General features: G+C 44.8%; 1 protein-coding gene across 1 annotated transcript; it reads left to right on the forward strand.

Annotated features, from left to right (window-relative positions):
• Positions 1–25987: 25987 nt before the first annotated feature.
• TNFSF11 (TNF superfamily member 11) lies at positions 25988–59420 on the forward strand. The gene is made up of 5 exons (XM_002712966.5): positions 25988–26371; positions 32763–32930; positions 51802–51847; positions 51926–52024; positions 57888–59420. The coding sequence occupies exons 1-5, from the start codon at positions 26138–26140 to the stop codon at positions 58307–58309; spliced, it is 969 nt and encodes a 322-aa protein (XP_002713012.1). The 5' UTR covers positions 25988–26137; the 3' UTR covers positions 58310–59420.
• The last annotated feature ends 12669 nt before the right edge of the window (positions 59421–72089 follow it).

Here is a 72089-nt window from a genome sequence, read left to right on the forward strand (position 1 = left end):
TGGAGCTGGCTCTAATTCCTGGAAAATGTTTTTTAAATATTTGCAGTGAGGATTGGGCATTTGGCATAGCAGTTAATACGCTGCCTGAGACGCCCACATCACAGAGTGCGTGGCTCGAGTCTTGGTTTCTCCACCTCTGATCCAGCTTCCAGCTACTGGACATCTTGGGAGGCAGTAGATGATGGCTCGGGAACTTGGATCTCTGACTCTCTGCTACTTAGATTGAGATTTAGGCTCCTGGCTTCAGTTGGCTCAGCCCTGGCTGTTGTAGACAACTGGGGAATGAACCAGGGGATGGGAGCTCTTTGTCTTTCTGTCTCTGTCTCTCTTCCTTTCAAATAAAATGAAAATAAATAAATTAATAATTTCAAAAAAATTTGTAAAGTTTATTTATTTGAAAGGAAGAGTTAGACACAGAGAGGGGCAGAGACAGAGAGAAAGGTCTTCCATCTGGCAGTTCACTCCCCAAATGGCTACAACGTCCAGAACTGGGCCGATCCAAAGCCAGGAGCTTCCTCCGGGTCTTCCTATGTGGGTGCAGGGGCCAAAGTATTTGGGCCATCTTCTACTGCTTTCCCAGACCATAAGCAGAGAGCTGGATCAGAAGTGGAGCAGCCTGGACTCAAACAACCATCCATGTGGGATGCTGGTGCCACAGATAGAAGCTTAGCCTACTACACCACAGGGCCAACACCACAGTGCCAGCCCCAATTTCAACAATATTTAAAATGAGCTCCTCAGGTACAATGTGTGGCTGTTTCCTACTTGAGCACTATGGGGAAAGGAAGTTAACTTTCTCCCTGAATGGTAAACAGATTTTAGGAATGAGACACTGTGGACCCATGAATAATTCTCATGTTCTAAAAATCTTTTACATTATGGAGACAAAACAAGGATGGTTCAGTGTTGTGGCAGGAAACAGGCCATGGTATTGGTTGGCCATATTTTTTTTTTTTTTGCTAGTTCTTTACTAATGAGCTGCCCCAAATACTTATCCCAGGGTATTTGCAATAATTTCCTCTTTGAATAAGTTCCCTGTTTTTCACCACCTTCCTCCTCCCAAGTCCACTTTCAATCTAATCCCCTTTATAATTGGTGGAGCCGCTGAAGGTTGAAGTTGATCTGCATCTCCCATAGCTTTCTCTACCCTGTACAGTGCTGAGCGCATAAGCCATACTGATGGATTAAATGACAGCATCAGATCACAAAGCCAGAAATAGCTTAGGAGAAATATTTTCTTGACTGTGGCCCCTGCTCTTAATCCCTGACGTCCTGTTCTCTTAGGGATGTAGCTCCAGATCGGGACCAGCACCAGCAGGGCAGGAGATTTCTTCAGGGTTGTGCAGTGGTCTTTAGGGTTCTCAAAATCTGGCAAACTGCCTAATATACTGATAATAATATGGCAATTCTAAAGAGTAACAGGAGCCACACTTTGTGAAAGGCATTCAAATACAGACAACTTTCAAGCACAGTGAAAGGTATTATACTATTCATTGTATTGAGAATTTTGACTTTTGGGTGGTGGTTCACAGAAGAAGACATTTCATGGAGCAGATATCTTATTCCCACAGAATGTGACCAACTACTATTTGGAGGGGCAGGTGTTGTGGCTTAGCATATAAAGCTTCTGATCCAACTCCCTGATAATGGCCTGGGAAAAGCAGCAAAGGATGGCCCAAGAGTTTGGCCCCCTGCCACCCACTGATACATCTGGATGAAGCTCCTGGCTGCAACCTGGCTCAGTCCTGGCCATTGCGGCCATCTGGGTGGTGAACCAGTGGATGGAAGTGCGCTCTCTCTCTCTCTCTGTAACTCTTGACTTTTAAACAAATAAATAAATCTTTAAAAAAATACGATTTGGATCAGAAGTGTTTGGTAAGAGCTTCTTCCACAGAGTCTGGGTTTCCTAGGGTCAAGCTTGGAAGAATTGATTGGACTCTGGGAAACACTGAGATTCCCTGGCCTCCCCAGAAGCTGGCTGGGACCTGGAGGTGTTTCCTGGGCGATAGAGATGAATTCATTCTGGGCAATGGGGAGGTGGAAGCAAAGGGAGAGAGTTATCATGTGAATACACTCCAACATATTTGCTACATTTTGGTTGAAGGGGAGGAAAAGTAGCTGGAGCCTGGGGCAGAGGAGGACCTGTTGAAGATAATGAAGAATTCTGGGCAAAGAGCTCTTATCCCTACCCAGAGTGCAGGGCTCTAAAGATGGAACTGGAAAAAGCCTGGGTTCGTTTGCTCGAGCTGGTAGCTTAAACAACAGGCATTTATTTTCTCCATTCTGATGATCAGAAGTCCAGGATGGAGGTTGGCAGGGTTGTTCTATTCTGAGAGTCATGGGGGAAGGATCTGTTCTAGGCAGCTCTTCTTGGCTTGAAGATTACTGTCTTCTATGTCTTCACATTGTCTTTCCTCTGTACCTGTCCACATCCAATGTACTCTTCCTGTGAGGACACGCATCTGTGTTCTTACATGAATGTGTATCAGTATCCGAAATGTCCTCAGATTAGGGTCCAACCTAATGATCTAATTTTAATTTAATTCTCTAAAGACTATGTCTCCAAACATAGTCACATTCTGAGACACTGTGGGTTAGGATTTCAACATAAGAATTTTGAGAGGGACACAATTCACAGTTCATTTCTATTCTTTTTTATTGAATATTCTCATTTTACTTGAAGGGGAGAGAAAGAGAGAGGGAGGAAGGGAGAGAGGGAGGAAGAGAGGAGAGATCTTTCATCTGCTGATTCCCCCACAAATGCTCACAGCAGCTGAGGTTGGGCCAAACTGAAGCCAGGAGCCTAGAACTCAATCTGGGTCTCCCACATGGGTGGCAGGGACGCAGCTACATGAGCCGTCACTTGATGCTTCCCAGGGAGCACACTAGCAGGAAGCTAGAATCAGAAATAGAGCCATGACTTAAACCCAGACACTCTGATATGGGACGTAGGCCTCCTAAGCAGCGTCTCACTGTGCCAAACACCTGCCATGCATTTATGTCTGACTGTGGTAAACTGGTGTGGGAAGATTCCACAATCTTTAGTGTCTGTATATCTTTTCAACCTGTTTATTAGTGGGAGATAGATGGAGAAAACGAGTGGGAAAACATTGTGTGCCAAACATCATTCTTATGACAGGTGCAGGATGAGCCACCTACTCAATCCCAGCCTAGACAAGACTGTTCTCTTCCCCCATGGCTACTTGTAGAAAGAGGAAAGCTTGGTGGTGAATCCAAATGGTCTGAAATGATGAAACTGGGCAGTTTGGCTGTGTGGTGGAGCCCATTAATTATAGTGTATCCTGATCATGTTTATTTGGCTAAACTTTTCTCTCTTCTTGCTGTTGCAAAAACTGCCTCTCTTGGGTATTGAACAAGGACAAAGCAAGGGCCCATGTATCTGTATTGTTAAAAAGGATTTATTTAATTATTGAAAAGGCAGAGTTACAGGGAAGAGGAGAGGAAGAGAAAGAGAGAGGTCTTTTGTCCTCTGGTTCACTCCCCAAGTGGCCACAGCAGCTGTGACAGGGCCAGAAAACTGGAACGCCTTGTGGATCTCCCATGTGGGTGGCAGGGACCTAAGTACTTGGGACATCTTCCACTGTTTTCCCAGTCTCTTGGCAGGGATCCGGATCACAAGTGGAGTGTCTGAGCCTCATACCATCACTCATATGGGATGCTAGCATTGCAGGCAGCAGTTTAACCCACTATCCCACAATGGCAGCCTCCATCTATATTCTTCTTGCCATCCGCCTTGGCTGCATGTCTGTGGTAGGGAAGCTCATTTAGACTAAAAGGAGGATCTGGATGCAGGGAGATGGACTGCACCTTGCTGGGATGGAGGCCTGCCTGATTAGGGCTCACTTGGGTCCTCTGGGAGCGAGAGCTTTTTGAGCAGAGCACAGTTGTGGAGTGATTGGAGTGGTCCCCAGGGCCAACTGCCTTGTCATCCAGGGCAGAGTTTTGCAGGTCAAACTGCTGGATTGAAAAAGAGGGGGATGGGTGTTGAGGAGAGAGAAACACTCATAATTCCTGTCCTCAGTGTCTTGTGTCCTTGCCCCAGACTGTGGTCAAATAAAGCAGGGACCAGCTGGCCAGCCTTGTTTGTTTAAGTTGTTGACTAATCTCTGAGTTCATGTGCTGAGCTGGTTCATGAAGTTCTTGAACTTTTCTTATCCTTGGACTTCTAACACAGTGAAAATGAAATAAGAAACCAGTACTGTCTTTAAAATAAGCCTATGGCATTGAGTGAATTGAATGTTTGACTTTGAATTAAGAGATTCAAGGAATTCCAAGAAAACTTGTCTACTACTCATTGAGGGGTACTGTGTGCCGGCCACTGTGCTAGTTCTAGGGTCAGAATGAAACTGAATTTCCCCTGAGGTCTGTGGAGAATTCTACTCTCTCAGGCTTCCTCCAGAGCCATTGGGTCATACTAAGTCTACGTCTATTTTAAATATAATGTTTTAAATGCACAAAATGAATAATCAGGTGGAGATCAGAGCTTTTAAAAAGTGAAGATAGACCTATGCTCTCCAGTGAGAGAGCCTGTAGTCTCACACCAATGAGGAACTGCAGATGTTGGGCTCCTGGGTTATACTAGCCAGAGCTCCAGGGCTCCAGAGCCACCTGTGGCTGGTGGCTGCCATATTGGACTGCACAGACAGAGAGCAGTCTCATTGGTGCAGAATGTTCTAGTGGGCACACATCATAAACAATGAAACATGAGCTCATAGGAATATTTGAATATTTTTTCACTTATAAACATTTTGACAACTTCAGCCTATAACACTTGGAAGGGTCATGTCAAGACTGGAAACAACCTTACAAATTACACAGAATAACTATCCATGATTAAACTACTCTACCATATCATATCAAACCTCTGTCCTTAGTGTGCTGTACATTGAGATTTAATGCTATAACGAGTACTCAAACAGTATTTTTCACTTTATGTTTCTGTGTGGGAGCAAACTGTTGAAATCTTTACTTAATGTATGCTAAACTGATCTTCTGTATATAAAGAGAATCAAAAATGAATCTTGATGTGAATGGAAGGGGAGAGGGAGTGGGAAAGGGGAGGGTTGGGGGTGGGAGGGACATTATGGGGGGGGAAGCCATTGTAATCCATAAGCTGTACTTTGGAAATTTATATTCATTAAATAAAAGTTTAAAAAAAAACAACAAAAACCTCTGTCCATGATGGGCTTGATAATTCCAACAAAAGCATTTGCCTTCCAAGACAATGGCTTTTCTCAATGAATTGTCCTTGGTCTAAATGGTTGGTATAATTTAGTACATGGCTCTTAAAAGTGAACATTTTTCTCTGAAAATATTAAGGAATTCCATATTCTTACAAATACCTTTAAGATGAGTCACACAATTCCCATTAAGATTGAGCATAGGAAGAGTAAATGTCAAGTATATATAAATGCAAATGTCAAAAATAAAATGGAGTTACCAAGTCATCTGCCACCGAGGCCCACAGTCTCTTTAAGTATGCTCATAATAGATGTAGGCATTGTGGCACAGTGGGTTAAGCCACCACTTGGGGCTACCTGCAACCCTTATCAGAATGCCTGGTTTCAAGATCCATTTCAGTTTACAAGCTAGCTTCCAGCTAATGCTTGCCATGGAAGGAAGCAGATGATGGCTTAAGTATTCAGGTTGGAGTTCCTGGCTCCCAGCTTTTGCCTGGCTCAGCACTCCTGGCCAAGGAGTAAGCCAGTGGATGGAAGATCTCTTTCTCTATGTTGTTCCACCTTCCAAATAAAAAATAAATAAATGAACATATTTTTAGTAAGAATATTTGGATATTGGAATATTGGATATTTGAGAACAGCCAAACCGATGACTTATTACTAATAATGATCAGGTTTGTTTCCTAATGATTTTTTTCTCAAAAATATTTTGCAATTGAAAAAAATAAATGAATTTTCCAGATAAAAATTAAGCCTACTTTTTATAATACTATCTTGAGAATTGTAATCGGTCGCAATAGAAATATTTTCATAGACTAGCTCTATGTGAGTAAACAGGGTGGAGGGGTGTGCCCCGTTTTCTCAGGGTTTGTCACTCTCAGTAGTGGGGTGCTGGCACCGCTGTGGTGTCCCGGCTTGTGAGCCTGCAGCTACCCTCTGTGTGCTCATTACTTCCTCAGTCATTCCTTTCACTCTTCCCTCTTATTCTTGACTGCTGATGGCTGTCTGTTCTGTGGAAGAGCTCTGCTTTATTGTCTTATGTACACCAGAATTATTGCCAAAGACAAGAATCCCAACTATTATTCTGCCAGAAATCCGTAGTTACTGCCACTGAGTGAAGTGCACTGGCTTTGTGAGCACTCCTTTCCTGGGTTCCCTTCTGGCCTTCAGTACTCACTGATGTTCACAGTCAGCTACCCGAGTCGGGATGCTGTGTTGTACGGTGCTGAAAACAACAGTATGAGGAAGAATGGCAAGCACAATAGCCAGCACACAAGGAGTCTTCAGCAAATTAATAGAGTACACATATTGTGAGAAAACTACTCAAGGGCTTCAAAAGATGTTTTGTCCCTAAACCAAATTTAATTCCAGTTTCTGTGAACTTTTGGAAGTGCCCTCATGGTAAGCACTGGGCTAAGGATTTTGTGTTCGTTGACTCATATTATCCTCATGACTCCTCCCCCCCACCAGAAGTACTGAATCAGACTGTCGCATGCAGGTGTGCCAGCTGTGAGATCCTGCAGACTCCTATTTCATGCTATCTTCAATTTTCAAAGAGTGAGACCCAGAGCACAGCAGTGGAGGTCATCCAGCCCCCAGGTGCCAGAGCCTGGACTGAAACGCAGGATGGGCAGCCTCACAGACTCTACTTGCAACCATTGTGCTTTATGGCAGATGTCTATAGCTTTCGCTTGGTAACAGAATAAATACATTCATGTTTACAACAAACACTTATTTCTATACTCAGTTTTGCAAGGAAGCCTTTGGTAAAACTCACAGACTATTCTATGAGAGGCAGCTTGTTCTAACAGAAAGAATACAAGATCAGACAGAACTGATATGACCTCTGTGCACACATTCAACAGAGGTTACTTTGAACAAAGTCTCATTTGAATACCTAATTTTTTGAACCTTTTGTATCCTTCTTAGAAGGCTAGCAATGCCTTGTTTGCATGTGAGCATGTGATTCTTTTTTGTAGTTATTGTGATGACAACATCTGACGTACCGGTTTTCTGAATGTGTTGGCTTAAAACATTTGGCCGGTGCTGTGGCTCATTTGGCTAATCCTTCGCCTGCGGCGCTGGCACCCCTGGTTGGGGCGCCGGATTCTGTCCCAGTTGCTCCTCTTCCAGTCCAGCTCTCTGCTGTGGCCCAGGAAGGCAGTGGAGGATGGCCCAAGTGCTTGGCCCCTGCACCCACATGGGAGACCAGGAGGAAGCACCTGGCTCCTGGCTTCGAATTGGCGCAGTGTGCCGGCCGTAGCGGCCATTTTGGGGGTGAACCAACAGAAAAAGAGAGAAGAAAAAAATCTCATTATACATATTTTTTGGTTCTGTAAGCAGATTCAGTATTTTAAGATTTAGGAAGAATCAATTTATTCAGCAACACTTATTGAGTGCCTACTATGTGACGAGGGTACAGGTAGTGACTCATACAGATTCCCTATCTTCAAGGCGCTCACTATCTACTGGGGAAGGCACATTGATGAAGTAATAGCAATGAAGACAGTGGTGGAGTAAAGGTAAGGATGAGAGGAGGGGCTCTGTGAAAAACCTAGGGATTCGGGAGAAGCCAGAAGGAGCTGGGTTGAGATTTGAAGGCTCACTAGGAGGCCACCCAATAACTGAAACAGGAGAGATGTCACTGGACCCCTTGGAGCCATGGGTGCGAAACGCAGCCCATCCAACCTGCTCCTCCTCCTGGGTTCTCATTTCAGGGGATGGCACCGCTGAAGACAGAAACCTGTGCAGCATCTTTGACTCCTTTGTCTTTCTCCACTAGCCATGGCCCAGCCACCAAGCCCATTGGCTCCTGTGCCCCAGAGGCTCTGGGACCTGATGCTTCTCTGCACCAGGCCCATAACTTGTCTGGGTTTAGCAGATTCTAGTGTCAGGCTTTCTTTGCTTCCAGGCTTGGGCTCTGCGGGTCTCTTTCCACTCCCCTCCCCAAACCCATTCTCCGCATTGCAGCCACAGCACATTCTAAATTGCAAACCGGAACAGGCCGTTTTGCTAAGGAAAGAAACCTCTCAATGACTCTACCGGTCTTAGAACAAAATTTAAATTTCTATCATGAACGACAAAGGCTTCCTGCTTCAGTCCCTGCTTATTTTTCCAGCCTCACATTTGCCTGCTCCTTCCTCACGTTCTAATCAAGCTCTCCTGAGCTCCTTTCAGTTCCTTGAATACATCCTGTTTTGCTCCCTGGCATTTTTATGTGTGTTTTCCCACTTTGCTTGGATAAGGATTACTCATCCCACAAGTCTCATTTTAAATATGGCTTCCCCCAAAAAGTCTTTTCTGGACTCCCAAGGCTAAGAACTTCTCTTATGTGCTCCCAAGACACATTTTACTAATTACACTATACGGTCCCTGGCTGTTTGCTTGGGTAACAGCGTGTTCACGTGGGCACTGAATTCTCCCGTATTTCAAAGAAAGATACATGCAGAGGAGGCATCCAGGAACCAGGTTAAGATTAGAAATGCTGGAGGCTGAAATAACCAAGAGCTCAGAGGATCCATAAGAGGGGCTTTGAGACAATCAATTGGAGAGGCCGATCTTTGTCGTGAAGTTTGAGGTGACAGAGACACTGGGATTTGTTCCCAGTCTAAGAAGTCTAAAAGTAAATGGTTGTGGCCAAGGCGGCTTGTCTGGTGGCAGAGTTGAGATGAAGCTGCACAGAGTGAAAACAAACTGTGTTTGCACTGCCAGCAGGGCAGAAATGTGTCCCAGGGACATGATGGGGACAGCCAAGGAGGAGACAGTCTGAGGATGATTTGTAAAGGGACCCAGCTAGGAAGGCTTCCAGCCAGAAGCAGGCAATGGCCAGAGAAGGGAAATGGGTTGTCACGTAATAGAGGCAGAAGTTGGGAGATAGGGGAATTGTAAGCAGTTCACAGGAGACAGGGAGCATCAGTCAGATGTTTCTGGTGGGAAAATCTTCAAGGAAACAGGAAAGTGCTCCATGGAAGGAAGAAGGAACTCTGAATGTCTCACCATGCCCAGAGAGCAGCAAACCAAGTAAAAACTGTAACAGTCGCACGAGAGCCTGTGCTACACCTCACCCCGCCACATCCGCAGCAGCCGTTCTCCCCACTGTGAAGGTTCCGGAAACCTGGCTCTGAGCTATGTGAAGCAAGATTGAACTTTCAGTAGAATCAACTTTTTTATTATTATTATTGCACTGATTCCTTCTTTGACATATTGACTTCAGTATGTATTCAGAACTGAAAATGACCACAGGACTTTTTATTATCTTGCTGTGAACAAAGAAATTATGAAATCTGCTTAAGAGTTTCAGCTTAAGGAAAAATAAAAATATAGATTACTTAGTGATTGTAAGATTCTTTTTTTTTTTTTTTGAAGTCTTTGATTTCAGCAGTTTGATGATGGTATGTCCAGGTGTGGATTTCTCTGAATGGTCCCTGTTTGGGATTTTCCAAAATTTGAATCCAGAGGTGGACTTTTTTAACTAGTTGGAATGTTTTCACCATAATCTCTTCAAATGCTGCTTCTTCCCCATTTTTATCTTTCCTTCTAAACTCCAATTATACATATTTTGGACCATTTGATAATGTCACATCCAGTGTTATTTTGCAGTTATTTTTCCTCTATGTGCCTATATGATTTAAAGTCTCTTTCTCTCTCTCTCTCTCTCTCTCCCTCCCTCCCTCCCTCCCTCTCTCTCTCTCTAAAGATTTATTTATTTGAAAGTCAGAGTTACAGAGAGGGAGAGAGAGAACTTCCATCTACTGGTTAACTTCCCAGATGACCACAAACCCGGGGCTGGGCCAGGCCAAAGCCTGGGACCAGGAGCTTCTTCCAGGTTGACTACATGGGTACAGGAGCTCAAGCACTTGGATCATCCTGCACTGCTTTTCCCAGGCCATTAGCAGGGAGCTGGATCAGAATTAGGGCAGTGAGGACTTGAATTGGTGCCCATATGGGATGCCAATGTTGTGGGTGGCAGCTTTACCTGCTACACCACAATGCCAGGCCACATTTAAAGTTTTCTATTGAACTGTTTGACTTCTCTGATCTTTAAAAAAAATTTTGGTGATATCCAGTCTTTTATTAAATTCATCCAATGATTTCTTACTTTCAGATACAATAGTGAGTGACCATGTATATATGGCCTCCCTTTGCACAGTTTCAGTTCCCTGCAGTCAACTGCTATCTCGAATTATCAAACGAAAAGACCCAGGAATAAACCATTCATAAGTTTTAGGTTGTACACCTTTCTAAGTAGTGTGATATAAGCTGATGTCACCCTGCTGCATCCCACCTGGGACGTGAATCATTGTTTTGTCTAGCATACCCAGCCATTAGTCACCTGTAGATGACTTAGTCATCAGACTGACTGTCATAATACACAGTGCTCATGTTCAAGTAACCCTTATAGAGTAGCCTAACCGTCCATCGCAACACTTACGCCATTCACCTCATTTCACCTCATTATGTAGCCCTTGTATCATCTCACATTGTCACAAGAAGGAATGAGTATAGGACAATAAGATATTTTGACAAAGATCACATTCACATAACTTTTACCACATTAAATAAATTGTTGTATTTTGTTATTAGTTGATATTGTTAATCTCTTACTGTGCCTAACATAAAATAAACTATATCATAGGTATTTATCTATCTATCTATCTATCTATGCACATACGTGTGTGTGTGTGTCTGTGTGTTTGTGATCTCGTACTGTCTAAGGTTTCAGGCATCTGCTGGGGGGTTTTGAACTGCATTCCCTGTTGATTGGGTGGGAAGCAGGCTGCACTTTATTTTTCAGTTCTGTAATAGACATGTAGTTATTGTCTAAAACATTCTCTTTGTTTAATTCTATTTCTTGTAATCCATTTTATTTACCTTTCCTCTATGTTCATTGCCATACTTATAAAAGTATTTTATACACAATGATACTACTCAGCATAAAATGGGTTAAAATCTTGTCATTTGCAACAACATGGATGGAACTGGAGGTCATTATGTTGAGTGAAATAATCGAAGTTTAGAAAGACAAGTATCATTGGCCCAGCGGGTTAACACCCTGGCCTGAAGCGCCGGCCGGCACCCCATATGGGTGCTGGTTCAAGACCCTTCTGCTCCACTTCTTATCCAGCTCTCTGCTGTGGCCTGGGAAAGCAGTGGAAGATGGCTCAAGTCCTTGGGCCCCCGCACCTGTGTGGGAGACCTGGAGGAAGCTCCTGGCTCCTGGCTCCGGTTGGGTGCAGCTCCAGCCATTGTGGCCAATTGGAGAGTGAGCCATTGGATGGAAGATCTCTCTCTCTCTCTCTCTCTCTCTCTCTCTGCCTCTTCTTCTCTCTGTGTGTAACTCTGCCTTTCAAATAAATAAATCTTAAAAAAAAAAAAGAGAAGTATCACATCATCTCACTCATACATACCAGAGGCTGGGGAGCAAAGTGGGGAGGGAAGGATGAGGAATCTGTAGGGTGACTACACATCATGTTAATTTACTATATATTTTACTGTAAAACAAGCAAGCTAGAGATAGGATTTTGGATGTTTTCATTACAAAGAAATGTTAAATGTTTGAAGAGATCAGTATATTTACCATGATTGGACATTACATAATGTATACATGTGCTGAAACATCACATAGGATGCTATAAATACATGCAATTTTTATACATCTGTTGAAAATTTTAAAAAAATAAAAGCACTTTTTAAACAATCCAATAAGAAAAAAAATCATTGCCTATCATTTATGGCATTAGGGTCATCTGGTGGTTAACTTCTATTCCATGATTTTCCTCATTTCATTATGAGGCACACATTTCAGCTTCCAGTCATGTCATGTAATTTCTAAAATTGTATACCAGATATTATGTATAAAAGATCTGAAGTTGGTATTATAGGTAAGATGAGGAAGACTTCAGTCCAATCTGGAATTGTGCTGGATTTTCACTTTAAATATCTTGAAAGATATACCTGTTTTGTGCCTATTTCAGATCTTTCTCTTTCCCCAGCAAGATTCTCTTGCATAAACTGGAAGATCTTTCTCACTTCCCAATCCTCTTAGCTGCCCAGTACTCAGCAAAATCCTATGGACTAGTGTTTTCCTTCACACATGGCCAAAATATTCTTGCCTCTCCACATCCTACTCAGATTTTCCTCTAGAAATATACTTCTCTAGGGGTAAGCAATGTATTTCCCAAGGTTGACAAATGAAAACTTAATTCAAACGTCCATCAATATAAAGCAACACTAATTCATTATACTTTATTAGTTTGTTAGCTGAAGGAGGGGTGAGGAGAACAAGTTACCTGGAAAGCAGAATGGGAAAGTTGAGTTGGGCTTGCAGGGAAGTCAGACCTAGGTGAGAGGCATCACTGGGTGGTAAGTGAGCAGAATCAAGAGTGTGGTTCTCTTTCTACCCTCCTGACCATAGCCAGCACTTCCCAATGGCTGAAGCAAAAGTCAGCCTTAGGATAAGAGAGCTCGGTTAATGCAGACAGCAGAGATCACCCTCTTGGTCAGACAGTGGATCTGGGGAGAAAAGAGGAATTGGTCAAGTGAAGAGTGGTGAGAACCAGATTCCTGAACTATGCCATGCTACTGATTATGATGATCCTTATTTAGACACTGTTTTATACAGAAAAGGTTTGTATCCTAATGCATTTTGGTCCTTTTGTTAAAGTTTGGGAAATCATATTTTTTTTTCTTCTTCAGCCAGAAATTACTGTTACAGCATCAATAAAATAAATAAGTACACATATATGTAAATACAAACAGAGCTCCTTACTGCATAATTTTAATGACGTGCTTACATTAGTGTTTGTAGACTATCAAACATATCACACATTTTTTAGTTGTTACAGAATTTGGAGGCCTGGCCATCAGTCTCAAATAATGTTGTCACTAACCACAGATTTAGAGGTAATGATTAAAATACCACACTGAATATATTAAATATGAAGACACTGTGCCCTTGTCTAAACCTTCTTGAAGGAGACATGGATTATAGGGGGCAAAAGTATTATGGAAACTCGCAACTAATATGAATCCTTACTCAGGTACAGAAGGGAGGCTAGGGAATCTTGTCGTTCCAATGAAGACAAGATCTAAAATATCTGAGTTCTTCCTATATAGGCTAAGAAGAAAATAAAGTTGCAAGAAATGGGAGATTAAAACTAGGATATGATTGCCAGTAAAAATCCTAGTAAATCAGCCAAAATACTTCACCTCTGAAGGAATAAGAGGGTAAAATCAGCTGAGTACATAGAAATATTGAAAAAGAAAGTTGATAAAGTCAATGACCCAATAGTTATGGGGAATTTTGCTTAAATTGTTGAGGAGAGAATATCAGGGATGATAAATTTTTACATCACCAGATTAAACCTATAAAATATTTGCTTTTTTCTGTAAAGATAGTGTGATGATTAATTTTATGTGTCAACATGACTGGGCCGCAGGATGCCCAGACAGCTGGTTAAACATTATTTCTGGGTGTCTGTGAGGGTATTTCTAGGAGAGTCGAGTATTTAAATTGGTGAGCTGAGGCAAGCAGACAGCCAGCCCTCCCCATGTTCATGGACCTCAGCCAGTCCATGAGGAACTGAATAGAACCAAAAGGTAGAAGAGGGTTAAATTCACTCTCTGCTTGAGTTGAGACACCTGTCTTCTCCTCCCTCAGTGTTCCTGGTGCCCAGGCCTTCAGACTGGGATTGGAGTCTACACCCCTCTGCCTTTCTGGCTCTAAGCCCTTGGAAATGCACCTGGCTCTCCAGCTTGCATGAAAATTCTCAGTCTCTATAATCATGGGAGCCAATTGCTTCTGAGATCTCTCTATCCCTCTCTCCCTCTCTCTTTCTCCATATATGTAAATTTTTAAAATATGCTCCTATTTCACATTGTTGTTTTATAAACAAAGGCTCAGGGCTTGTGGCATCTGACTGCCTTTCCTCTGGCAGCATGCCCCAGGCAGGCCTGCCTTCCCTTACCCCACTAACACTCCCCACCTGTGAGCCTACACCTCTTTCTCACAGATCTATCTGCTCTAGTCAGTCCAGGCTCAAATCCAACCTCAACTCAACCCTCAAAGTGATATATTTAGATTGCCCATCCAATATCACTTCCATACTTAACAGCTGATAGTGACTTCCTTTTCTAAACCTGTTTTTAATTTTGTTATTGCTGGAGATGGTATGCTTCTTTGAGTGCACCTTGATTTTGGTCACAGAAAGATTTTTTCAGATGAAAACTTAGCTGGAAGCATGATATTGTAAAAGATGTGACTTGGTTGACTCAGATTGAAGCTAGGGTCTGAATAGTGACCTCCATCCTTGTGCTGCCCTGATTGTTGACATAGGGGCTGTGATAAACCTGAGCAGGCAATTGAAAGTGGCATGAGAAGTGCTTGAGAAGACTGGGCCAGTAGTCCCTGTATCAGCTGGCCAGGTGAGAGGCAGTCATGAGGTCTCAGGCAGTGAGAGATAAACTGGCTGCTGAAGAATGTGGGGCTGGGCATGGACAGAGGTCCTCAGCAGTGGCCCATTGCCCAGTGTTTCTGAACCCTAACATGGCTCCTTTCCATCTGCCAATTTCTTTTCTCCTTGCTTGATGGTTCCCAGATTTTAATGACTCCACGACCTCCTTTTGACTGAGTATTAATGGTTCTCAAAGTGTGGCCCATAGACCCGTGAATTCCTTGGGATCCATTCAGGAGACTCTCAAGACTGAAGCTATCTTTAGACTGAAGCTATTTTGTTTGTTTGTTTGTTTGTTACCATATGGACATTTGCTCCAATGGGTAAAATGTCAAAGCCATAGAACAAATCAAGGACAGTTGACTTGAAAACTCCCTTTGTAGTCATCATTTTCTTCACTACTACACACTTCCTAGTTTAAAAAGCATTTCATTAACACACAATTATTCTTAGGTGTTTAAATTTAACTGAAAAGTGATCCCTGTTAAATATAAGAGTAGGAATAAGAGAGGGAGGAGATGCACAGTTCGGCACATGCTCAATCGGACTTACCCCTGATGGGAGAGTTAGAAACTTGCCAGGGGATTCCAATTCAATCCCATCAAAGTGGAATGTACCAATGCCATCTCACTAGTCAAAGTGATCAGTTTCAGTTCATAATTGATCATAATGATAGGATTAAGAGTCAAAGGGATCACATAAACAAGACTAGTATCTGCTAATACTAACTGATGGAATTAAAAAGGAGAGAACGATCCAACATGGGAAGCAGGATACACAGCAGACTCCTAGAATGGCAGATGTCCTAAACAGCACTCTGGCCTCAGAATCAGCCTTTAAGGCTATCGGATCTGGCTAGAAAGCCCATGAGAGTATTTTAGGCATGGAAAGCCAAAACAAAACAAAACAAAACAAAAAAACAAAAACAAAAACAAAAACCTAAATGAAAGATCTCTGTGAGTGAGATCCCAGTGGAAAGAACAGGCCATCAAAGAAGCAGGTACCTTTCTCTGAAGGGGGAAGAGAACTTCCACTTTGACTATGACCTTGTCTAAATAAGATCAGAGTTGGCAAACTCAAGAGGCTTCCATAGACTTGGCAACTCATGACAAGAGCCTCCGGTGATCACTGACGTCATAAATAAGAGTGTCAATTGTTAAAATCAACAACAGGAGTCACTGTGCACTTACTCCCCATATAGGATCTCTGTCCTTAATGTGATGTACTATGCAAATTAACGGTATAACTAGTACTCAAATAGTACTTTATGCTTTGTGTTTCTGTGTGGGTGCAAACTGTTGAAATCTTTACTTAGTATGTACTAAATTGATCTTCTGTATATAAAGATAATTGAAAATGAATCTTGATGTGAAAGGGATGGGAAAGGGAGTGGGAGATGGGATGGTTGTGAGTGGGAGGGAGGTTATGGGGGAAAAATAATCCAAAAGTTGTACTTTGGAAATTTATATTTATTACATGAAAGTTTTTAAAAAAGCATTTCATTTAAGAATGTCCTTGATGACATAGTAAAAATCATTGTTTATGACCTCTTGACATTTGAATATATTTAAAAAATATCAGTGGGGGGGGTGCAAAATGGGAATTTTGCCAAGAGGACATCTCTGCATGTAACTGAATAAGAAGCTGTCATGAGGGAAAGCACCCATGTGGTCTCTGCAGTGGACTTGTGAGCAGAGTAAGAAACGGAAGATCTGTGCTTCTCAGACTTGGGTTTGTGGGGGGAAGATATTGCCTGAAAATTTAACAAAATGCTGCTATCCATTTAAGAAAAAAAATGGACAGTGTTGTTTGCCAATGATAGAACTCAAGCTGTCATGGAAAAATGAACATTTTGGAAAACTTCTGCCGCTGTGAACTTAGTTTTCCAACACTGGAGACTTTGCTAATGGACTCAACGGTGACATTTGTGAATGGAGATTCTTGATATTGTAGAATGTATTGTGTCAACACTTGGAAGTTCTGTGGAACACTATGAACAAATATTTTCAAATGACCAAATGCTTGTTGTTACAAAATCATCCCTGGATAAATGATCAATTGGAAGAGTCATAGATATCATTATAACAGTCAGAAGATATCACTGGTGGTTTTAGATTCATAGGTAAGAAACAACACTGGTGACATTTGGTGTATTAGGAAAGCAGAAGTCTATGATTATTTGGAAAAGCAATTAAAATATGCCTCCCTTTTTAAACTATATTTTTATGTGAGACTATATTTTCATCAAGCACTTCAAGAAAAATAATGTATCACAACATATAGAGTACAGAAGCAGATATGAGAATAGAGTTATCTCCTATGATAGGAATTTGCAAAGCAATCAATGCAATCCTTTTCACTAATATTCTAGTTTTTGAAAATGTAATCATTGTTCACAAAATATGTTGTTACCTCAAGTGAGTAAGAAATTTCCATTTGAAGTTCCGATATGTTAAATATTAACAGCTATAATGCACATTAAAAAAACTTTTTGAGGTCCCCAGTGTTTTAAAAGGGTAAAGAGATCCTGGGACTAAAATTTTTGAGAACTGCTATTGTAATTTCATGGAATCTTAAAGTCACGCAAGTTCAAATTTTTCTGAAATTCTATAGCTTGGTGTTAAAATTATATAAAATTAGCATTAAAATGCATCTATGTATTTCTCTTTACTATCTAGGCATATTATGCTCTCAAGTTTGCTGCATGTTTTCCTACTTCAGAGAGGCCATCAACATTTTCACAGAGTGACATTATTTGGACACTTTGTTACTTTCCTCCTTAACATTTTGTCTTCTCCTCAGTCCAGCCCTCTGTAATAGGAATGCCAGAAAAATGTGTACATGCTACTCTTTAATTTGTTCATCTCATAAACATTCATTAAGTGATTTGTTAAGGGAGTAGGCATACAAAGATAGAGACTACTGTCAAAGCACTTAGAGTGCTAGATGAGACAGAGAAGGAAGTTAAAGACAATCAAATGAAGCTTCAGAGCTGTGATTGCTGGGTGCCTTATGATGTAAAGAATCAAAGCAATGCTCAGCCTAGGAAGGGGTCCCAGAAAAGCTTCATAAGGACCAAGAGCCTTAACTGAACCATCAAAGATAAGCCGGTAATTCAGAATAAAAGTCAAAGTGCCACCATGACAGAAGACCCTGATGACCAAAGTTGTAGAGGAAAGAAATGGGAGGGTTGAAGGAGTTGTCTATTGCTGGGTCAGAAAGTGGTGAGGTTGGAGGAACAAGGAAATCACGAAACACAGGACAGACAAGACGACAGAAGCTGTATTAAGCAACGTGGCAGTAATCTGATGGGCTGCTGGGGCTGACAAGGTTCATGAAGCTCTAGCAAGACTGCATGTCTGACAGGCCGGCACCATGGCTCACTTGGTTAATCCTCTGCCTGTGGCACCGGCATCCCATATGGGCGCCAGGTTCTAGTCCCGGTTGCTCTTCTTCCAGTCCAGCTCTCTGCTGTGGCCCAGGAGGTCAGTAGAGGATGGCTCAAGTGCTTGGGCCCCTGCACCTGCATGGAAGACCAGGAAGAAACACCTGGTTCCTGGCTTTGTATTGGTGTGCAGTGCCAGCCGTAGAGGCCATTTGGGGGGTGACCCAACGAAAGGAAGACCTTTCTCTGTGTCTCTCTTACTGTCTATAACTCTACCTGTCAAATAAAAATAAAAAAATAAAAATAAGAAGACTGCATGTCTGTGGAAATGTTTGTTATGGCCAGTGCCATGCCTTAGAGTAGACTTTGAATGCTTTCCTACAATTTGTTTTTCTACATTTCTCATGGACCTGTCCCTTGTTTGTCCTCTTGCTGCCCTTTGTCCCTATATGTTCCCCTGGCTACCAACTATTTATGGACACCTTGGCCCCTTATGTTGTATTGTCCATTCATGTCTTACAGGTGTCTCACCCAGTTTTTAACCAAATCTTGCTGCTTAATCCTTTGATATGTGAGGCTCCTCTCCCCAAAATGATTAAAAATATTTGGAAAACTCTAAACACCAAATCCCCTGTCTGGATGGAGATTCACCATGTACATTTGTACATTAACACCACTGATAAGATCGGCATTAATCCAAAAACAACCAGTATTGTTTAAGATGATATCTTCTAAGATAACGTAAGTGGAGGCTGAGCCTTGATCTGAACCTTATCAGTGTGCATAGGACTGTTTGGCAGCAAGCGAGACAGGCTGGATGGCTGGATTTTTCTGAGTGTGGTCAGAGAATCTTGCAACTGTGTACTCCCTTCAGGAATTCCACAGTTGTAAAAGCCTTCCATAACAATGGTGAGGCTTAATTTCCTGTTTCACTCTCATTCTCTCGGCAGTGTAGAGTATCATTGTCCAGAGGCTGCTCCATGTACAACATTGTAAGGAAGTAAGTGTCAAAGTGGACCTGAGCATCTATTAAGTCAGAGAGCAAAGAAACTTGAAAAAATGTCAAGCAGTGCCACTGTTCTTCCCACTTTTTTTGAAATAGTTTTTAAAAATAAAATTATGTTAACATGATCACATTAACATTTTTTCAGTTGAGATTTCTATTATGTCAAATATTTATAGCTGTCTCATAAAATGAAAGCTTTCAGGAGTCCTCATTAACTTTTTTTAAAAAAGATTTATTTATTTGAAAGAATTACAGAGAGAAAGAGAGAGACAGAGAGATCTTCCATCCTCTGGTTCACTCCCCAGATGACCGTCATGCCTAATGTGGGGACTGGCTGAATCCAGGAGCTTCATCTGGGTCTCCTACATGGGTGGCAGGGGATCAAAGACTTGGGCCATCTGCTGCTGCTTTTTCCATCCAGGCCATTAGCAGGGAGATGGATTGGAAGTGGAGCAGCCGGGACACAAACCAGTGCCTATATAGCATGCAGGCATCGCAGGCGGCAGCTTTACCTGCTATGCCACAATGCGAGCCCAAGTCCTCATTAACTTTTTTTTTTTTTTTTTTTGGACAGGCAGAGTTAGACAGTGAGAGAGAGAGAGACAGACAGAGAGAAAGGTCTTCCTTCCGTTGGTTCACTCCCCAAATGGCTGCTACGGCTGGTGTGCTGCACTGATCCGAAGCCAGGATCCAGGTACTTCCTCCTGGTCTCCCATGCAGGTGCAGGGCCCAAGCACTTGGGCCATCCTCCACTGCCTTCCCAGGCCACAGCAGAGAGCTGGACTGGAAGAGGAGCAACTGGGACAGAATCTGGTGCCCCAACCGGGACTAGAACCCGAAGTACCGGCGCCACAGACAGAGGATTAGCCAAGTGAGCCACAGCACCAGCCGTCCAACTTTTAAGAATAAAGGGGTCCTCCTGAGGCCAATACTTTAAAAATTGCTGCTCTAGCAGAATTACAGCAGAAAGACAACTATTCATTTTATGTGCCCAGCAGCACAACATAAATTCTTTATCTTTTGTGTATCTGTGCTTGAGTAATTTTCCTTTGAAAACTCCCTTCCCCCTCCTTTCAGCCCACAAAGTTCACAGTGGGTTAACTTAATTCCCTGGCTCAAGGGAGAGGCATTCAAATCAGACCTGTATTTAGCCAAAGTCTAGATCTGACCTTACATTTATCAACAACATGGACCAATAAATTGTCACTTGAGTCCGGAAAAGTCTTGTCTTAATACATCAAGGTATCAGGAAACAGAGTTTGGGAAATGGTGATCTAATCACCATGTTTAGAGTTGCGTATTGATTCAAGCTTTGAATCTTCAGATACCTGGATCTTGGCAGCACTGAATACCTATTAGTTTACGAGTTTACTTTGACTTAATTGTTTTATGATTTTGATAATTAATTAGGTTAATTGTTGTATTAATACAACATATAAATGAACTCATGGTCAATGAGAGACATATACAATTGGTAAAACGTATTAAATAAATTACTATAATAACATAATCACCCTCCACTTAAGACCAGCCCCTGGCTACTTTCTCTTTGGGTAGCTGCTACAATGGGATGAGTTATCTTTTATTATTATCTAAAAACCTGACTCCTCAAATTGGTTTATGTCCCACTTTTGTTATAAGGTTATATTGTTATAAGGTTCTCATTGTGTTGCACTTAGCCTGTGAAATACCAAGTTTTAATTATTTGTGTGATGATCTGCTCCAGAGGTTTTTCGCACTACAGTGTACGACATGTGTTCGACTTTGATTGCCATGTTCCTGGGATCCAGCTCAGGGTTGGCACAGCATGGATCCTCCCCAGTCTATCTGCAGAGTAAAGACTGAAGGCATGAGTGCCAGCGGGAGATGTTAAGGGTGCTGAGGGAGGATGATACTAGAGCACCCTCATGGGTTAGTGGGGCCACACAGGACGTCGGGAGGGGTGATGTCTGAGCAGGGAGAGCAGAGCGAGTAGGAAACACAACCCAGCAAAAGGCTGAACTTGAAGCTGATGTAAAAAGGGCACCCTCTAGCCAACTTGTGCAGCACCATTTGCAGACTGCACTTAGAGACCATGCAAGGAGTTTTGAATACGGGAATGATATAGGAGGTAGCTTTAAAATGTTCATGGAAAATGTATATTATGAAAAAGCCATGCATGGAGTTCAAAAATTTTTTGCACTTTTAATTCCATTTTTCCACAAACTTTATGCAGCCCTCTTAGATATTTTTGCTTTTAAAAAGATTTAATTTTTTTTAATTTATTCGAGAGGGAGGGAGAGAGGGTGGGAGGGAGATAGATAGATATCTGGTTCATCCTGCAAATGCCTGCAGTGGCCAGGACTGGACTCAAGAGCCGTGAACTCGATCCAGATCTCTTTACATGAGTGACAGGAACCCAATCACTTGAGCTATCCCTTTATTAGCAGGGAGCCAGAGTCAGGAACTAGAGCAGGTACTCAAACCTCAGCCTGCAGTCTCAAGCAGCATCTTAACTGCTAGGCCAAACACCTGTTTCCCATAATTTTGCTTTCAAAAGGAAATCAATGTGTATGGACCTGGACCTGTGCAGGGGACAAACAAAACTGGAGTTGGTGAGATCAGATACAAGATGTGATTAATTCAGATGAGAAATAGTGTGGCTTAGATTGAGAGAGTGGCAGAAACTTTGAGATTCCTTCACTCATTGGTTTTTAAAGACAATTTTATTTATTTTTATTTAATTTGAGAAACAGAGACACAAAGAGAGAAACAGAGACACAAATAGATTTTCTATCTGCTGGTTCTCTCTGCAAAGGCTTGCAACAGCTCAGGCTGAACCAAGCAGGAAGCAGGAGCCTGGAACTCAATCCAGGTCTTCCATGTAGATTGCAGGTATCAAAACACTTGAGTCATCACCTGCTACCTCCCAAGGTGCACATTAGCAGGAAGCGGGATCAGAAGTGGAGTCAGGACTCCAGGGCACTCTGACATGAAAATTGGGCATTGCAAGTGACATCTTTTTAAACATTTATTTATTTATTTTTAAAGTTTTTTTTTTTATTTTATTTTTGACAGGCAGAGTGGACAGTGAGAGAGAGAGAGACAGAGAGAAAGGTCTTCCTTTGCCGTTGGTTCACCCTCCAGTGGCCGCTGCGGCTGGTGTGCTGCAGCCGGCGCACCGTGCTGATCTGATGGCAGGAGCCAGGTGCTTCTCCTGGTCTCCCATGCAGGTGCAGGGCCCAAGCACTTGGGCCATCCTCCACTGCACTCCCGGGCCACAGCAGAGAGTTGGCCTGGAAGAGGGGCAACCGGGACAGAATCCGGTGCCCCGACCAGGACTAGAACCCAATGTGCCAGTGCTGCAAGGCGGAGGATTAGCCTATTGAGCCGCGGCACCAGCCTAAAGTTTTTTGTTTGTTTGTTTGTTTTTTGAAAGGCAGAGTTACAGAAGCAAGGGCAGAGAGAGGTCTTCCATCTGCCTATTCACTCCCTAAATGGCTGCAATGGACAGAGCTGGGCCGATCCAAAGCCAGGAGCATGGAGCTTCTTCCAGGTCTCCCAGGTGAGTGTGGGGACCCAAGGACCTAGGCTATCTTCTACTGCTTTCCCAGGCTATAACAGAGAGCTGGATCAGAAGTGGAGCAGCCAGTACTCAAACCAGCATCCACATGGGATGCTGGCACTGTAGACGGCGGCTTTTCCCACTACATCACCCAGCCGGCTCTGCAAGTGGCGTCTTAACCACTGCACCAAATGCCTGCCCCTCTTCACTCATCTTTTATTTAACAAATATTTACTGTGTACCTATTGTACCAGGCAGCATTCTAGGAAATGGTGAATGTTATAGAAGTGTATAACACATAAAGAGCTCTTGAATGTTTAGGGCTTACATATTAATTGCAGTGTGGAATACTGACAAATAAATAGATGAAAAAGATATGTTACCTTCGAAGGAGTAGCAAGTGGACTGCTAGTGAAGTTTCTAATGCAGCCTATTGAAGTCCTCACACAACGGAATGCCATCTTATGAGTACCAGAAGAAAATACCTGCCAAGTGGCAGGGATGTCATGTGAGGGGTCACAGGAATGTAACATGATGCTCTGGGTCTAGTATACCTGAGTGTGATTCAGAGATTTGAGAGATCTTGTAATCTGAGAATCAAGATGAAAAGGAATTAAAAAAAGTATAAGACAAAGCATCATGACATCATTGCATTAAAACTCACTGATGGGGCTGGCGCTGTGGCACAGCAGGTAAAGCCACCACCTGCAGTGCCGGCATCCCATCTGGGCACTGGTTCAAGTCCTGGCTGCTCCACTTCTGATCCCGCTCCCTGCTAATGTGCCTGGGAAAGCAGTAGAAGATGGCCCAAGTCCTTGGGCCCCTGCACCCACGTGGGAGACCTGGAAGAAGCTCCTGGCTCCTGGCTTCAGATCAGCCCAGCTCCGGCCATTGTGGCCATTTGGGGAGAGAACCAGTGGATGGAAGACCTCTCTTTCTTTCTCTGTCTCTACCTCTCCCTGTAACTCTTTCAAGTAAATGATTAAATCTAAAAAAGTGGACTCTGCGGCCGGCGCCGCGGCTCACTAGGCTAATCCTCCGCCTAGCGGCGCCGGCACACCGGGTTCTAGTCCCGGTCAGGGCACCGGATTCTGTCCCGGTTGCCCCTCTTCCAGGCCAGCCCTCTGCTGTGGCCAGGGAGTGCAGTGGAGGATGGCCCAGGTGCTTGGGCCCTGCACCCCATGGGAGACCAGGAAAAGCACCTGGCTCCTGGCTCCTGCCATCGGATCAGCGCGGTGCGCCGGCCGCAGCGCGCCGGCCGCGGCGGCCATTGGAGGGTGAGCCAACGGCAAAGGAAGATCTTTCTCTCTGTTTCTCTCTCTCACTGTCCACTCTGCCTGTCAAAAAAAAAAAAAAAAGTGGACTCTGGTCACTCTTCTTCAACATGTATTGAGGTTGAAGTATTCCATGTGGAAGACACGCTTTAATAAGTCAGAAATGTATCATTTGTGATAAACGCTATCAAAGTGCCTATTGGAGAACTGAGCAAAGAAATATTTGAAACAAAACAGTATTAATAAAAAAGTGAAAACGGTGCAAGCTTTATAGATGTTTAAGTGGCCAGCACCTCCTCTCTTTCCCTCTGAAGAGGCATCAGAATTTGTGAGCTTTGTTAATATTCTCATTCTTACCAAGGTGCACAGTTCTCAAACAGGCATTTACAAAACCCTAGAAAGTTTTCTTCAGCAATGGAAGTAATATTTACCTCTCTCATCAGTTTTTTTTTTTTTGAAAGGCAGAGTTACAGAGAGGCAGAGGCAGAGAGAGAAAGAGAGGTCTTCTATCTGCTGGTTCACTCCCCAGATGGCCGCAATGGCCGGAGCTACGCTGATCCGGAGCCAGGAGCTTCTTATGGGTCTCCCACGGGGGTGCAGGGGCCCAAGGACTTGGGCCATCATCTACTGCTATCCCAGGCCATAGCAGAGAGGTGGATCAGTAGTACAGCAGCTGGGACTCGAACTGGAGCCCATATGGGATGCCAGCAATGCAGGCAGCAGCTTTACCTGCTTTGCCACAGCACCAGCCCCTCTCATCAGCTTTATATAAGATGTCTCTTTTAAAAAAATTTTATTTATTTATTTGAGAGGTAGAGTTACGGACAGTGAGAGGGAGAGACAGAGAGAAAGGTCTTCCCACTGCTAGTTCACTCCCCAGATAACTGCAACAGCCGGAGCTGCGCTGATCTGAAGCCAGGAGCTTCTTCCAGTCTCCCATACGGGTGCAGGGGCCCAAGGACTTGAGCCATCTTCCACTGCTTTCCCAGGCCATAGCAGAGAACTGGATTGGAAGAGGAGCAGCCGGGACCAGAACCAGCATCCATATGGGATGCCAGCACCCGCAGGCGGAGGATTAACCTAGTGCGCTACAGCGCTGGCCCCTAAGATGTCTCTTACACAGATAGATATTAGGCACAGAGGTTAAGATACCATTTGAGACACTGGCATCCCATATCAGAGTGCCTGGGTTCAAGTCCTAGCTCTGCTCCCAATTCCAGTTTCCAGATAATGCACACCCGGGGAGGCAGCAGGTGATGACTTAAGTACTTGGGTCCCTGCCATGCATGTGGAAGACCCTCAGTGAGTTCTGGGCTCCTGGCATCAGCCTGGTCCAGCCCTAGTTGTTGGGGCATTTGGGGAGTGAACTAGTGGATAGAAGCTGGATCTCTCTCTCTCTCTCTCTCTCTCTCTCTCTCTCTCTCTGTGTGTGTGTGTGTGTGTGTGTCTTTCTAGGGCTTGCTTGTTGCACATCCCTGTATCCTTTTTCTCTGCATCACCATCTTCATTTTAAGTGAGTTGATGTCTGTAAGCTCTCTTTTGCTGCATTCAAAGCAGCCACGCGTAAAGCTACTTTGATGATGCAGAAGCACGCAGCTGGGAAGACAGTTCTGAAATTTTCTAAGCCTTCCAAAATACTTCGGGAAGCAACATTTGGAACGTGATAGAGGCCGAACCTTTAAGATTCCTGAGGATGATCTTTGCTGAGTTGGGGATGGGGGTAGGGGACAAGAATAGGAAGGGTATTCAGAGGTCACCAAGTCTAACCTAAATCCAAAGGAGAAAACTGAGCTCAGACATGTGCACTGCCCCCAAGGAACGCGCCCATGGAACTCTTCAGCCTTGCCCAAGATCCCCTTTGCATCGCCCGCAGCCCACCTTTGGGCTCTGCAGAAAGGCAGCCTGGGATGACCCAGCGGAGCCTGGAACCCCTGGAGCAACCCACAGCCTCCCCCTCGGAGGGCCCTGATGGGGAGGAGGCTGACAGTGCAAGAGGGGGAGAGGAAGGAAGGTGGGAGTGGAAGAGGCAGCCTCGCCCCGGGCTGATTGGCTCCCGAGGCCGGCCCTCTCGAAGCGCTTTTTATAAGAGTTGGGGTTGCCGGGCGCCCTGCCCGCTGGCCCGCGCGCCCCAGGAGCCACCGCCGGGCTCCGAGCGAGCGAGCTAGCGAGCGAGCGCCCCACGTCCAGGCTCCCGCCTGGCCCCTCCGCTGTCTTTGGAGTTGGCCGCGAGCGGACGGGAAAGGGAGGGAGCGCCCGAGCGAGCGGGCTGAGCGCCATGCGCCGCGCCAGCCGAGACTACACCAAGTACCTGCGCGGCTCCGAGGAGATGGGCAGCGGCGGCTCCGGCGCCCCGCACGAGGGCCCCCTGCACGCCCCGCCGCCGCCGCCCGCGTCGCCCCCGCCGCCCCAGCCGCCCGCCGCTTCCCGCTCCATGTTCGTGGCGCTCCTGGGGCTGGGGTTGGGCCAGGTGGTCTGCAGCGTCGCCCTGTTCCTCTACTTCCGAGCGCAGGTGAGTGGCTTCCCTCCCCCCGGGTGCCTGCGCACACCGCGCGCCTCCTGCATTTGGGGACAACCGGCCTGGCCGCTGGCCACGGCTCCTCAGATCTTGCCTATGCAAGAGGGGAAATGACTCCGAGAGAGCGAGAGCGCGGGCCTGGGGACTAGCCAGCTCGGGGCTGCCCCGCACGCTCGGCCCTGCTCTCTGAGCGCGGAGGCTGGGCTCCTGGGGTTTGAATTTCCCCCCTGGAAACAGCATTGGCCGCTCGCTCACCTCTGCTGGAGAAGGCACGTTTTCTCCTGCCGTCCATTTCTCACTTGGAGTTAAGACCCAACCAACTTAGGTCCCCTAGGAGGAAAAAAAAAATCCAGCTCCTCCACTTTGGCACCGACCCCTTTCCCTTTCTGCCCACCGCCTGGGGGACTTCGGGTCCCGGGTGGGCCAATTTGCCGTTGTGCTGGGGACACAGGGCTGGAAGTGTGCGCGGTGCCAGCCGGCGCTGGGATACCCGGTGGCGATGCCCGGGTTGCCAGGGGGGGACACAGCGCGACCAGGGACGCCCAGTCTCGGCACAGGGACCATGCCGCCGCGCTGACCCGTGGCACACCACTCGCTGGCGGCGAAGTGGGACGGCCCCACGTGCTTGCCGGGGAGGTGGGCGGAGGAAGGAAGCAAGGTGTGTGCGGTGAGCAGGGCTCCGCTACAATCTAGGAAATACCCAGCCTTTGAACAGACGAAGAGGCTGTGCAAGGCGGCTCGGAACTGCAGGGGGAGAGTGGAAAGGAAGGGGCACATTTGTAATACTATGCTTTCTGGTGGTTTATGTCTTGTGTTTTCTTGGAAATTGCAGTGCAGTTGGTTGGATTCATTCAAATATTCTTGTCTGGTGCTGTGAACTCTTTCTCAGAGGAAGTGGGGGGCTGACTGTGCATTTTTTTTATGGGAAAAGAAAGTTGGGTTTGGACTTCATTGGTTTCAGATTCAAAGGTGATTACTAAACTAAGTTGGATGCATGAAAACATGGCATTGTGTTCATTGTATGGACTTTTGACATGGGCCAGCATCCTCAACTCCATTACTTTTAACAGTGGCTTTTCGTTAACCATTCATTATCCACTGGTTTGCATTTTATGGAGATAATGTGGTTATCTACTAAAGTAGAAATACTTTGATCGATACTGCAGGAAATTTATGTTTATGTATTATAACAATAATTTTTACATGATGAGAAATTTTTTTCCCTAAGATGAAAGGATAAATCATTCATTCTCGACTTTGGTGTGTTTTTTGTGCAGCACAGATTATGCTAATCTCTATGAAAGTAAATGCTTTTCTTTCTCTGGAGTATGTTGTAGTCAAGAGTGAATGGTTTATCCTTTTTCTCATCCAGCATTTGGCTCTTCATCAGCTTGTGTACTGAGTGTGTGTGTTGTGAGCAAGATTCAATAGTATGAAATACGAGTCAAGAGTCACTTATTCAACACACAATATCCACCTACTGTGTGCCTGGTACCCAGGAAGGAAGGAACCTCAACAAAAACCTTAAAATCCTTAGTCAAACAAGAGGGCTGCAGTCATATAGGGACTAAATATGCAGTAGTTCTCAGCATTTTATCTAACACCTTGTGAATACATTTTCATGACAGTAATAGTGAACACTGTGAACATTCAGCATTGAACACAGTAGGACAATGAACAAGTTCTCTTTTTTAAATATTTATCTGAAAGGCACAGTGACAGAGATAGAGAGAGACAGACAGTCTGGGGGTTGAGGGGAGTGGAACACCTTCCATCTGCTGGTTCACTCCACCAAATGCTGGCAACAACAGAGCTTGGGCCAGCCCAAACAAGGATCCTAGAACTCCATCTAGGTCTCCCATGTGGGTGGCAGGGGCCCAAGCATTTGAGCCCTCATCTGCTGCCTCCCGGCAACATAAACAGGAGGCTGGATGGAAAGCAGGTAGTGGGAGTTGAACCAGACATTCCAAAATAGGATGCAGCTGTCCCAAGCTTAGGCTGCTGTGCCACGATGCATACCCCTAGAATGAATGAGTTCTAGGGACCGTGAGCCACCAAGCTTGACAGGAACCATGGAAATCTGTGTGGCTCAGTAGGAGCCAGTCATTCAGCCCTCCCATAGCAATTCTCAGTGGCCCTCTGATGATAACCTAAAGGCTTGTAGTAAACCTGATGGCACACGGGTAATAGTGAAACACTCAAAACCTTGTCTGAAGTCAACATGTGAGCTAGTAAGCCTGGCTTCAGAGTTTTCATTCAGAGAATTTAATTCCATCAGATTTCTAGGTACCACTTTCCTAATAACCATGAAGATTGGGTTTATCTAAGACTTAGGAAAAATGTTCTAGCTATTATTGTGAATCCAGTCCTGCACTGCACTTTTAAAAGAGTATCCAGTAAAGAAGTAATATTAGGAGCAATGTGTTCACATGAATACCCCCGCTAGATCTGATTGCATTTTACTGCATTTGCTGCCTAGTGGAGATTTAATTCAATGGAGATACATCCTGAAACAGTTCAAGTGAAATGCTATCATATCTGGAATTTGTTTCAAAATAATTAGTGGGAAGGGGGAGGGAATAGGGAAGTCATTGCTCAAAGATTGAAGTAAGATTGGGCCACTCATTGGTAATTTTAGAAGTTGAGTTTTGGGGACATCAGGGTTTAGTCTATGATCATTTCTACTTTTATATATCTTGGAGGATTTTTCTCAAGATTAAGAGAATCACTTTGGGTTATCTTAGCATTCTCAAGATAAAGCAATTCAATGTCGTTTTAAATGCATTTAGAAGAATGCCAAGAAAATGTAAAATTTATAGTGACTTTTTTCAGTTTTTCTCTTCTTGACTCGCATTTGAATGGTTAAAAAAGAATCGTCCTGAATGTTGGCAGATTACCTGTGCCTAGATTTTTAAAATATGTATAGTAGATCCTGTGTAGATTGCTTCTCTCTTCACAACCCCTGCTAAGAGAAAATAGCATGCGGCTTGTGCTGTATTTTTACCACATAGTATTCATACTTTGGTTCACAAAGAAAAAAGCCAAACTTCTCAAAAACACTGCTTGTGATACTCGTGTGCGTGTGTGCAATTTAAACTCCCTTACAACATATTTGAAGTTTAGGATTTAGCTAAGAGATAAGCTTTTCAGAAACCTCAAACTCTTTTGCCCTTGTCACTTTCCCTCTCAACCTCCCTATTTGCTTTTTAGCCAGGACACTACTGAAAATAGGGTGGACAGATGTGCAGGCTGCCTGTTGGAAAAGACAGAGAACTTTAAAAGAGTAAAAATAAAAATAAAACTGGTAATGCTTGGTGAGAAAGAAGAGGACTGTGTGTCAAGTATCTGCCCTGTTTAACCCTACAAATGATCAAGTTTCAAGGAAGCTAAAAAAATAACAAAAAACTGAAACTAAATTTATTGCATAGGTATTATATCATCCGGTAAATGCACTTATGTCTATTTTAAATCAGATATGCAGGATTTAGTGTTTTGAAGACATTTCTAGGTGTAAGTGCTTTTCTGACAGGTTTCTGTGTTCCTCACTCCATGTGAGTCCGTGAAGAGAGGGAGTGCCTGTTTTGCATACTTTTTGCAGCGTCTGGCGCAGCAGCAGAGTCCGCCGTGTTTCGTTGACCAAAAATCTTCTCTTAAGGATATGGATGGAATTGGCTGGAAGGGCAGAAGGAGGGATGCAGCCATGAGTATTTTCTTTTAAGAAAGGGACACAGTCTTTTGCATTGTATTCCTTGGTATCAAATCCTCAACTATCATTAACTGTTGGAACATTTTTGTACTAATTGGCATTTGGTATTACTTGTGAAAAAAGCTTAAATTGTTGCCCAGGGAAATTTGGAGTCATTTTTAACAGTAGAACATCTCTTTGTATTTGTCTAGCTGGCATTGTAAAGCATCTCTTCTCAAACTTTAAGGTGTGTAAGAACACCCAGGGACCTGACTGATGTGCAGGGTCCCAGGCAGCAGGCCAGAGCAGAGCCTGAGATTCGGCATCTGAAGGAGCTCCCAGCGAGCCCGTGCCCGTGCCTGGTCTTAGACTGCACTCGGAGCTGTGTGCCCCACAGCTCCAAGCGTGTCAGCACGACGCGAGTTTACCCGGTGTCAGGGTCCCCAGGCGTTCAGCACCAACACTGCGGTGTTCTGCAGCTCAGTAGCCGGCTGAGGCCGCCTCCTGTCTCTTGCTCCCCAGGTCACTGTTCCCCAGTGACCCTCCATATCAGTTGTCTGGGCTTTTCTGGTTTTGTGGGACACTTATTGGTATGAGGGAGCTTTTGTTTTCTTTTTCAGTGAATGACTGAAAGCTTTCTTTATATAAAAACCTCACATCTGTTGATTCATCCCAATTATTCCAGAGAAAATATAAAAACTATGGGTTGCAAAGAGTTTTTGCTTCGTACTGGTACCTCTCCCATGATGATAGCTAATCCTTATTTTGCAAAACTACAATGATAAAGTTTGTAATAGTGCATGCACCAAGGCTGTCATTTCATGGTAAGAATTTCAGATGTGACTAGGATATTTTCTAGTTTATTTTTGATGCCTGGAAGGTTATTCTGATACTTTTAAAAAGATCACTATACCAGGGAGAGAGAGTTGGTATTCGTTCTGACTGCGCTTTGGTTATTATAGTTTTTCTTTTTCACTTTTTCATCTATTCTGTACTTATTAATAAGCACGTGCATATGAAATACCTTGATAAGAAAGAAGACAAATGCAACTGAAATTTTGGAGTCCACCCAATAGTTTGCTGATAGCATGCATTCTTCGTGAGCATTTTGAAGTTCCCTCGTATTATTAATTAAGCAATTGGTTGCTAATTATCATTACCCTTTAGTTGGCAGTCACTGCCAAGGCCTGTCAGAGCTCTGGGAGGAGCAGGCAGACAATTTAAAAGATAGTGCTTGGTGGCTGGCGCCGCAGCTCACTAGGCTAATCCTCTGCCTGTGGCGCCGGCACACCGGGTTCTAGTCCCGGTCGGGGCACCGGATTCTGTCCCGGTTGCCCCTCTTCCAGGCCAGCTCTCTGCTGTGGCCCGGGAGGGCAGTGGAGGATGGCCCAAGTCCTTGGGCCCTGTACCCGCATGGGAGACCAGGAGGAAGCACCCGGCTCCTGGCTTCAGATCGGCACAGTGCCAGAGGTAGTGGCCATTTGGGGGGTGAACCAACGGAAGGAAGACCTTTCTCTCTGTCTCTCTCTCTCACTGTCTAACTCTGCCTGTCAAAAAAAAAAAAAAAAAAAAAAAAAAAAAAGGTAGTGCTTGGAGAAAGACTCACACTGGGCACCTGTTCCAACCTAGAGATATGCTGATAGCTCTTTGGGAATTTTGAGTGGAATACTTCTTTATATTATTGACATTTTAGCATCATCCACCCAGCTCATAGCCATGTGGCCTGCTCATGCAGCCCTCCAGATCCCATAATGCACTCCAGGTTGGCAAACACTAATGGGAGTTTCAGAAAAATGAGACATTAACGCTTCTGGCTCCAATTTTTTTCCCTTTAAGTTTGCTTTTTAAATGTAAAAGGCAAAGAGTTCGCTCTCAAGCCAGATGGATAGACACAGTGAGGGAACTCCTTCACCCTCTAAATGTTTGCAAAGGCTGGGGCCAGACTGGGGCCAGAGCTAGGTACCAGAATGCTATCCAGGTCTCCTGTAGGAGTGGCTGGGACCCAAATACTTGATCCATTACCACTTCCTCCCAGAGTCTGTATTTGCAGGAAGCTGGAGTCAGAAGCTGGAGCTAGGAATTGGACCCAGGTACTCTAAAATGGAACGTGGTGTTTTCACCAGTAGACAAACACTTGCTCTCTGGCTTCAGGCTTTATTTAGAGTTAGGACACAGATTTCTCTGGCTCTTACTCAGTTGGTTAAAATATACAGTGATTACGGGAAGAGGTCAGGCAAACCTAGTGGTTAAAGATGGTGTTAATTGCACCTGATTTATGTGGGCTTCATGCTTTGAGTATCCTAGAGAGCTTTGTAACTCCATTGAGCATGTTACCTGTGATTTAAAGATAAAGATCTTTCTCTACCTGGACTGACCACATGTGACTTCCTTGATGCTTCTCTAGGACTTTCATGTTGTTAGGCAATTTGGAGAATTTCCCCATGAGCCACATGTGTACAGTTCTGTTTTTGAGCATCCCCACACAGAACTGTGCCTTATGCTATGGATGGTAGCTGCTCACCCAGATGAATCAGTAATCTGTTTTTTACTCCAGCTTGAGGATAATTGTCCTAACTATTCATCGTTGGGGGCATAAAGACTTGCTAGAATGTCTTGTCTGTACTTAAGTCACACTTTATTAAGCAGCAGAATAACTAATGGCAGCCACTCTACCATTCTTCCATGTTTTTCTCTCTTCAGATGGATCCTAACAGAATATCTGCAGACAGTACTCACTGCATTTATAGAATTTTGAGACTTCAGGAAAATGAAGATTTGCAAGACGCAGCTCTGGAGAGTCAAGACACAAAATTAATGCCCGATTCATGTAGGAGGATCAAACAGGCCTTTCAAGGAGCTGTGCAAAAGGTAGGTCCACACTGAGGTTGGTACACCCAGGGCTCTTGCTGGCTCTGCCATTCCTGAAAATTAAAACCGGCCACGTGCTATTGACTCTGCTCTTTGCATTTTAATAAATTTTCAGAGAGCCAAAGAGAATGCTTTAAAAGAGATGAACAGAATTCTTCTCCAGTTGATAGCGGTTGATTAAGGTGTCCAGAGACATTCATGCAAGTATCCTTTTTTTCCCTTTCTGTTTTCTTTTTCAGAGGAGGTTTAAACTCGCACTTAGAAAGAGGACAGAGGTGGTTGTGGTTAGTAGATGGGTCAGTCAGCTAGGCTGAATTTCCTGACCTAGAAACCCTTCCCTCCCTTGGCTCACATGTCTCTGGTGGCCATTTCCTTTGCACTGGGTTTTGTAGCAGTAGGATCCCCTGTTCCTCAACTGTGGATCCAGGGCTCTGATGAGAATCAGTTGTACTTGGTGCTTCATGGTCATCTGTGGTGGGGAGGTTCACAAGCAGAGCAGGAAATGATGTGATGGAGAGGGTGGAGCCTCTGTGACCACCGTCTCATTTTCTGGTGGAACCGGATGACAGGAGGAGATGCAGACAGATGAGGTCAATGGCTTCGCTTATACCAACAGCTCCAATTGAGAATACTCTCATAGCTGCCTTTTTCATCTTCCTGGATAAAGCCCTTTGAGAATTCTGCAGGTGTGGCATTATTTAACTCGTTGATTCCATCAATAATGAGCCAAACAATGACTCCAGGGCAGAATACCTATGTGTTGCTTATATGCCTGCAGGTCTGCACTCATGCAGCCACTTTCTCTCTCTCTCTCTCTCTCTTTTTTTTTTTTTTTTTAAGATTTATTTATTTATTTAAAAGTCTGAGTTAAACAGACAGAAAAGGAGGGGCAGAGAGGGAGATCTTCCATCCTCTAGTTCACTCCCCCAGTTGGCTGCAATGGCCAGAGCTGCGCCGATCCGAAGCCAGGAGCCAGGAGTTTCCTCCTGGTCTCCCATGCCGGTGCCGGGGCCCAAGGACTTGGGCCATTTCCTACTGCTTTCCCAGGCCCTAGCAGAGAGCTGGATCGGAACTGGAGCAACTGGGAATAGAACCGGTGCCCATATGGGATACTGGCACTGCAGGAGGCCATTTAACCTGCAAAGCCATATCACCGGCCCCTCAATTTAATGTTAACTTAGTTCATTTTTTAAAAATCCATTAATGGTAGTGATTTTTTTAAAGAGGATGACATAGGCAGATGGAGCTGTTTTGTAAAACCAAGGAATATGAAAGGACTTCAAAGTATTGTGGAAAAATACAACTAAGATAATGCAAAATTTCCATGAACTTTTTGAACCCGTCTCATGTCTCATGTCAAGTCAAATCTAAGATTAAAAGATAAAAATTTAAGATAAAATCAAAGTTAAAAAAAATTTAAAATTCAAAGCTTAGATCTTATCGATTCTAAGACATCACCCATTTCAGCCCCCATTCTTTCATACATCACTGAAAAACAATGTCTACTAAAAAATTAAACATGATCATCATAGATTCCAGTTGTGTGCTAATTTCAGAGACACTAAAATGTAAAAAAAAAATGCATCATGGAATCAATGAAGTACATCTGTTTCTAATATCTATAAGAAGGTACGTTGCTTATGAAAATTATTTCTCCATGATGATTAATGTGGAGGTGCTTAGCTTTATGCAGTAGCTGTATAAAATGCGGGTTCAAATTTAGTGGTCTTTTAATCTCATTTTGTAATTTTTGAGCTGTCGAGACAATTCTCCTAACCTATTCATTGTCATTGCTCAGTTTTGCATTTCATTGGTATGATTTTTATCCTATTTATAAATACTGAATGATCTACCTATAAATAACTATTTACTTGAATTAGAAATAATCTGTTAATTCTAAACTGAATCCCTTATTAAGATAATTCTGGTTAGGTAAATGATTGTGTCCAATTATCTAGAGCAGCTAATATTGTCTCTCCTTAAAACAAAGAGATAAACTTTTTCATTGATCTCTTATGCTTAAAGATGATCCTTTGAGTTTCTTATTGAAGAAGTATACAAGGTCAGCCAAGATAATTTTGAAAACAAATAATATTAAGAACAGATATCATTAACATTTATTTATGAAAATGCAAGAATGGTTCGATCCTAACAGATCAAAGGAGAAAAATATATTATCATTTCATAGGACCTATGAAGTGATTGATAAGATTTTGCATTTGTTTCTGGTATTTAAAATCCATTAGAGGGCCGGTGCTGTGGCTCACTTGGCTAATCCTCTGCCTGTGGCACTGGCACCCTGGGTTCTAGTCCCAGTCAGAGCACTGGATTCTGTCCCAGTTGCTCCTTTTCCAGTCCAGCTCTCTGCTGTGGCCCGGGAAGGCAGTGGAGGATGGCCCAAGTGCTTGGGCCCTGCACCTGCATGGGAGACCAGGAAAAGCACCTAGGCCCTGGCTTTGGATCAGTGCAGCACGCTGGCTGTAGCGGCCATCTGGGAGGTGAACCAATGGAAGGAAGACCTTTCTCTTTGTGTCTCTCTGTTACTGTCTAACTCTGCCTGGCAAATAAATAAATAAAAATAAAATCCTTTAGAAAAATAGAACTAGGTGAACTCTTGATGTGATCATAAATATCTCAAACTATAAGTTAGCTAGTGTTGAAAAACAGGAGAATTTCTCAAAGTTAGAAAGACGAGATGGATGCCCGCTATCTCCTTGTTTTTTAATACTGTTTTGAGGTGCTGGCTAATGGAATTATTCAGTGAATTAAATAAGAAAAATATAGACAGAAAAGGAGAAAGAAGTATTTGCATGTGATATGATGGTATACTTAAGAAATTTAAAAGGAACATAAAGGCTAGAAGCAAGGTAAAATAAATCAGTGTGAAACATTCATAAGTAATCCCTCACTGTCCCCATTTTAAATAACATTTAGAAAACATAATCAAAAATTTCATTCATATTTTTAAGTAAATGCCTTTAAAATAAACGTAAAATGTTCTATTTGTATGAAAAAAAGTTCATACAAATAAAAGTAGAAAACTCTGGAGGCATTTTTTAAGTAGAATTGGATAACATAAAGACATAGCCATGTGAAGTCATAGTAATTATTACAGTTTGACTTGAACAAAGGGTAACAAACTCATTAGTGAACAAACAACTTAGAGTAGACCTTATCATGTGTGTCTCTGAGTGTTGGAATGTTTGTGTGTGTGTTATTTAGTAGAGTGTAAAATCATTTTATGTGACATAGTTTGGATCATTAAAGAATGGTATTGGAATAATTTGTCTATTGCTTCCGAAAACTAATGGACTTAGGATGGATATGTTGCATTGAGCTGGTTATCATGCAATGTATACATATACCAAAACATCACATTGTACTCTAAGTGTGCATAGTTATTATGTGTCACTTTAGAAAAAATGATGTTTTAAGCCTTCCTTCATGTTCTAAGGGAAAATAACTCCCGTGTGGAGAGTTCTTGGTGGCTGATGGCTGCTCTGTGGCAGTCAGGAGACCTTTGCCTTCTCTGCTGCTTCAGTGGGTCTTTCTCCTGCACAGCTTACCTGCGCTGCTCACTGTCCCATTCGTTTTTAAGACTCCTAGTGGCTGCTTGGCTAGTATGAAAAGCCAGTTTGTAAAATTTGTGATTAAAAGTGTTGACGAGCAATAACGGCAGAATCTTCATTCTTTGAGAGGCTGCATTCCAAACAAGTACCATTAATTATGAGAAATTCAGTGCCTGTCAAGCCAGAAGAGAAAGATTTGTGGCCAAAAATAGCAAACGACTCTCATTCCAGGCACATAGTCTTAATTAGATGAACAGATCATACTTATTACGTCTCCCAGGATGAGTAGAACGTTACTGCACTATTTTCACATTTGTTTTTGTTGAGCTATAGGATTTTAACTTTTTCTCATGAGTAATATTATCCACAAGGAATCCTTCTTAAAGAATGAGAGGCTGCCATGCTATGCCATGGAAAGCTGGTAGAAGATACCGATTTCCATATGTGTGGACTGGAGATGGAAGATGCCATTTTTAGGATGATTTTAGAAATAAGAGGACGTTTACCCACACCTTATCATTAGAATCAACCATCAACCATTAAGTGTACATACCGTGCTTGGCTCTTTGCCATAGCTTTCCTGTGCCCAAGGATTTACTCTTCTCTTTCCCTAGCTAAATGAATGATTTGCCCTATGTGTTGTCCTTTGATGAGGATTACTGGTTGATGTGACATTCCACAAAATTGGCCCAAAGAACCAGTTTTCTTATTTCTCTTGCCAATGCTGAAAATAAGATGGGTGTATTAGGCATTTATAAGTAGGCTTGCTTCGTCATTTTAGCTCAAACAGAGATAGTGAGTGACACTGTGAAACAAAATTGCATGTGTGGCTGCAATCATTATTGAGCGATCAAGCCGCCCAGTGGTAACGAATACCAGACTCAAGCACAGTATCACATTCTGTGTGTGCAGAAAGTGGTGTTTACCCAGCCTGTCCTTGGTCAGACAAGTAATGCTGTTTTTTTTTTCCTCCTCTTTTTTTGTTTGTGGCGGCGTTTTCTTGGCTTTTTTTTTTTTCCCCTTTAGCACAGAACTCTGAAAGCCTCTTAGTGATCCCACCCTACCAACCACAATTTATAAAGGCTATCATAACAGTCTATGACAATAAAGAAAACACGAGTACAAATATGGTGTCTGATTTATAAAGCAATGCTTGTTTCCAGCTTCGGCAGCCTCCCTGGCCCCTGCCAGCCTGGTGGGAGGAGGAAGGAGTGATGAGCTCAGGCCCAACTGGGGGCACCGTGACCAGGGGGACCAGGTCCTCAGGCTTCCTGACCAGTCTTAGTGCAGAGCCATCTGTCTGTGCACTAAGTGTCCATTCGGAGTCCTCAGGCTGTGACTGTCACTTGACTTCAGTGTACCAGGTTTTTGATTTCACACGGGGTGCCTATTTGTGACACTTTCCTTGCCAAGGTGTGTGAGAAAAAGCTACGTGGGCTAGACAGCAATATGAAAATGGTACAGATCACTCTGTTCTCTAAATGGAGTGTTCCATGCATTCAAGATGATGCCTTAGGATGTGAGAAGGAAGCCTTGGACTTATCTGTATGATAGCTTTAAAAATCCAGATTTGGGTGAATATCACAGTAGTGTTCTCTTTAATGTTTAAATGAACAAAAATAAATATGGAGGTTTGGGCACATTAACTTTTTCTTTTTTTTTTTTTCTGAAAGAGCTGGAATGTTTGAGATGATGGAACAAAGCTTCAGGCTCTGTCAGAAGAAGAACCATAGCCATGTTGCCCACACACGAGTAGATCACACCTGTTTTATTCTTGGAAATGAGTGAAAACATGAACACATAAATGATTGATGATTCACTCAACTCTGAGAACTACTGTTTTTTGAATGAAGGGGAACATCAGCCTACCCATGAAGCCATTCAGAACATTGTAAGCCTGACATCATTTACCTGATGTCTTACTGATGCCCCCGTTGATAATTATGGATATTACAGCTTAAGGCTATAATGCTTCAATACAGTCACAGTACAGGCTAATTGTGGTTAGACGTTATCTCAGGCTCCTCTTCTTGCCCCAGTCACATTTTCCTCAGGTCCCTTTGCGTCTGCACAGCCTGCTTACTGCGTGGGGAGTAGGCTAATGATGTAAACTAAGAGATGTCATTCTGGCTCTTTACATAAGCTCAATTGTATAAACTCATTTCGCTCTGGAATATGAAGATCCAGTGATGATGATAACCAACAAAGTTTTTTTTTGTTTGTTTTTTTGTTTTTTTGGGCATATCTGTGATCAATCACTTGCTAGAGAGTAAGCCCCTGAACCTCTGAAGACTTACTGGGAGATGGGAATAGGGACCCGTGTTTGGTGCGGTGGTCCCACTTCTTGGGACACCTGCATCCCCCAATGGAGTGCCTGGGTTTGAGTCTTCATTTCCTTCCATATTCCAGCTTCCTGGTAATGTGCACTCTGGGAGGCATCAGATGATGGCCCAACTACTTGAGTCCCTGCCACCTAGGTGGGACACCTAGATGGAGTTTCAGGTTCCTGGCTTAAGCCTTTCCTACACCTGGTTGTTGTGGGTCCCTAGGAAGTAAACCAGCAGAAGGGAGATGTCTGACTGTTTCTCTCTCTGTCTCTGTCTTCTCTTTGCCTTTTGAATAAATAAAATAGCTACAATTTTTTTTGAAAGAAAATGGGAGTAATGTCAGAGGCCATAATTACTGAACAGTTCCTTCTTACCTGGAATTCTGATCTAAAAGTTATCTCCAGGTAGTTTTGTCACTGAAGCAAGAAGCCAGCTGGAGATAATATTCCCTGGGATGAGTACATATTTGGCCTCATCTCCTTCAGGATTCAAAATGTAAGGGCACACTATCTCCTGATTGAACAATGTACCCAAAGATTTTCAATGCTTTGTTGCATGAAAATGTTCACTGCTATTTGTTACAGTCTAAGCTGGGTAGCAAAGAGGCCTTCACATTCGATGAACTATGTGAGAAGTGTTTTCTCTCTCTCTCACTTTTTTAAGATTTATTTTATGTATTTGAAAGGCAGAGATAGATAGAGGGAGGGAGAGAGAGGGTGATCTTCCATCTATTGGTTCATTCCTCAAGTGGCCGCAGCAGCCGGGGCTAGGCCAGGTTAAAGCCAGGAACCTGGAGTTTCTTCTGGGCCTCCCACATGGGTGCAGGAGCCCATGCACTTGGGCCATCTGCTGCTGCTTTCCCAGGTGCTTTAGCAAGGAGCTGGATTGGAAGTGGAGCAGCTGGGACTCAAACTGGTGCCCTTATGGGATACCAGCATTGCAGGCAGCAGCTTAACCCTTTGTGCCACAGCATCGCCACAATACTGGCCCCAAGAACTCTTTCATCTGATAATGCAGAGGGAGTCACCCATGTCTAGAAGGATGCTCCTCCATCCTTACCTGTGCCTTCCTGCTCTGCTCCAAGTTGGCTTCTCCCTTTGTGGTCATTTCTAGACACAGAAAGGGTGAAAGAAAAAGTCAGGGCAGTGCATGCAAGCTGAGACATCTGACTGGCTGGAAGTTACCCAAGGGACCCAGTATCACTTCAGCGGCTGCTGGGTACTGTGGTTTTCAGCTGACCAGCCATTGGCCCACCCAGCTGGAGAAAGTAATTGCCTGTACCCAATAGGAAAAATGTAGGAGTGATGAGTGGTGTCTGACATCCACTGAAGTCAACAGGGCAACTTCAAGAAGTCTGTGCCAAATGGAATTAAAAGATAAGTGTATTTGAGTTCCAAAAATGAAAAGTCATGCAGAATTTTTTCATGCTATGCATTTTCCATGAACTCTGTGAGATACCTTCATATTTTGGAAAGAAAGTGGACTTATTATGTAAGCAAGAGTTAATTATGAGAATCCACAGTCTCAAAAAAATTGTAATGGTCAAGATTTGATTTTCAGAAGGTTTCGGTACTTTGGGATCATGTACATTAAAAGAGAGAAATTGAAAAGATTGAACAGCATTCATCTTTTTGAGGGTCTTTCTAAAGGTCTGGTTAGAAACAGGCATCTGTGATCCTTTAGTGAAAGCTGATTGTCACTTCTAGTTTTTGCCAAGTTTGTGAATTCGGCAACATTAAGAACAGAAAGTTCATTAGATTACGTAATTGTGTTTCTCCATATGTAAAGCTGAGCCCTTAGAATGGCAATATTGATTGTCCTAAGACATTTATTTCCAATTTTAAACTAAAGTAAATAAGACATTTAAAATTTAAACAGATTATAACTGCTTGTGAGAGTGTAGTCACTTAATTTGTTCTATAGTTATTATTTCTCAATTGCTTTTTTTAATTAAAAAAATAGAGAAGTTAAGCTTCATTTATTGTCTCTTTGCCTTTGTATATAACAGTATGTGTCCCGAGAAAGTTTCTCATAAACCCACAAGGAAACTTGAGTTTGGGTGCACGAAAGTTCCCAAATCAAGATGTTAGTCATGTAGTGGTTTTCCAATAGGATTTTGTCTCTGTTTGCCCTAACAGTTTTGGGAACTGCAATTCAACCCCAATCATATTTAGCGTTTGTGAAAGCTGTCTTTATGGGAAAGCTGAAGTAAGACCCACAGAGTTTTCCTACAAAACCAAGGCCATCTACTGTCCTTTGTCCAACAATAGGCTATTGGTTTTGTGCTCAATCTCAGGGGAGAACAGAGCCAGGGAAGAAGGCAGGAGGGCTCATGAGAGGGTAAGAACCACTGAGTGATGCTCTCGGAGGCGGGCCTATCTTTGTGCTATAAGTACTACAAGATGGAGGAGATGTTCTGGCTTGATGTCTTTAAAGAAACAGAACTGGAAGGACACTCCTTCCAGAAGAGCATTCTTTTGAGACACAAGGAGAGATCATCCCTCTGCTGGTTCACTCCCTAAATGGCCCCAGTGGCCAGAGCTGGGCCAACCCAAAGCGAGGAGCCAGGAGCTTCTTATGGGTCTTCTATATGGGTGCAGGGGCCTAAGCACTTGGGCCATCTTCTACTGCTTTCTCAGGCCATAGCAGAGAGCTGGATCAGAAGAGGAGCAACCTGGACACGAACCGGGGCCCATATGGGATGCCAGTACCGCAGGCAGAGGCTCAGCCTACTGTGCCATAAGCGCTGGTCCCCAAAGGAGCATTCTCTACAGGGCCTGAGATCTTGGCCTAAGATCTCAGAAGGGCGTGGTCCTCTGTTGCGAGCACAGTGGTGAGGGATGGATTGGATTGTTTTGCCAGCAATGGCAGATTGTAGGACAGTTGCAGTGTGTGTCGCTAGAGAGAAGAGTGTCTTATAGGGGTGCTTGCCAAACCTGCAGCATCTTTGGAGCCTTTGTTTTATTAAAAAATAAATTAAAAGGGGCTCCCTGATCACTGACTTTCTGAGAGGAGGTGAGAGCCCCTGGTTGGCAGGGCAGCCATTCGTGAGCGTGTGACTGTGGCTGAGAAGCTGGACCAAGCCCGCTTGAGGAAGTGCTGTGGGGAGGGTGGGTCCTAGAAGTCAGAGAGCCGTGTCAGAGGGGACCAGACAATAACCGTGTACTTGGACGTTTTCAAGTTCAAGGTCTGGGACTGTTGCATTCTGGCGGCTTCCTCATCTCTCTGCTGCTACCCAGTCATCAGTCTTTGCCCCTTGAGACTTCAGGTGGTGGTGGAGGTGGCAATGGTGTAGTTTAAATAATGATTATAATCGTACACCCTAAGGCCTGTATGCATCACTGAGTTTTGGTGAACTTGAATCTCTTCTGCTCAGCACTCATAGCCGCTTCTCATTTGATCTACTGTTTTTAATGGGAAGGATGATACCATCCTCTCTGTCACCCCAAACCGGAATCTGAAATGATGGTGGCCTTTCCTCACCTCTCTTTCTGCCTCCTGTGGATTCTGCCCCTTACCAAGCCTTCTGGTCTTCGCACCACTCTGCCTGTCATAGTCCTGTGAATAGGGGCCATCTTCATTTCCTGCCCTTAGCTCTGCACCTGGCCACGTCACACCTGCTCTCACTGCCTCTAACCCATCCTCTCCATAGCTAAGTGACTCCCAAGATGCAAATATGAAAGTAGCATTAAATTCCTGCTTCAGCTGTTTTTCATGGATTGCCTGTTGTGGCACAGTGGGTTAAACCACAGCTTAGGCTGCCCGCATCCCACATTGGAGTACCTGGGTTTGAATTCTGGCTCGGCTTCTGATGCAGCTTCCTGCTAGTGCACAGCCTGGGAGGAAGCGGGCATTGGCTCATGTGGTTGGATTCCTGCCATCCATGTGGGAGAGCTGGATTGAGGTCCTGTGTTCCTGGCTTCAGCCAAGCCCAGCCCTGGCTATTGTGGGCATTTAGGTAGTGAAATAGCAAATACAAGATGTGTGTCTCTGTCTCGCTGCCTTTCCAAAGGACTGAAAATAAATAAATAAAAATTTGAAAAGAGATACTTTTGGGAGAGTCTGCGAGAGACAGCCTCCGAGGGGATGGATCTTGGTAAGCGTGTCAGGTGGCGTTATTTTTTTCCAGAAGGTGGAGGACCTTAGAGACACAGTAAATAGCACAGTGAGTCCAGGATACCACACTGTAGTTACTCTGCCAAGCCCTCGGATGGAACTTTCTTAACGGGTAGCATGGTGCAAGACATTTTGAAATGGGGCTTTTTATGAAGAGTAATATTGCTGTCCTAAGGCCACTTTGTGAAAACCCAAGGGGACCCTTAACTGTAGCAGAAGCTTCCTCGTTTAAACCATGAAGGTTAAACAATAAAAACTAATTTTCTATTCCCAGCATACCCATCGTCCTGCCAGGAAAAGCGTCACTTTGCTTTATGAAAACAAGAACACACTATTCTGCAGCCCCTGGGTGGGGAGAGCGTGTTAGCTGTTTGCAAAGCCATGTCTCTTCCTATTGGCAGGCGTCTTCTGAAGGAGACCACGCCCCTGTGACTGGATTTGGGATTTGGGGAGGGGGCAGCAGCCAGCCACAGCGTGGTGAAGTCCTTCCCCGAGGGGTTTCATAAAGGCTCGTGGCCGATGTCACTTAGGAGGTGATGAGGGGAGGAGGTTCAGACCAGGGCACTGATGGGAGTAGGTGTAAATTCCCCACTGAGAAGGCTTGCACTTTGAGGGGCAGTTTTTCAGTCAGTGGCTGCATATTAAAAAGTCAAGGGTTGTCAGGATCAGAAGCAAAGTAGGAAATGGAAGTCAGAGAGGGTGTGGCCTTCGGGGTCAGTCTCCTCCCTCTGCTCTTCTCCACTGGCTGGGCCGATGGACCCACCTCTTACCCTCCCTGAGCTGGGGGCAGGGCATGAGCTGCCTTCTCCATCCCGGGGCTCCTGCCCTTTCCCTTCCTGGAGGCTTGCAGAGCTCTGGTCTAAGGAACCTGTGCTGATTTTATGTTATTATTATTGTTGCTGTTATCATTAACTGTATTTGGACAACAGACCACTCAATGGTTCCTACTCTGAAACTTTTTGCTTGGGGGCCGTTTTTGAACCGTCACCATGGCTCTCCATAAGGACCTGGAGGATGAGGGGCGGCCAGCTCCACCCAGGTGCATATAGGCATTCCTGCCTCCCCAGCCCACCCAAGGGTCTGTGGAATGGGAGGTTTGGAAGGTTCTTGACTGAGACATGGATACTGTTAGGAAAATGGCGCAGTTTTATCTATGGTGCCGTCTATACACTGACACCATCCTAGGCCCTAGCCCCCACCATCATTGCTGGAAGCCAGGTGGCCACATGGCCCAACCTCCGTTGTCAAGCTCCACCCACATCCTAATGGGATTTGCTGCTCCTGCTTCCCTGCCCACCCTCTGGCAAAGTTTTAAAAAGACCTGTTCCTGAACTCTCTCACTCTCTGTGCTCTCTGCTCTCCCCTTCTTGTCTCTCTTCCCTCTGCTCTCTCTCTTCTCTCCTCGCTAGCTCCTCTCCTCTCTCTCTCTTATACTCTCCCTCTCTTTTTCCCTCTTCTCCCCTTCCCTCTGGTCTGCTGGGTTTTCCCCAAAAAACCCTTTGCCTTACTCTGGTGTTTGGTGTGTTTTGTGACAGCCTAACAGATACTGAGTCCCATCTTTTCAGTGTTGCACGCCCCTGGTGGCTACTCTCTGTGCACCTTGTGAGCCAGGCACACATGGACAGAAAAGCTTCACGTTGCAAGATGAGCTCTGGATAAGACCCAAAGGCATCCTACTGGGGGAGCAGTGCAGGCAGAAGTCTGCGTGATCAGGAGCCAGGGTTCTTGCAGGAAGAAATACCAGGAGCTTCATTCAGGTGCCCGGAACCTGTAGCATTCCAGGGTGTGTTTGGAGGTGGCGAGATTTTGGGGGCCAAGGGAGGAATACAGGCGAGCCTGGAGTTGTGACCAGGCTGAAGGGAAGCCTCTTTTCCTCTACCCTTGTGTCCTGCCATTCCATCAGGACCCTTACTGCCAGGAGCTGGGACTAGGAGCCTCCCCACTTCACAGGGCAACTGAGCACCCCAGCTTGTTGCCTGTGCTCTGACAACCAGGAGTCCACAGTACCTTACTTAGGTACCACTAATTGCTTTAAATTGCTTTTTTTTAATATAAAAGATTTATTTCTTTATTTGAAAAGCAGAGTCTTCCATCTGCTGGTTCACTTCCCAGATGGCCGCAACAGCCAGGATTGGGCCAGGTCCAAGGCAGAAGCCAGGAGCTTCTTCCAGGTCTCCCATGTGGGTGCCAGGGCCCAAGTACTTGGGCCATCCTCTGCTGCTTTCCCAGGCACGTTATTAGGGAGCTGGGTTGGAAGTGGAGCAGTTAGGACATGAACCAGTGCCCATATGGGATGCCAGCATTGCAGGCGGCAGCTTTACTTGCTACGTCACAATGCTTGCCCCTTAAATTGCTTAAATGGCCACCAGAACCCAGGAAAGTGCTTTCCTTACTAAAACCATTTATGAAAAAGCACACAGCTCAGGAACAGCACAGGGAAGAGACACAGAGAGGAAGGCACAGGCATTTGCAGAAATTCCCTGCGCCTGCCACCCTCCCGGCGCCTTATGTGTTCCAGCTCAGAGCACCATTGCCTGGTGCTTTTGGGGGGCATCTCTACACGGACATAGTTGTCTAAATCATTGGCCACTGGAGATTGAGGTCAATCCCAGTCTTTCCTCCTCAGAAGGTGGGGAAGGGGCTAGAATTCCAACCCGCTACTCACATGGTTGGTTTCTCTGGCAACCAGCCCCTCCCTCCTGCCTCCCAGAGTCACTCCATCTGCACAGACTCAGGTGTGGTTGCAAGGGGCTGATTATGAATTACAAAAGATACTTCTGTCTGTCCTCTCATTCAGGAAATTACAAGTTCTTAGGAATTTTGTGCCAGGAATGTGAGGCAAAGATGTCTTTTATCTTTCTTTTCTATCACACCAGCACATGGTCAATGCAGGGCCTTCAATGTACTGATCAGGATGGTACATTTTTTAGCCCAGTGCATTTTAAGAAGAGAAGGCACATGCGTCTATGTCAACCTGAGGATGCTCACCTGAGCAGCAATGGCTGATGGGTTTGTAGCGGGCAGGGGAAGAGAGGTGGAAGGCTGGGAAGAGTTGGCAGCTTGGAAGGAAGGCTGCGATGTGGGGGTTGGAGAGGAGGGGATGGATTTCGGAGCTCTTTCCAAGGTGGGAGTCTTGCAGGACTTCTCTGCATTAATAGGAACCGGGCTATTCATTTTCAGAAACAACTCATGTGTGGCATTCATGTGCTGACTTGGCTGATGAATGCACTATTCTTGTAACTGGGTTGGAGAAGAATTACAAGAAGGGTATCATTAAGATGTTAAAATGAAAGCGTTACATATGTTAACAAGTGTATGAACCCTGTATTATATCTGGCAAGTGGGGTGTTAAATCCTTGTGCAGCCAGCCAGATGTCCCTGCAGCTGTTGCTGGCATTGCAGAGGGAAGCAGCCACCTGAGACCCCAGCTACGAGCTGGTGCCAGTGGTTTGAGAAGCATCTGGCTGTACAAATTGCTTCTTCTGCGCTCTGATTGACAGGTAGCGCAAGTATCGCGTGTGTCATGTTACAACACACAGGTGGGATTTTCAGTCTGATGAGCCTAGGCTCCAGCAACATGAACTTCTCCGGGAATCTTTGCAGCTGGGATTATTTCCCCCCCTCCTCCCCGCCCCAGTTGAAGCTTAAAATATATTGATATTATTTTGTAAGGTGAAAAAAACACTTTAGTCAAACACACTTAAGACCCACTGAACAACATTTACTCCCGCATCTCGGAATGTTCTCCATGGCTTTTTGGGGCAATTAATTCAGCTGAGTTTGCAAATTAGCTCTCAATGTTTAAATTACCTGGAGCAAAATTCCCATAACTACTGGAAGGAATCAAAGTCCTCCGAAGTGTTTGTACTTATTCTTAAACAGTACAGTCTCCCCTGGGGAGCCATGATTTATCAAGATCAAGCCAACTCTGGGATCTCACCCTCCTTATGTTTGGCAAAAGATCCCAAAACATCTTCAGCCGGGTCCCAGCAGGCTGGACACAAGGTTTCCCCTGCACACTCCTGGGAACTGTGATTCTTGGATGTTGAGTTCAGGCAGAGTTGAAGAGAGGCAGTCCTGGAGACCACAGTGACACAAGCACTTCATTCTTTTGTATGTTTAGCTTCCTGGAGGAGGAATTGTGAAATCCCATCATTTTTCTGAGAGTGAAATAAAAATTGAGATTAAAAAAAAAAGCGCTATTGTTTTCCTCTATGTACAAATGAACTCTGACAGCAAAGATTAGAAGCTAATGCAGTTTAAATAGCAAATGCCGCAATGATAAGAGTTTTTAAATGTTGCAAAACTTAATCTATTTTTAGACAGAATTTCAATCTGGAAATCTGGCTGAGATGATGTCCCAGGCACTTCAATTTCAGACAGTGTCCACTAGGGGGCAGTATGTCAGAGGGTTTCTTTTACCCTTGAATTGGCAGGATTTCTTGGGTAGGCTGCTGCAGTTCAGCTTCCCCTTTTTGTCCTCTTTGAAGGAACAGATGAAGCTGTCATGAAGTAGGCCCAAATTATGCGTATCTAAAAACGTATGTATTTGCCGAAAAGCCTGCTTGCGACAGTGCGACCATAAATAAATACATTCATTCATGTGAATTGTCTCAGTAACTTTTTGGAGGTAATTCTAATTTGCATAGGCAGTTTCTGGAACCAGGAGATAATTCGTTTGCCCTCTGCATGTAACAGATGAGACACATGCTGTATTCCGGGAAGGAGGAACTCTGATTTTCCTGGGCAGCGAGCGAGACGTGGGGTTCTCTCCAGGATCATTCTGTGGCAGTCCCCAGCTTTCTCAGCCAGGAAATTGGTTCAGGCTTCTGCTCTAAGCTGCTGGCTGGGAGCTGTGTCAAAACTACCCGTGAAAATCTGTAGGTATTCTGAGAGTGTAGGGAACATATGAGTGCATTGTCTGTCTAGCCAAAAAATTAGCTAACTGGTTTTTTTTATTAATTATAGCTAACTTAAAATAAGATAAAAACACGCGCACAGAACTCTTTAAAACATCCCTTTCATCTGAGTAATTCGTTTAGAAGAAAGGAAATGGAACACTCTTTGTAGTGTTTCCCCAAAATTAGATTGTCAGAACTTTCTGAATTCAAAGAAACCAAAAGCAATGACTGAATGATAAGACTTGGGGAGGGGGTGGACTCCACATTGTAAATTGCTCTAATTAATCTGACAGATGTAGAGGACTCCAATGAAAGAAAATCAATATAGATGTGAAGCTTAGAAAATAAACGGAATTGTTGGTCGGGGTGAAGGTTGGGCACTGCTTCAGAGGGGCTTCTTAGAATCCTGAAAATGAAAAGGATTAGAGGCCATCAGGATGCCCTACTCAGGATGCCCAGGGCTGAGTGTCTGATCTTGGAGGAGAGAAGGGCAGAGCACGGGGCCTCTGCTCTGTGGAGTGACTTGGAAGAGTTGTGGCTGGTGACATGAAGCAGCCAGGGGATATGCAGGCCTGGGTTAGGAGGAGTCAGACCCAAGTCTTCCCCACCCCCCGAGAGGGTCCCAGGAATTCTGAGCTCTCGTTTCCTGTGTGTAGGCTTTTTTATCAGATCCCCCATGTGCCCGCCCACTCAAGGTGTGCCTCCTTTTCAGAGTCTCCCCCCAGCCAGGCTCTAGGGGTTAATGGAGAGGCCATGCATTTTTTTTTTTTTTTTTTTGACAGGCAGAGTGGACAGTGAGAGAGAGACAGAGAGAAAGGTCTTCCTTTGCCGTTGGTTCACCCTCCAGTGGCCACCACGGCCGGTGCGCTGCGGCTGGTGCACCGCGCTGATCCGATGGCAGGAGCCAGGTGCTTCTCCTGGTCTCCCATGGGGTACAGGGCCCAAGGACCTGGGCCATCCTCCACTGCCTTCCTGGGCCATAGCAGAGAGCTGGCGTGGAAGAGAGGCAACTGGGACAGAATCCGGTGCCCCAACCGGGACTAGAACCCGGTATGCCGGCGCCACAGGTAGAGGATTAGCCTAGTGAGCCGTGGCGCCGGCCGAGGCCATGCATTTTTTCCTCCAGGCTCCCAGGAGCATCTGTGATGGGAGACCTTGTAAAAGGGAGTGTACAGATCTCTCTGGCCAGTTGAGGTTCAAGTCCTGGCTTTGTGGAGTGAGTCCTTAGTCTCTACTTCCGCCTGTCAGTTGGAAAAAAATGGAGTGAGCAATAGTTATCCAACCTTCGACTGTAATAAGACTCAAATGTGACAATACCAGAAAAATACTTGGTTGACTTTGACTGTATGAGGCTATTTAATTTTCAACAAATGCTTCATACAACTGGCCCTCCATGCCCTTGGATTCAACCAGTGGTGGATCAAAAACATTCATTTAAAGCAATGCCTCTGTGCTGAACTTGTAGAGATCTTTTTCTTGTGAGTGTTCCCTAAACAAGATAATAATTATTTACACAGCATTTACATTGCATTGGATACTATAAAGTGTGCAGGTGAATGTGCTTAGGTTGTACTCAAATTTTTCACTATTTTTATATAAGGAACTTTTAAGCATCCACAGGTCTTGGCATCTGTGGGGTCAGGTGAGGAAAGAGATAACCTAAAATCAATCCCCCTGTGCATACCAAGGATCAATTGTACATATGAAGTGTGAGAGTGTAATAAATCCTTGCTAAATAGAGGTGTCACCAAACAATGAATCATGAGAACCCTCAATGATTCATAATGTTTCCTAGCACCTGCTATATGTTAGAATCACCTAGGGGCATTTAAAAAATATACCAAGTCACTATCAGACTAATTGAGTTAGACTGACTGAATTTGGGGTCAGTGCAACCCCAAAATTTCCCTTCAGGTTAGTCAGCTTCCCTACTAAGATACATCATGTCCTCCCCTCAGAAGTTTACTTACGGTCCCTAAGCCCAAAGACACCCTCAAAGTGTAGTTGCGTGCTTATGGTTGGATAGAAATAACAATGGTGTGAGTTCAGAAAGTTGGGACGGAGACCAGATGTCAGGAACACATTGAAACCTGAGATTGCGAACACACCCCGGGCTCCCTGTTTTACATGACAGCTTTCCGGCAGAGTTTCAGAGATGGGAGATGCCTTGTGATTGTGGGACAGACAGCAGACATTACAGGAGAGCTGCAATATGAATGGGTCTCTCTGTCATTCATGCTGGGTCATGAAGCCTTGATTTTTAAAGTAGATGTTGAAAGTGCTTTGAGAGTTCTCTTTATTGAATTATCTTGTAACACAGTGGGTCTGTAGCAGCTCTGACCTAGAAGCTAACAATGAAACAGCCAAGAAATGTTCTTTCCCAGGAGAGAGAGAACAAATTTTCCTTGTCTTGGGTCTGCTGTTTCTCTGACCTGGATCTCAGACTTCTAGGAGAGCCCTGGATTGGACTGTCTTTGAATCTTTTGGAAGGGATTGTTAGTCTCAGAAGAGGCACCAGGCTAGGAGCACCTGCTCACCTGGTAGAAATGCAGACCCACAGGTCTCCACCCAGATCTTCGGCTTCAGAAATTTTGGGGCTGGGGGCTCTTCCTGAAAGTCAGCCACAGTGGGGCTTTAGGACTTCAGGGCGTGTAACGGAAGACAGCTGTGCTGTCTTTTCCAAGGCTGATTAAAGATACCATAGAGTCTCATCTCTCTTGGGAGGCCTAAAGACAGAGAGAAGAATAAATGTTATCTTATGTCCAGAGCCCTTCCAGGGGATGACAGTTCAAGTTTTGTTATTGCCTGTATCTAATCCAATCTAATCTAATCTTTCTATCTCTCCCTCGCTTCCTCCCACTGTCCCTCCCTCCCTCCCTCCCTCCATCTACCTGCCTACCTTCCTACCTATCTGACCTCTATTTCAAAACCCTCCTATCCACACACTCAAAAGAACTTAAGCTGTATGGCCTGTCTATTAAGCATCATGGGAGGAATGGTAAGCCTGAATGGTTATCCTAATAGCAGAGAAATTAGCGCGCTCTCCAGAGTGTTTCTAGTATCTACATATCTGAATTTTTCAGGTACTCAGCTACGTGTCGACATCCATTATTTCATTTATGCTTTGTAAGCACCCTGTGATAGAGGTGCTATTAATATCATCCATTTATGCAGGTTTTGAACCAAGGTGAAACATGAGCTTTCATTCACTCCACCTTACTGTGTCCCAAGAAGTGACATTCACTGTTAGCTAATGTCTGGGTTCAAGTGGGCACGTGGATACCTATTGGGTCTTTCATTCCCAGGGCTCAAATTGAGCTATGCAATTACCTGTGCTCTTTATGTTTGTTCTTTTTCTGGCTTTTGCTTCTAAGCCTTTATTTGCAGCAATATATTAGGTTAATTATTGGCACTCTAAAAGCTCGGAGACTTCCATATAGTACTTTAAATACACCGTGATTTTAAAATAAAAAAATTAGCCGCTGGCAATGAGGCATCCTTCTCTTCCCTGGGTGCTGAGCCTCAGTGCTGTAACAGGAATCCACCAGTGAAACAGACATAAAAAGAGTCTCCATAAAGATTTAGGGGCATCATATATTCCGTGTAATTGGTATTTTCCTAGCTAATTTCATCTCCATTTGTGTACCTGCGACACATTTTTAATTGTGTTCCATTATTCTATGTTTTGTAATTTACATTTTTTTATTTTCTCTTATTCTCCAAAGTATTTGGTCTGACAGTGTATGAACTGTTTTCTAAGCACATAAACATCCGATTCTTTGGGGTGAACAGCCCTTGATATCTCCTAGAACAACCAGTAATAGAACTGCCTATGTACTTCTCACATCTTTTGAAGGACGTGAGAGTTAACTTATTACATATCTAACAGCCCAGAATTCTTACTGATTTTCAGAAAGAATGAGTGAATAAATAAGATTCTTTTTCCTTTTGATTTTAGGAACTACAACACATTGTTGGATCACAACACCTGAGAGCCGAGAAAGGTAAGCGTGAATTTGTGTGGGTATTTGAAATCTCTCAGGGTCGCTGCTCTTTGGGCTAATGTGGTTTCTCATCTCCAGCTGTCATGGAAGGTTCATGGTTCGATCTGGCAAAGAAAGGCAAGCCTGAAACTCAGCCTTTTGCACATCTCACTATTAATGCCACCAACATCCCATCAGGTAAGTTCCATCTGCATCCAGCCTGAAACGTATTTCAAGAGTCATTTGTCTGTCTGTTAAATACTCCAACCTATTATCATCCTGTCACTACACTTTTGAGAGCCCTGACTTCCAAACTGAAAGATAGATGGTTAAGTCTTCAGTTGAGAATCCGCATCCTGGAAACAGAATGGACTTCAGCTCTGCATTCATTTCAGGTCATCGGAGTGGGTGTTTATAATCAAGGGCTGCTTACTGAGAAGGACAGTCCCTTGTTAGGCTCATCCATACTTAACTCAGGCCAAAGCTGCTGCACCCACACTGCCGACCTCTCAGGAGGATGAATGCACAGAGTTCCAGCGAGGGCTCGGCAAGGTGATCTTCAAAAGTCAGTAACTCTCCAGAAAATGCAACTTCCTCCTCCTTCTCCAGGGACTTGTCATTGTTCTCTGGGTAAACGTTTAGCTCAATAGACTGGACACTGGGTTGTATTTTACAAATGCGGAAATCCAGAGCTCAGGGCCCGCAGCTACATTAATGCACCAGCCATTGCATCCTGTAGTCCCCTATGAATCCTTCACTTTGGGTTAGGGAAGGATCCAAAAAAGATAACCAAGCTCATTTTAATAACGTTCTCATTGAATATCATTCAGGTTGTACAGACAGGGAAGCAGGTTCATACACTGTGTCGTTTGGTCAAGGTCATATGGTTGCATGATTAGGAGTTGGGTTCCACTCTGCATGACTCCCAGGTCCATTCTTTCTACGCTCTGTGTTCTCAGACAAGCAGGCCAGCAGGTTCTTGTGGTTAGGTGGCTTTGTCAGACGAAAAAACCGAAAGGTATTTCTGTTGTCCTTTTCCTGGAAGAAGTAGACTAAGGTATTATCTAATAACGGGGCTGTAAAATCTAATGCCTGGATTTGCTCCTCACTGTACTGTTTAGTGGCTCTATGACCTTGTATGAATCTTTGGAAACTCCTGAGCCTCGGCGTCACTGCATCTACAATGAGGATGGAGAAGGTGTCTGCCTCACGGGCTAGTGTGGAGGTTTAGCTGAGGAAAGTGCTCACCTTTTGGGTGGAAGGTGGCCTATGGCAAGCACCTGGTGTGACTTGTTAGAGTTAACTGAATTGAATTAAACAACTACACATTCCGCTTTGTTCTAACGAGGATTTAAAGCGTGCTTTTCCTGGGGTTGAGTTTTATTAAATGATGTTGATGCTATCGTCATCGCCTGGGCCAGAGACAGATTTTTTCCTGACTGAAGACAAAGAAAGTAAGAAAATGACTCTTTGGCTTTGGGAGAATTTTCCAAATTACCTACCCTGTCCCAGAGACTTGTGTTGTAAACAAATCTTCTCTCTCTTTGTGTCTGTGTGTGCCTTGTGGTAGAGCCGCACTACTTTTCAATCAAATGAGAACATTATTAAAATGAGCTTGGTTATCTTTTTTGGATCCTTCCCTAACCCAAAGTGAAGGATTCATAGGGGACTACAGGATGCAATGGCTGGTGCATTAATGTAGCTGCGGGCCCTGAGCTCTGGATTTCCGCATTTGTAAAATACAACCCAGTGTCCAGTCTATTGAGCTAAACGTTTACCCAGAGAGTGAGTGGAAAGCCATTTTTGCATGTGAGCTAAGGCAATCAAATTAATACTGGTGCTTCAGCTGTGTTGTATGTGATGAATGCGTCCTACATTTATCTTTTCAGCTCACTGTAAATGGCATGTGATAAATATTGCATTAGACTGTGTGCCAAAGTCTGTTTGGCAACAGCAAGCCTGTTTTAGCTATAAAGCTCTCTGCAGGCACCTAGCATCAAATCATTGTCAACAAAACAAGGCAGAACTCCTAGTTATTATCTGACAGTTACTGAGTTTATGACGGAGTGAAACAAGTGCTACTGTTTAAGAAAATGGAGTCTGTTGCTCTGGCTTGGCCAACCACCTCTTAAGTCTGTTAAGCTTGCTGTGTGGGCCAGTGCTGGCTACCGTAGAGGAAGTCGGCCATGTTCATTTTGTGGTTCTTACGCTTACTTAAATGACAGAAACCAGACTCTACCTTCCAGGGCTGTTGTCTTGTGTGTGTTCAAATCTTCTTGGATAAGATGCACGGAGAGGTATTTTGTGGGGTCAGCGTGGGCGGCTTCCTTTACAGGGATGCTCAGGCTAAATATCTGCAGGAGCCTCTTTCCAGCATCTAACAGACAGGACTCCTGCGTGGGCCTGCAGAGGCTAGACTCAGAGGTCATGAGCCTGCCTCATTAGCATTGGAAACTCAGGCTGCCCTGTGAGGCCCTCCAACCTGCTTGCAGTACATTTTTCTCATCTTTTATCCCACTATTGTCTATGCATGAGTTCATTAGTCACACAGTTTGGCTTTCCTTCCTGTCTGTGTGTGCCTTGCACAGGCCCTTCTGTCCCCAAACCATTTCTCTGGCCCTCATTCCTCTCCCTTTGCTCAGCCTGAGCAAATTTGACCCAAATGCAACCTGTCCTCTGTCCCTGAACTCTCCTGATGCCACACATTTCTGTCGGTTTCACTGGACGATTGCTTGTCTGGATGTCAGCCCTATGCCAGGCAACATGGAGAAACGAGCCTGTTGTATTTTAGATGCCAATTTCCTTTTTCTCTGCTACTGTGGTAAGAAGCTGTGCATGTACACCACTTGATAAAATTCTGAGTTATGGGCAGAGTGAATGCCTACCGAAAGTGCCACCTGATATTGCATGACTGGCCAACAGAATGAGTCAATGAATGTATGGGCAAATAAATTGATAAGCATGGAGAGGTATTTACTGGGAAATAAGAACCCTTCTTCGACTTGACTTGTGTAATGATCTCAATGGTATTCAGTCAAGATTCCCATCTTCTGTCCTCTGTATTTAACATTCCTTCCTTGCCTCTCCAGCCAAATTTTACTCTACCATGACCTGACCCATCCCACTGGGAGAGTCAATTTCATCCTAGTCATTCTGCTTCTCTCTGTTCTCTTTCTCAATAATTGATTGAATAAAGGATTGCATACAAGGAGTAGGGTAAAAAAAAGAGGGAAGTGTGCGATACAGGAGGTGGGAAACATCTTGAATTTTGTTAGCTTTGTCGATGGATTAGGTGGCTTTTCACCAGCCTGTGTTCACAAGGGTGTGTTGAGTAGTCTCGTAGTCTCGTGTTGACTCACTTGGGACTGTAGGGTGGTGTTTATATTTGGAATGCTTTAATCTACGGTGCCTAACATAAGACCTCCAAAGAAAATGAAAGACGTTTTTGTGGTGATCCCCCTGGAATGGCTCTGTTGTGGAGGTCAGGAAAAAATCCTGTCCTTGGATGTGGGAATTGGAACATTCAATTCTTGTCTTCTTGTGATGGGTTGCCTGGCTGAGCATTGGTCACTATGACTTTTGTCGTCCACTTGCCCCATCACGTGGTTGACTCTTGGAACAGCTTGGTTTTGTTTGAGTCCTCCAGACCATATCCCTGGCTTTCTGGTGGTCCTGTAGAGATAATAGGATATTCTAAAGCTTGCGACTCTCAAGAGATGTTCAAGGTTTCCTGGAACTGGGCCAGTCTGGGAAGGCAGTTCGTGTGGATGTCTTACTTTATAAGGATTGTCTAAGGATCCACCCCAACCAGAGTGTTGTCAGCTCTGTGGATCCTTGGAATCCACATTAAGTTTAAGCCCTGTGAGGACAAATTTCTCTTCCTCAACATCTCAGGGACAGCACAACTAATTCCAACTCCAGTCTGAGACTTAGCTCTCCAAACAGATGACAACCTCTATTCAGCCCAAGTCTTTGCCAAGTCTTCTGAAGGAAAAGTTCACTTCTGGGCTGTCCACATTGTCACAACTTCCCCCAATCAGTTAATACTTTTTCCAGTTGAGTAATTGGTTTCCCCATAAATAAAAGTGCTTGATTCACTGAGTTGAGGTGTTATCAGTTTTTAAGAGCCCAATAAAATATACTAAAGACTTATAACACAAGGGGACTTGAAAGAGTTCTCTGTGGCGCCAGTGGTGCAAGTGGTGGCATAATCTGCACCACTGGAATCCCATATCAGGGCACTGATTCAAGTCTCAGATTCTCTGCTTCCAATCTAGCTTCCTGCTAATGTGCCTGGGAAAGCAGCAGAAGATGACCCAAGTACATGGGCTCTTGCACCCATGTGGGAGACCAAGATGGAGTTCCTTGTTCCTGGCTTCAGCCTGACCCAGCCCTGGCTGGACCCTTTGTGGAATGACCTAGCAGATGGAAGATCTTTGTCTCTCTGTCTCTCTCTCTCTTTCTCCTCCCTCCCCCTCCCTCTCTCATTGTTACTCCGCCTTTCAAATAAATAATAAATAAATAAATCTTTGAAAATAAATCATGAAAAACAGAATTAAAAGATGTTTACTTAGGTGCAAAAATGTACACATTCACACTGTTTGTTTTTTAGAAATTTCCCAAGAAACTTTCAATGCTCCAGAAATAGTAGCATGAATACAGATAACATCAGAAGGGGGTAAAGGAGAATTCTAGTCAATCAAATGAGGTTTTACAACAATAGATTGCATGGAATTGTTAACTTAGAGAATGCAATACCAAGTATTTTTTTTTTTAGCTTTTCTGGGAATAGTTTTTTACTTGCATAAGCCTGGGAGACACTTTGACTATTGGAAGTGAGGAAAATAGATCGTGGTAATAATAGAGTTGAGGAGTTTGACCTTTTGTCCAAAGTTATTGTGACCCAGATTTTCATCTCCTTGTACACGTCCTGTCCATGAGATAAGAGAGAAGGCTGAGAAGATGAAATGTTCAAATTCTCTTCCTCTATACTAGTTTCTTGTTTTCCTGACTCAGTTGGCTTTGCTAATTCATTTCCTTGAACCTGGGACGACCCCTTTGCTGCTGCCGGTGTGACTAAATCCTATTCCTCTTTGTCCATTCTCAGGCTCAGTAGCAACTACACAAAGACATTTTTAAAAATCTTTTCTTTTTTTTTAAGATTTATTTATTTATTTGAGAGACAGAGTTACAGATAGAGAGAGGTCTTTCACCTGGTTCACTCCCCAAACAGCCACAACAGCTGGAACTGAGCCAGTCCAAAACCAGGAGCCAGAAGCTTCAACCCTGTCTCCCACGTGGGTGCAGGGGCCCAAGCTCTTGGGCCAACTTCCATTGCTTTCCCAGGCTATCAGCAGGGAGAGCTGGATCAGATTTGGAGCAGCCAGGACTCCAACCAGTGCCCACATGGGATGCCAGTGCCACAGGTGGAGGCTTAATAACTAGAAGCCCCCAAAAATTCTTGATCCCTCTGCATGGATGAAAACTCCCTCCTTTGAATTCCTGTAACTATCTCATGCACCTTGCTTATCACTACTCCTGCCTTCCTTCTGATCTGAACACATGACACACTTACTCCTGGAGGGCAGGAAAAATTAGTACTTATCTTTGTATGTCTAATGTGCCTAACAGACTACTAAATGCATCTGAATGTATTTCTCTTCTTTTATAAAGTAAATTCAAAGACATTATGCTCCCATTAGAATAATGACTGTTAGTTTGTTTCGCCTCTAACTTTATGGAGTTATGAGGATGTCCTCATAAAGAGTGGATTTAAAATTTTTACTTATTTATTTTATTTGAAAGAGGAGAGAGAGAGCGCGCACACTCCCATCTGCTGGTTCATTCCCGAAATGTGCGCGACAGCCGGGGCTAGGCTAACCCAAACCCAGGAGCCCTGAACTCAATTTGAGTCTCCCACATGGGGAATCAAGAACTTGAGCCATCCTCTGCTGCCTCTCAGGGCACACATTGGCAGGAAGCTGGAGTTAGAAACAGATCTGGAACTTGAACCCAGGCAGCGAAGAGTAGATTTTAAATCGCCTACCTTTCCTCTCCACAGGTTCCCGTAAAGTGAGCCTGTCCTCTTGGTACCATGACCGAGGCTGGGCCAAGATCTCCAACATGACTTTCAGCAATGGAAAACTGATCGTTAACCAAGATGGCTTTTATTACCTGTACGCCAACATTTGCTTTCGCCATCACGAAACTTCCGGAGACCTAGCTACGGAGTATCTTCAGCTGATGGTGTACGTCACAAAAACCAGCGTCAAAATCCCAAGCTCTCACACCCTCATGAAGGGAGGAAGCACCAAGTACTGGTCAGGGAATTCTGAATTCCATTTTTATTCCATAAACGTTGGGGGATTTTTTAAGTTGCGATCGGGTGAGGAAATAAGTGTGGAGGTGTCCAACCCTTCCCTTCTGGATCCAGACCAAGATGCAACGTACTTTGGGGCTTTTAAAGTTCGAGACATAGATTGAGCCCTACTTTGCGGTACAGGGTCAGGTATTTCCTAGATGTCTGGGAACTCTTTAATAAGAAGACGAGGAAGATGTATATAGGTGTATGAGACTACTAAGAGGCGTGGCCCACAATGATACAAGACTGCTCATGTCCCTGACCCCGCGGAGAGCTTACCCACGAGTATTCACTGCCAGTGCCAGTGGGCAGTGTTGGACTCCTGATGTGTTACACAATGGTTTTAAAATTTTGTAATGAATTCCTAGAATTAAACCAGATTGGAGCAATGACGGATGCCTGTGAAAGAGTGCACGTGGGCTGTGGGAGGGATTCATCCTCTGCATCTCACCCGTGGTTGTGTGCCACTTTGCAGCTCAAGCGGAGTGTGTGTCATCTATGGCAAATGAAATGACCATTCAGAGGGTTAAGTTCTTTTGAATTGTTACATTGTGCTGGAACCTGCAAACAAATACTTTTTCTAATGAGGAGAGAAAATATATGTATTTTTATATAATATCTAAGGTTATATTTCAGATGTAATGTTTCCTGTGCAAAGTATTGTAAATTATATTTGTGCTATAGTATTTGATTCAAAATATTTAAAAATGTCTCACTGTTGACATATTTAATGTTTTAAATGTACAGACATATTTAACTGGTGCACTTTGTAAATCCCTTGGGGGAAGCTTGTGGCTAACAGGGAAAAAATGTTTCTTAATACCAAATGTACTATATTTCTTCATTCTCTTTAACTTAATAGATTTGCCAGACTTGTCAAACATGTATAAAAATAATTAAAATAGATGCCTTGAATAATAAGCAGGATGTTGGCCACCTGGTGCCTTTCAAATTTAGAAGCTAATTGACTTTAGAAAGCTGACATTGCCAAAGAGGTACCTAAAGGGCTACTGAAATCTGTCAGGAATATTTATAATTATTGAACAGGTGTTTTTTTCTATGAGTGCTACAAATTGTAAATTTTGTGGTTTTTTAATAGAAAAGTTTATTAGTTATGATCCACAAAAAATCCAATTTTTAACCTAGTGGAAGTTATTTTAAACTGTACAATAAAAGCATCACGTTTGAATATTAATTCTTTTGGTACAAAAATAAATTGATAGTAAAAACGGCCATGCAACTTTGTCTTTTCCTTTTATGTCCATCTTGCTGTGTGATTCCGTTCTCTCCAATATGATAATGTGGCTTCTATCTTTTTCTAAAGGTTACTGACAGAAATGCAGATTTAATTAAAAACTAGGAGCAGATTCAATTAAATTAATGAAACTTGGAATGTGAAAAATAATTTGCAAGGAATTTGTATGCAAGCATATAGCCAGCTAGAAAACAGAGGCCTCTTCACTCAAAAAAGAAAAGCTTATGTTATGTTGAGATCATGAGAAAAATTGCTGTCTGCTTTGTTCAAGTTCCGAACATCCTGCAGAGCAGCGTTTGACCTGGAGAACAGCTGACACCTTGCCACAGTGAAGGATTAGCAATGTCTGACTCTTAATCCTTATAGGGATTTCTGTGGACAACGTGTGCAGCCCAGGTTGGCTACAAACAGCTTGGAAAGGCACAGTAAGCCATAATTTAAGCACTTGCCATTTGTGGATAAATGTTTTTTGGTGGTTATACTAGAATAGAAGGAGAAAAGAAATAGCAGATTTTTTTTAAAGATTTATTTATTTATTTGAAAGTCAGAGTTACACAGAGAGAGGAAAGGCAGAGAGAGAGAGAGAGAGAGAGAGAGAGAGGTCTTCCATCTGATGGTTCACTCCCCAATTGGCTGCAACGGCCGGAGCTGCGCCAATCTGGAGCCAGGAGCTTCCTCTGGGTCTCCCATGTGGATGCAGGGGCCCAAGGACTTGAGCCATCTTCCACTGCTTTCCCAGGCCATAGCAGAGAGCTGGGTTGGAAGAGGAGCAGCCAGGACTAGAACCGGCGCCCATATGGGATGCCAGCGCTTCAGGCCAGGGCATTAACCCTCTGCACCACAGCACCGGCCCCAATAGCAAATGTTACAAGGAAGAAATTGTAAATTTTAAACAGTGGAGCTATGATGGCAAGGCTCAATCATTGGCAAAAAAAAAAAAAAAAAAAAGTATTATTTTAAAACCAGTAATCTGAAGCATATTGGTACAAAATGTGATTTTTGTGTTGTACATCTCAGTTACTATGACCTGGCTTATGAAAAAAAATCAATATTTTTAAAGTTATTTATTTTTATTTATTTGAAAAACAGAGAGAGAGAGATTTTCCATTCACTTGTTCTCCTCCCCGCCCCCAAATGCCTGCAGCAACTGGGGCTGAGCCAGGCTGAAGCCAGGAGCCCAGAAGTCAACCTGGGACTCCCAGCTGGCTGGGAGGGACCCAACTACTAGGCGCTCTGAAATAGAATGCAGGTATCCCAAGTGGCATCTTTTTTTTTTTTTAAATATTTTATTAATTTTTTTATTTGAGAAGTAGAGTTACAGATAGTGAGAGGGAGAGACAGAGAGAAAGGTCTTTCCTCCGTTAGTTCACCCCCAAAATGGTCATAACAGCCAGAGCTGCACTGTTCCGAAGCCAGGAGCCAGGAGCTTCTTCCTGGTCTCCCACACAGGTGCAGGGGCCCAAGGACTTGGGCCGTCTTCTACTGCTTTCCCAGGCCAGAGCAGAGAGCTGGATTGGAAGTGGAGCAGAGGGACTCAAAACAGCGCCCATATGAGATGCTGGAACCGCAGGCGGAGGACTAACCTACTGCACCACGGTGCCCCCCACAAGTGGCATGTTAAACACTATGCCAAATGTCTGCCCTGGAGAAAGGAATTTTATTTGGCAGGAAGTTGGGTGGGAAGCATTGTAGCTGGGTTTCAAATGACCCTCCAATATGGGTTGCAGGCGACCCAAGCAGAGGTCTAACCCACAGTGTCACAGTGCCTGCCCCATGCGTGCCACTTCTCTGCTTTTTCTTCTTCATTCCTTTTACTCTTGCCATCCTTTTGTACGTGTTTTAGTCCTCTTCTTTTTCCCTCTTGATGCCTGCTTCTTGCCTCAAGGGCCATTGCAGCTCCCAGGTGGCCCTTGGGGAATAAGAAAGCTGCTGCACCAGAGATGGAAAGAGAGATTGTCAACACTTACCCACAGCAAAGTGTGAGTGTGCTGCGGTGTGACAGCAGCATGTCAGGACACCAGCGCCCGCGGGAGCCAATGGCACGCTGAGGTGCATGCTCACTTTAACTTCTCCATTTTGGTCTTCTTCACATTACCAAATCCGCAGGGAGGAAAGCGTGCCAAATTTGAAGTCATCGGTCTTCCTGAATGAACTTCTACAAGTACACCAGACTCCTGCACCCCTGTGTCTTTCCAAAGACACTGTACACGGCAATTCTTGTCTAACGTGCTTGCGTCTGCTCTGTCCTCCTATTTGCCTTTGTCTCGTGCATCTCCATTAGGCCATCCAAGGAAAAAAATCTGGAGAACAGGACCTGTTTCTCCAGTGACCTCGCTGGGAACCCCAGCACTTGTTGCTTCCTATTTTATCTGGGTCCGATTCTTGGTGTGGCTTGCAGTAGTGGCGTCTGTGTGCTCGCACCTTCAGAGGGTACAACTCTGATTCTGCCTGTGGCTCTACATATTTCCAGAAGGGCCACGAGGGGTGTGCCAAGCACGTGCTTTCTTTGCTTTTGGCCTTGTTCATCAATTCTCCAGCTTCCTTGCTATGGAATTGAAATATGTCTCCCAGTGGCTGCATTTATAAATACTAATTAGTTATTGATTCACATTATGATGATTTAGGTTTGTGTCATACTTACAGTAAAAAATGTGTGCACAGTGAGTGTTAGACTCTAGCTGTAAAATAGAGAACGAGCCTTTTGATTAATAACATTTTTATGATACTTCTACTTTTCTATTCTGGTAATATAAAAATTGTATTTCATCCACTTTCACCTCCCCTCTCTTTTTGGGCTGATTTCCTCTGCAGAGCTTCCTCTTAGTGCACCTAGACCAGTGCTCTGGCTGTCTGAAGTGAGGACCTCTTGGATATTAGACGATGTGGACTAAGAACAGTAGTATTGATACCATTCCTGGCTTTCAGTGTCTGTATGGAAATACCGTAGAGTACTCTGTGTCAAAACTTCTTGGAGGCGTCCCTCTGAATTGACAAAGGAATGAACCAGGAGTCATTTATTCCGTGAGCAGCACCCAGAGTACACCAGACTCCTGCACCCCTGCACAGTTGGTTTCAGAGACAATAAGTTCTCTAGAAATGACACTTCCGTGTCCCTCATGGGCATCGCAGAATCGCTAGGTGTCACTCTCTGAGCTGAGATGCACTTCCTGCCTTTTGTATATGGATCTTCCCAAACATGCATTTCCCTCAAAGGTCGGCTCTCAACCATCTTAGGTTGGTGGAATGAAATCTCCACAGAAGACGTCAACATCTTTGGGAAGATGGCTGACTTGGGCATCAGCCAGACCCACGTGGGAAGCTTATCTCCACGGCTTGCTCGGCTGGGAAAGGAGGCCTCCAAGTGCATCTCAGTTTCCCGCCCTGAGAAGCAGAAATCTCCCTGTCTGTGCTGCAGAGTTGCGAGGATGGCCCGGGGGAGGCCCTCAACCTGGATGGCCCAGGGCAGCCGCCGCGACTGCCTTCCCATCTCCTTTACTCCATCCCCAGGGTCCAGGACGCAGTTTATCCTCCAGCTGCTGGTAGGGCCCACCCGAAGCAAGTACTGTGTGGTGTGTTGTGGGAGATATCTGGACAGGAAGTCTATTAATATCCTGGGGATGTCTAGATAACAAATGCTCAAAAACTGGGTGGCTTCAGACAACACTCTCACAGTTCTGCAGAGTGAAAGACCCAAATCAAAGTGTCAGCAGAGTCGGGCTCCCATAGGCTCTAGGGAAGAGTCCTCCCTCCCTCCCCTCTTCCAGTTTCTGTTGCTTGCCAGCAGTCCTGGATGTCTCTTGGCACTGGCTACATGACTCCCACTCTGCCTCTGTCTTCACATGACCTCGTCCCTGTGTCTTCCCTGTGTGCCCTATGTTCCTTGTGTCTCTGAGTCTCGCTCTCCCTATTCTCACCCTTAAGGCACCCATCATCAGACTTAGAGACCACTGTCATCCAGTCTGACCTCCTCTAACCTTGATGACATCTGCTGTGGGGAGCAATCCGGACTAGACTAAGTTACTCGAATTAAGACTTATTCTATGCATCTGCTCTCCCACAATATGGCGCTGGGAGAGAAGTAAACAGCTTCCGCACAGCTGCCTCCAGTTCAACCAATTAACTGTAGGACTTGCTCCTGATTGGAGAGCAGCGTACTTGGCGTGTGGGCAGCCGAGTTAGGATTGGCGGAAGAGGACTATAAAGGAGGAGAGAGACGGCATGCACCGGGAACATCTATGGGGAACATCTAAGGGAACCCGTGCAGCCCCCGAGAAAGCCGGCCGGCGGTGTGCCGCTCCCCTGCGGAAGTGGGGAATGTGGCCAGGGGGAACTGCCCTTCCACGGAGGTGGAAGGGATAGTAGCCAACCCGGGAAGAACCAGCAGCAAACCCGGGGAGGGCCGAGCAGACGAAAGAACAGCGCAGGGTCCTGTGTTGCTCCTCCACGAAGAGGGGGAGCGACATAATGGTGCCGTGACTCGGATATGAAGCCTAGGCAGGGCTTAGTGTCGTTCCCCCATGAAGACGGGGAGCGACATAATGGTGCCGTGACTCGGATAGGAAACCTGACTCGGATAGGAAACCTAGGGCGGATAGGAAACGTGACTCGGATAGGAAACCTGACTCGGATAGGAAACCTAGGACGGATAGGAAACTTAGGAGGGAAGAAACGGGAAGAACTGGGAAAATACCGGAGAGAGAGACTAGCAAACAGCCTAGGGAAAAGCTGGACGAAAAGGGTGCCGGAAGAAGCTATTGAAAGCCTAGGCATAGATTCGGATACGGACTACGGGGGGAAGCTGGGAGAAATCTTTAAGGTCGAAAGCGAAAGTGAAAGCTAGAACAAACAGACTCGGATGCGGACTGTGGGGAGAGGCCAGGAGAAATGAGGGAGGAATATCGTTGGAGGAAAGCTTGGGGAAACATACCGGGTAGAGAAAAATGTTAGGGAAATTGAAGCCGCGGGGGGCAGGCCAAGGCGGACACGAAAGCCACTTTGGGATTCTCAAGTTAACCCGGGAATAGGGGGCGAAAAGTTGAAACCAGAAGCTGAAACGTGAGCCTGGTTGGGATCCGTCTGATTAGCCCGGGGAGCAAAGGACGGGAAGCCAAACCGTGGGGCGGAGACGTACGCTGGGTTGAATTCGCCAGGCTAGCCCGGGGAACTTAGATTGAATGCTAGTGGCGGACACGTAAGCTACGCTGTGTTACTCGCGGAAGCCGCCGCGTGCAGAGAGAGCACGGGGCGTGAATAGATAGGGAACGGGGCTGGCGTAGGCCGTGGTTCAGACGCGAAAGGGTTAAGCGTGGAGACCGCGGAGCGCGCGAAGCCGAGCCGCGCAAAGCCGGGAAGCTGCGCAGATGAGAGAGGCGCGCGGGCTGAAGCGGCGCAGAGCCGGGAACCCGCCGGTGGGGCGAGGTGCCGGAAAGCCGCAGGGATAAGAGAAACAGAAGTTTAGAAGTAAAGTGAGAAAAATAGGAATGCTGGAAGATAGAAGTAAAATGGGAGAAATAGGAATGCCCGGAGATAGAGAAATAGAGAAATAAAAAGGCCTCCCTACAACACTGCAATGTGAGAGCTTGGATTCGGTCTGCCTAATCAAGTGAGGCGATGAGCACCTGCGGGCAGCTAGCAGCTTATGCGCCGCAGGTCACCGAAGACAGGCACGAATTAACATCAGTAAGGCTTCCCCACAATACAACAATATTAAGCTTGGATTCGGTCTGCCTGATTTAAGGCGGTAAGCGCCAGCAAGCAGCTCGACCAAAGTATGAGCTGCAGGTCACCGAAGATAGGCACGAACCAACACTAATAAGTCTCCCCCACAAAAAGGCAATGAGAAGGCTTGGATTCGGTTTGCCTGATAGGTTTTGTAAGCCCCTGCGGGCAGAGCAGAGCATGCGCTGCAGGGCACCGAACACAGGCACGCATCAGCGCCTAAAAACCTCCTCACAATGGCGAAGAGAGGACCCGGATTCGGTTTTCCTGATTGATAGGACTTGTAAGAGCCTGTGGCAACTCTAGCAAGTAGAGCAGAGTGTGTGCCGCGGGACACCGAAGACAGGCGCGTATCAACGCCAAAAATAAAAAGAAAGGGGGATCTGTGGGGAGCAATCCGGACTAGACTAAGTTACTCGAATTAAGACTTATTCTATGCATCTGCTCTCCCACAATATGGCGCTGGGAGAGAAGTAAACAGCTTCCGCACAGCTGCCTCCAGTTCAACCAATTAACTGTAGGACTTGCTCCTGATTGGAGAGCAGCGTACTTGGCATGTGGGCAGCCGAGTTAGGATTGGCGGAAGAGGACTATAAAGGAGGAGAGAGACGGCATGCACCGGGAACATCTATGGGGAACATCTAAGGGAACCCGTGCAGCCCCCGAGAAAGCCGGCCGGCGGTGTGCCGCTCCCCTGCGGAAGTGGGGAATGTGGCCAGGGGGAACTGCCCTTCCACGGAGGTGGAAGGGATAGTAGCCAACCCGGGAAGAACCAGCAGCAAACCCGGGGAGGGCCGAGCAGACGAAAGAACAGCGCAGGGTCCTGTGTTGCTCCTCCACGAAGAGGGGGAGCGACATAATGGTGCCGTGACTCGGATATGAAGCCTAGGCAGGGCTTAGTGTCGTTCCCCCATGAAGACGGGGAGCGACAATCTGCAAAGACCTCTTTGTCGATTAAGGAAGCATTCACAGGTCCCAGCTGAACATAAATTGTGGGAGGGAACACTATTCAACCTATACAGATAGCAAGGAATTGAGAGTTCTGGTGGAAATAAATAACTAAAAACCAAGCTGTAATACAAGCAGTGTGATGTTGAACCCATCTAACTCTCAGTGAGAGTTTACTTTCACAGGTATATATATATATATTTTTTTTTTTTTTTTTGACAGGCAGAGTGGACAGTGAGAGAGAGAGACAGAGAGAAAGGTCTTCCTTTTGCCGTTGGTTCACCCTCCAATGGCCGCTGCGGCCGGCGCACCGCGCTGATCCGATGGCAGGAGCCAGGTGTGTGCTTCTCCTGGTCTCCATCCCAGGGGTGCAGGGCCCAAGTACTTGGGCCATCCTCCACTGCACTCCCTGGCCACAGCAGAGAGCTGACCTGGAAGAGGGGCAACCTGGACAGAATCCGGCGCCCCGACCGGGACTAGGACCCGGTGTGCCCGTGCCGCAAGGCGGAGGATTAGCCTAGTGAGCCGCGGCGCCAGCCTCACAGGTATATGAATAACTCCATATTCAGATGTCATTCAGGTAACTGATGTGCTTGTGTTGGCTGTGTTTGTGAGATTATTTTGGTATTGGGATAAGGCTTTTTTTTTTTAAAGGATTTATTTATTTCTTTGAAAGTCAGAGTTACATAGAGAAGGAGAGACAGAGAGGTCTTCTATCAGCTGGTTCTCCCCAGTTTGCTGCAATGGCCGGAGCTGCGCTGTTCTGAAGCCAGGAGCCAGGAGCTTCTTCCAGGTTTCCCACACAGGTGCAGGGGCCCAAGGACTTGGGCCATCTTCTACTGCTTTCCCAGGCCATAGCAGAGAGCTGGATGGGAAGTGGAGCAGCTCAGTCCTGAACTGGCGCCAATATGAGATGGCAACACTGCAGGCAGTGGCTTTACCCACTACATCACAGTGCCAGACCCAAGGATAAAGTTCATAAGCACTCTCATATATCCTACCTTCCTATGAAGCCACTCCCCCACCAAAGCACACAAACTCAATAAGCTGCACACCAGGACTTTTCGGATTTCCACGTGATGGTGGCCAGGGTTCCTTCTTAGACCTTCCTTCTAATGGTGAATGTGGTTTTTCTGAAAGGATAGGAGTTAAAAGTAACCCATTTGGGGGCCAGTGCTGTGGTGTTGTGGGTAAAGCCTACAGTGCCCACATCCCCCATGCACCCTGGTTTGAGTCCTGGCTGCTCCACTTCTGATCCAGCTCTCTGCTATGGCCTGGGAAAGCAGAAGATGGCCCAAGTCCTTGGGCCCCTGCACCTGTGTGAGAGACCTGACAGCCCAATGACTCCTGGCTTCAGATCGGCATAGTTCTGGCTGTTGCAGCTAGTCGGGGAGTGAACCAGCGGATGGAAGACCTCTCTCTCTCTGTCTGTGTGTGTGTGTGTAACTTTGACTTTTAAATAAATAAATCTTAAAAAAAAAAAAAACAAAACCAGTAACCCATTTGAAGAGAGCATGTTTCCAAAAAACTCAAAATGCAAGAAAATGTTACTCTCCTAAAATTCTAGAGCGCAGAGGAAGGCAGGCCTGCTTGGTTGAGATTCTCCCAGTGAGATTTTCAGGGCTGATATTTAGCAAGGTGCCTTGACTGCATACCAGGGGGCTGCAGAGTGGCCACATAGGTGATGACGGGAGAAGAGAGTTTGAGAAAACGGAAGCACACATGTGACTGAAATTTTCAGTCAAGTCACCAGCATCCTCATGGGTTTGCTGCTATTGCATTTATGGTGGGAGTTAGTGGAAGGGCAGTGTTTGCCCAAACGTTATGAGATATGGAACCGAGCAGCCTGAAGAAGCAGGAGCAGAGGAAGGCACGAGGCCGTGTCCATGACCTTGAGGGTGGAATTCCTGGTGTTTGAGTCTGCTGTCCTTGAAAGTTCCCTGGCAGGGAAGCCTGTGTGTATTAAAGTTTGATTAAAAAAACAGAAGCAACAGGACTTAAATAGATATGTAGACAGAGATCTGTTTTCAGGGATTATCTCACATGATTATGCAGGCTGAGAAGTCCTCCTCCTACAAGCTGAGCCCAGAAAAGCAGTATTGTAGTTCCAGGTCAAACCCAAATGTCTGAGCTTCTGGTGAGCCAACAGTATAAACCCAGGTCAGAGTGGGAAGGCTTGAGACCCACAGTGCTAATGTCCAAGGGCAAGAGGACACGGCTGTCCCAGGCCACAGCAGCCTGAGCAAATTTTCTGTATTTCATCAGTGGATTCAAATGCTAACCTCTTCCAGAAATACCTTCACAGACACACCTAGAAATGACATTTTACCAGTGATTTGGGCATCCTTTTAGTCCACGCCACTTGATACATAGAATTCATCACCAAACCACACTGACACTTGGGTTAGATATAAAGTAATTTATTCAAATGTAGAAGGAAAACATTCTCAACCTTAATAGACAAAAGGAGAAAAGTTCACGTGCAAATTTATGGAAAATAATAAACTTACTGAAAATATCTCAATGAGGAATTAAATCACAAAAGAGGGATAGGAATTTACGTGAGTTAACCTATATGACTTCATATATAATAGCAGGGGGAAAAGAGACCCCTACAGATTATGTGGGAAATATCTCACCTGTCCACTCAAGAGGTAGACTCAGGAAGTTCAGTGGAAGTGAGACTTTATTATCAACCTTGTAAGATCAGGTGTCTGATGAGCAGGCATGACTAGAATAGCTACAGCAAGCAACATATATCCTAGCATGGAATGTCCCTCCTCCATTTCCTCATTGGCTGGGTCCTATGGGGTGTACAATCTTCCCTGACTTCACCTAACCTACACAGTTACCTTCCTCCTTCCTTCTCTGTGAGTTGGCTACTCTATAACATCCTGCTTGCCTACTGAGTTCTGCTACATCTGCAAGTCACCTACAGTAATGTTCCCTCCTGTGTTGAAACTGGACCACCAGACATTGTCTTACAAATGTCTGAGACCTACCAGAGAGAAGTGCAGGCACACCTTCCTAGCAGCAACAGGTGCAGCATCTTCCATTTTCCACTTTTACAATAGTGCTGACATGGTTGGCCCATAATCCAGAAGATAATTCCAGCCAAGTTCAGCCCATGTCACTAGTACAGGAGCAGTGAGTAGTGTCTGGACCATGCATGGAGACAGGAGTACAATCTAGAGGTAAGACTCCATGCCACTTTAGACCTGAAGACCATTACCACAGATATGGCTTTAGTGTGTGGATAATGGTTCAAAAGCATGCACTCCCCTCTGGAAGAAGACTGACCGGAGCCTCACAATGGTTTAGACCTAAGGTGGCTGGGGGTGCAGGTGGTGCCTCCTGCCAAGACACCAGGGCACCCTGGTAATGGGAGGAAACCCCAAGAGAATGGGCTAGACAGCCAGACAGGCTTCCCTATGGACAGATTCAGGGGGCTGCTAAGTCACCCTGTCTGTGAAACTACACAAAGCTGTTGCCTCTGAATTATCTTGCCAGCACAGCTATGACAAATTACTATGAACATGGTGGCTTTAAACTACAGAACTGTGTTTTCTCACAGTGCTGGAGCCCAAAGTGTGAAATTAAGTCCTTGGCAGGGCCCTGCCTCCTGGGAAGCCTCAAGGGGAACTGCTTCTTTGCGTCTTCCGGCTTCTGGTAGCTCCAGAAGTTCCTCTGCTTCTGTCTCCACGCTGCCTTCTCCTCTTCTCCTTGTGTCTTCTCTGCTTTTGTTTCCTGTAAGAACACTTGACATTGGTTTGGATCCAGCCTCATAATCCAGCATGATCTCATCCCGAGATCCTTACTGAATTACCTCTACAATTATGCTTTTCCTAAATAAGATCACGTTCACAGGTTCTAGGGTTCAGGTTCAGGATGTGGATTTATCCTGTTGGTGTCACCATTCAGCCTCCTACACCCCCCAAGGGACCATTTCCAAATCCTGACTGCCCATGGAACCAACCCTCCTGGTATCTTCCTTTTGGAGCCATGGCATCCAGGGAGGGGATAGGAAGCCAAATAGGAAGAGACTGAAATGGAAAAGCCATGCATAATACATGCAATGACATATATCTAACAATATATGTTAGATAGAACATATCAGTAAGTATCCAGAGATGACCTCCAGAGGAGACAGACAGGAGGAGCCTGTGGCTGTGTGAGAGAGATGGGATTATGGATGTTTTTCTTTTCAAAATGTCCCTCAGTGTTGTTGCATTGCCATTGAATTCAACAGTAAAGAGCATTAAAACTGATCTTTGCAATAGAGGAAAGAGATCACAGTGTTTGGCGCTCAATGAATCTAGGCACCAAGCTGTGAGCCTGTTTACTTTTGAAATGGAATACCCTAAAGACATGGGGAAAGCGAATCCCCAGAGAAGAGAGGAGTCCACTTTCTAGAAGTGACTTCTCCCCAGCAGGGCAACTTCCACTATCTTGCACTTGGATTGTCCTTGCTATAGGGGACTAAAACCCCTGCAGGAATCAGGGTGAGCCTCCAGCATTGCATCCTCCCCTTCCAGAACTTACCTTTTCACCACTCTGATTTAAGAGGGGAGGCAGAGTGGTTTGAAAGGAGAATGTTTTCCTGAACACCTGACACCCAAGAGGCTCAGAGTTTATTTTTTAAAGATGACTTAACAACTTGTTCACCTTGTTTCCTACCATCAACAAGATGGTAAGTGCCGCAGATACAGTAGTTGAAATGTCCCCTTAACATGTAAGCTGCTTGAATGAAGATGGTACCTTGTGGCATGACTGTTTGTAAGGGGTGTGCGTGTGTGTGTGTGTGTGTGTAATAGATTCTTAAGAGGAACTCAAAGTCAGCTGTGCATTTGTTGTATGCTACAGTAGGGTTTGTGAGGAAGGCTTCCTTTTAAAATGAGACTGGTATTTCAAACCTAAGAATTCCTTCATAAGCCTGGGATATTGTCCCATAGGAGTCCAAGCTACAAGATACATTGAACACCTACCTACTGGCCTGAGAAGAGGGTTAGGTGTCTGGTCCAACATCAGTGCAAGAAACTGGATTTCCATTAGTAGAATTTGGCTAAAGGAAGTGTGTTAGGGATCTCCCTAACCAGTAGGAGATAGATGATAGATAGATAGATGATAGATAATTTATTAGATGATTGACTGACACAGCTGGAGGCTGAGAAGTTGCACCACAGGCCACGTACAAGCCAGAAGCCTGGAATGCCAGTGGGTTGGCTAAGTCGGAGTCTGAAGACCTAGGAATCTGAGTAGCACTGATATAAGTCCTAGAGTCCAAAGCCCACAGAACCTAGAGTTACAGTGCCCAAAGCAGGAGAAAAGCATATCCCAGCTTCAGGAGTGAGAGAGACCCATCAACCTTTCTTTTGTTTTTGTTCTAGCCAAGCTGCCCAAATCCACCTAGACTCATACCAATCTCTGCTGGAAACACCCTCCCAGAGTGCAAAAATGTTTGGCCAGTTCTTTAGGAATTCCTTTATCCAATCAAGTTGATGTCTAAAATTAACTGTCACAGAAGGAAACATGGTTTAGAAATCTTTTCTTATTTGCACTTTAAAATAAAAACTATTTGGAATTCATTGTGCAGTGTTAATATAAACATCTGCAGCCTTTACATGATTAAAATAAGCAATTTCAATGATGCGATCTTGCTTTTGCAGGAGACTGATTTTTTTAAAGATTTATTTATTTATTTGAAAGACAGAGTTACAGAAAGGCAGAGGCATTGAGAGAGACAGAGAGAGAGAGAGAGAGTCTTTCATCTGCTGGTTCACTCCCCAGATGGCCACAACAGCCAGAGCTGTGCCAATCCAAAGCCAGGAGCTTCTTCTGGGCCTCCCATGTGGGTACAGGGGCTCAAGGACTTGGGCCATCTTCTACTGCTTTTCCAGGCTATAGCAGAGAGCTGAATCCAAAGTGGAGCAACTGGGACTCAAACCGGTGCCCATATGGGATGCTGGCTCTGCAGGCAGCAG

The sequence above is a fragment of the Oryctolagus cuniculus genome, chromosome 9 (genome assembly GCF_964237555.1).
Source record: "Oryctolagus cuniculus chromosome 9, mOryCun1.1, whole genome shotgun sequence".
Taxonomy (NCBI): domain Eukaryota; kingdom Metazoa; phylum Chordata; class Mammalia; order Lagomorpha; family Leporidae; genus Oryctolagus; species Oryctolagus cuniculus.

Coding starts and splice junctions, on each gene's coding strand:
- TNFSF11 (XM_002712966.5), top strand. CDS start 26,138: ATGCGCCGCGCCAGCCGAGACTACACCAAGTACCTGCGCGGCTCCGAG. Junction 32,931..51,801: donor TTCAAGGAGCTGTGCAAAAG/GTAGGTCCACAC, acceptor TTTTGATTTTAG/GAACTACAACACATTGTTGG. Junction 52,025..57,887: donor TGCCACCAACATCCCATCAG/GTAAGTTCCATC, acceptor TCCTCTCCACAG/GTTCCCGTAAAGTGAGCCTG.